Here is a 72089-nt window from a genome sequence, read left to right as displayed (position 1 = left end):
CCTGGGACAAATGTCTTGAGTGTAGATTGAATATATCAAAGCACACCTGTCACCCAGGTTCTCAAAGTATTCCCTTAATCCCTACCTATCACGGGGCCCTCCTGACTGGTATGTTAGTCGTGCTTCCCCCAAACTCTACAACCCAGGGCCTGGGCAGCTCTTCTCCAAGTGTCTCTTCTCTAGATAATAGAGACATTTGGAGCCGGGCGATGGTGGCGCACGCCTTTAATCCCAGCACTCGGGAGGCAGAGGCAGGCAGATCTCTGTGAGTTCGAGACCAGTCTGGTCTACAAAGCTAGTTCCGGGACAGGTTCCAAAGCCACAGAGAAACCCTGTCTCGAAAAAACCAAAAAAAAAAAAAAAAAAAAAAAAAAAAAAGTGAGAGACATTTGCATTACCTGCATTCTTTTACATTTTTTCCTCTTTGCTGCTGCACCTGATTCCCCTTTCCCTCTCTCTCTCATTTCCCTCCTTTCCTCACATGACATAGGGTCATATCTACTCTGAACTCTGGCAGATGTCCCTTTCACTTGCTGTGCTCCTCCTTTTACATACAGTAATCCTTGTCCTCCACCATACATAAGCACAGCCATATCTTTTCTTTTCTATTTCTTTTTTTTTTCATTTACCTGGTGTTGAATGCCAGGAAAGGCATAAATGAGCTCCCCATCCAAGGGACTTGGATTTTCCTAGCTGAACCAAACTGCCAATTCCCCTATCTTGTTTGTAGATCACTTGCCTATGCTGGCTTCTGCCACCCAACACATTTGATTCTAGAGTATGCCTCTTCAGCCACTTCTTCCCTCCGCCTTATCTAACCATTTATCTTTCCTCAACTGCTTGGTAAGTGTCCTCTTTCTGGCTCTTGGAACCTACTAAAGCCTTTAGGGTGTTCGCCATGTGGCCATCTCACTGCTATACCTCTTGGAGAAGTCATCTTGTGGGCATCTCCCTGGTATACCCTTCTGGACTCCAACATGTGGACAATTCTATCTTAAGACACTTGCTTCTCTCACTCTCTTTCAATCTTTTTTCAAAAGCCTCTCCTAGTGTACCTCTCCAGCTGTTTTGTCGTGTACCTGCTCTAACCATTTGTATTTCCCCTTCTGCTTGGGGTCACTAAACAGTTCTGAGTTTTTCTACTTTTACTACCAAAGCCATGCTAGTGACTCAAGAAGCTTTCTCTTACCCAACCATGAAACTATCATGTGGAAAGGGAACCTCTACTCTGTGAATTGGGACATGTCTCTGACAAATTTCTCCTTTTGCTTGGAGATGACATGGATTAAACTTTTTGTTGCCAAAACACTTATTGAGTAGGTGAAGAAAGATGGATGGTTAGACAAGGTGGAGGGAAGAAGCAGCTGGAAAGGCAGACAGACTCAAGAATCAAATTTGGTGTCTGGCAGAAGTAAGCAGAAGCAAATAATCCATACACAATTTAGGAGAATCAGATCAGCACTTGGATTTGAAGAAGCTGAGATCCTCAGAAGAAATCTCATTACGCCACTTCCATGGTTTCAGTACCAGGTGAATTTAACAAAAGAAAAAGAAAAATGACTGATCCTAAGTGTGGCAGAGGAAGCAGGCAGGGACATCTGGAAGAGTCCAGAGTGGTTAGAACCCAAAGCCATGTGAGGAGATGGGGAGGGGAGATAGGTAGGTCAGAGCAAGAGGTCAGTAGGACAGAGAGTAAACAGAAAAAAGGCAGGTAATCAAAAAGACTGTATTATATAGGAAAGAAACTCTGGAGGAAGGGTAGCCCTGCCCATGGGCTCGAGAGTTCAAGGTAAAGAGATGGGTATGCTAGCCAGGAGGATACTGTAATAGGCACAGACTAGTTATACTGGGAGAATGTGGGGTCAGTTTGACTTTGATATAATTAAGTAGGCCTCTCAGCTATTTGTCACAGGGTATGAGACATAACAATTAGTATACAAAAATATTTAGGAGGTGGCATTATTCTTGCTACTACAGAGTACTATCATGATTTAGAACCAATAGATAGATGTAGTGGAATCACTATTGCTTCTTCATATATTTCTGGTCCAGTTTGGTTATAAAATATGTTCTCTAAAAACCTGTAGTTGAACATTTTGTTACCAGTTTCATGTGTTTGGGAGTGTGCTATGTTTTGGATATCTGTGAAGGCCTTTGAAGTAAATGTTTTCTAAAAGCATGCGGTAAATTAGAAGGTGGTAGAACCTTTAAGGAGTAAGCATAGTGAGAATAAATTAGGTCATTAAGAATGAGTCCTTAAAGGGGCTATTGATAGGGAAACAAGCTCATTATCTCTTATACCTTGTTTCCCAGGTGATGTTAATCTTCTGATGTATGTCTCTGTCAGAAGGTATTCTCATGGAGCTGAACAGATGGCTTAGAAGTTAAACACACTACATTTGTTGTTTTTGCAGTGGCCCTGGGATCAGTTTCCAGCATGTACATGGCAGCTCACTCCCATCCATAATTCCCATTCCTGGCAATTCAATGTGTTCTTCAGACCTCTGTAGCAATGATGAATGTTGTTACATGATGAACTTACATGCAAACAAAACACTTAAAAATAAATAAACCAAAAAAAGATAAAGTATGTATTATCTTTCCATCATTTCAAATAAAACATTATAAAGGACCATGGCCAAAACTTCTAAAGCTGTGATCCAAATGAATTTTTCCTCCTTATATGCTCATTGGTTCTGCTGTTTGTCACAGAAATAGAAAGCAACTACCACATAAAATTTGTCCTTGGAATTTGACCTTATAACTGTAGAAGTTGATGTGGTTCAAAACCTTTGCAATTGATCCACAAGTAGAATTTCAATCATTTTAAAGAAACATACTAATTAAAACCTATAATAATAAAACTGAACCTTTAATAGGTGATTTTTGAAAGGGTTCAGAGAACAGAAACGAGGCTACTAAAGGCTATGGTCATGAGGTTCCATGGAAACATAATAATTCTACTGGGCAAAAGACTAAAGTCTCTAAAAATAAATAAAAATTTCCACATGTTAATGCAAATTTGTTCCATATAAATAGAAGATCTCTTTTAAAAATGAGAAAGATAGTGCCCTATAATCTTGTCAGAGAATAACTGTCTTCCAGAATTTTATTCTCACAGATCTAGTAACTTGTTTCCTAGTTCAACCTATGTGTGGATATTTCCAGGATTTTTGTTCCATTTTTTCTGTCATTTAATATTCCTATAGCCAATGTTAGGTGGAGAAAATCTGGGATGTTTTTTCCTTTCTAGTTCTGTCTAAAACTATAAGCAGTCATTTTTTTTATCACTTTTTTTTCAGTAAAATGGTGACGGACAACCTAAGGTTATGTTATCATTTGGGTTAAAGGCTTGAAAGCATGTTTCACTATTATGGTATGGTGGAACAACTACATAGTTGGGCATCAATTCAAGATGTGAGAGATTTTCCATTGACTATTTATTCAAGGCTTCCTAGAAAGTCTACTCAATTTTTTTCACTGATCTTGGTTGTCCATGAGAACTCTATGGTAAGAGCCCATTGCCAAAGAACCCACACACTTTTGACACAAAATTAAAAGAATAAAGTTAGTAGTGACTAAGAGATTTCTTGGAAGGTATTGTATAGGTTTCTGGTGAGTTATGATTAATAAACAGTTTCATATTATTGTGCACTTCAATAATCACAAGACTGATAAGATAATTGGTATAGCAACATGAATATCATGAGGTAACCAACCAATTTGCAATTGAATTTAAGGCATACAAGAAAAAAAATATATGCTTGGAGTTTAAAATCTGTCCAACAACCCATTATTAAGGAGCTCATATTCATCAGAAGTTATCGACTACTCCTGTTCTGCTAAATGGACACAGTAGCAAACTATTTTTAAATTTGTGCATTACTACCTATAGTTAGTACAGGCCTCATAACTCATCAGATAAGTCTCTTCTTATAATGGTTAGTGCAGTTAACTATCAATTGGAAAAGTGAAGAGAGTATGTGTCAGCAGAGTGCATAATCACAAATAGGATATCCATATCACTACTCCTTTTTTGAAAGTTTCAGAGACCGTCATGAAAAGGGGACGAAAGATTCTAAGAGACAGATGTTGTGGAAGAATAAAACAAAATAGCACCTTCTGTACATAGAAAGACAGCAACACACACAAACACACAATAATGAGGATTGACTATACAAGATCAAGCCAGTTAACACTCAAGCATTGAGTAGAGAGGGGCCCCAGAATCTCCACACCTAACTCTGGAACTACTGAAAATTGCTGGCTTTAGGGGAGGGATAGTTATTTTTCTTTTATTGTATGGCATCAAGTAGGTTTACCAACCTCCAAATGATGGTCCAGAACCATGAATATGATTAACAGTTTAAGCACCACAATGTAGACATAGTTGTTTATAGTAAATAATGATTATGATTATGGAGGACACTAAATTGGGAGTGTTCAGGGAGGTCAGAGTAAATCTTGGAGCAGTGTAGGAGAAGACGAGTAGTGAAGATGATCAAAATATATTTTATGGAAATTTCAAAGAATTAATACTAAGAAAGATATATAAAGAAAAAGAAGTAGGTCCAGGTTGAAGAAGTTTGCTCATTGGGGGTTTGTTATTAATGTCTATCATCATGTAAGCCTTTTCCCTTTCCATGAATAGCCACCATGGTTCATATGCCTGTAGAGGATCATAAACAATGGCTTAGTTTATAGACTGAAATCTCAAAGTGTATTAGTCAAAATAAATCTCTCATTTCACTTGATTATCATAGGTATTTTCATCAGTATTGGAAGGCTATGAAATACACAAGGTTATTTTGCAGAAGACAAAAAAAGAGATATTACCAAAAAACAAACCAAACCACAGAGACAATTATGCAAAAATAAACACCAAAAAAGACAAAACTTGCAAACAACAAACAGACTAGTGAAACAGACAATTCTTAGAGGAAAGACAAATAGGCAACAATTTTTTTTTAAGTGTAAATCACCCTTATCCAGAAAGTAAACACAAATCAAAATTTGAGATTTCTTTTAAATACAGTGAAAATTTGAAAATCTTTGAGCACAAACACAAGGTCACAAACAGAAAATTTCACAAATGGTTGCATGTAACTGGTCAAAATGAGACTCAAAACAAAACATAGGCATAATATATTATCATATAAAATTCCCTTGATGATATATATATATATATATGATGTATACAAAACATGAATGGATTTCCTGTTGAGAATTGAGTATTGTCTTAGGTTTTATATTTCTGTGAAGAGAAAACACTTAGGAAAACATTTAATTGGGGTCACTTACTTATGTTTTTAGATATTCAGTATATTACCAACAAAATAGGTCATGGTGGCAAGCAGGCAGACATGCTACTGGAGGAGTAACTGAGAGTCCTATATAACACAAGCAACAGCAAATGGTCTATTGTAAGCAGAGCCTGCTTATTTGTTCCCGGACACCCAGGCCCAAAATAACCACATAAAAACTATATTAATTATGACACCATTTGACCAATAGCCTAGGTATATTTTTATCTAACTCTTACATCTTAAATTAACCCATTTCTATTGCAGTATATATAACCATGAGGCTCGTGGTTTACTGGTAAGGTTCTAAGGCATCTATCTCCTTCAATAGCTACATGGCATCTCCCTTACTCCATCTTCTTCTCTCCTCTACCTCTCCTCGAAATTCCTGCCTTGCCTTATTTTGTATTGCCATAGACACAAAGCAGATTCTTTATTAATCAATGATAATAAAACATATTCGCAGCATGCAGAAGGGAATTCCACATAACCTCCCTATTTTGGCTAAATAAAAGGGAAGGTTTTAACTTTAACATAGAAAGAGTACATACAACAAAACAGTTATCAAACAAGAATTATAGTTACAATATTTAGTCCACATACATTTGGCAAAAAAAGTTCTATTATCTATCTTATATTTATGAGTCTAAAGATTTATATTAATCTATCTTTTATAATTATAACCATCTTTCTTCAATTCCATCAAAGACTCCAGAAGAAAATATTACCTAAGTAAACAGAAAATACATTATAAGAACCTTACAAAACTCTAAAATTGACAGAGACATCTGGCTGCCTGGACAGTCACCCAAAGTTCTTCTGTAGCATTGAGGCATCCATCTTCAGATTATAGGTCCATAGTATCTGGCAGACTTTTCTATGAAATGTGAAATATGAAAGACTGTTTGCCTTTATTGGAAGTTTGTCAGTTACTTTCTTCTGTATCCTGTAAAATGTCTGGCAGACTCTTTCAGAAAGCAGGAACCTTGAAGCAGGAACCTATTTTGTTCTCTCCTCAGTTACCCTCAGCATTAGCACTGGTTTGCCTTATGCAGGTCCCCTTCCTCCTCCAAGAAAGCCTCTAAAGTAGAGTTTTTGTGACATGCATTCTGATATATTCTCTATTTCACACAACCCTTAAGATATTTTCATCCCCTCTAATGAGCCCCATTATAGATTTATGAACTATATATAGAGATATGCACAATAATAATCAATAAACATATACTCATATACATATATATGTACATAAATACATATGAAGTTTTAAATGAAGATTCCTGATAGAGAGAACATAGTCTGTGTTTACCTTTATGCCCCAGGATTAATTAATTAAATATGAAAATTTCCTTCTTATCTATTTTCTTGCAAATGTCATAATTTCATTTTTCCTCATGGGTGCATAAATTTCATTGTATATATGTCCTGCATTTCTTCATTCACTTATTTGTTGATACACATCTTTTCTGGCTCCATTCTTTGCTGTTTTTGAACAAGTCTGTGATAAATATGTATGTGTGAGTATCTCCATAGCATGTTATACCCCAAATTGACAAAGTTGGTCACATAATATTTCTTTCTTTTTCTGAGGGAGGTCCCATGCCATAATGCTATTGCATTGTGTATTTAAGCTTTAACAATTAACTTAGCTTTAAACTGCTGAGTTTAATTAACTCAGCAATATCGATGGAACAGTCTCTCCTTAATCTGCCTTCACTAGTTGCTGACAAAGATGAATATAGCCATTTTAACTCTCTAGATTTATTTATATACGAGCTTCATATCAATGTAATCACAATGTTATTTCCTTACTTAGCATGCCATTTTTATTTGTATATTCCTTTGAATCATTTGAGAAAGTGCTTTTATGCATCCCAATTTTCTTTGAACTCTCAATCCATCATCCTCTGTTTTTTGAATGCTAGGACTTTCATGCACACCTGGCATTATATAGAATTTTGAAGTTTCAAGAATATGGTGGAACATGTGTGGTACTTATTTATTTCATAATGGTATGACATCCATTTATATGCATAAAAGTTTTTCACAGTTTTTTATCCATTTACTCACTTATATGCATTAAAATTATTTCTAATTTTTGGTTAAGGTGAATAGTGCTTTGAGTACACAAGTATTAATAACTTTGAGTGTACTATACAGTATAATTCCAGTGTTCAAATGGTAGTGTTATACTTAACTTTTCTAGAATAATCACTACATACTTTCCATCAAATGTTAGGCCATTTTTTATTTCCACCAACAATGCACAAAAGACCTAATACCTGCAAGGCTTTTGAAGACATATTTTATGTCTCTTGAAGGTAGCAATTTTTATTGGGATGAAGCAATACCTCATATTGGTTTTGATCTGTGTCTTCTTAATTACTAATAGTTTTAGTCATTTTTTATACATTTCCTGTTATTTATATATTTCCTTGATAAATGTTTCCTTAATCCATTCTTTGATTTAGAAATATTTTGAGTACTTTATTCAAGGTTTTATGTTTTGAAAATGTGGTTTTCAATATGGCTTCCTCTATGTAATAGTGACTTACTCAATAACGGATAATTCAGCATTAAAAAAATTAAATGCCTCTGCTTTCTAATGATTTCAGTTGCTTAGGGAAGCATTTTTATTTCAAAGTGATCTTTCCTTATTGTATTTAACTAGAAATGTATTTGTAAAATTGCTGAAACAATTGTACTATGAGTATTAGTTTACCATGTTGGGTGCCACTCTGTAATAAGAGGAGTGGCTCCTTGTTTGTCCCAGCCACCCAACTAGCTTACACCCAAAACAACCACACAGAAATTGTATTAATTAAATTACTGCCTGGCCCATTAGCTCTAGCCTCTTATTGTCTAAGTTTCACAACTTGATTAACCCATCTCCCTTAATGTGTATCACCACTTGACTGTGGCTTACTGGCATGAGTCTAACCAGTGTCTGTCTTGGGCAGGAGAAGCATGGCATCTGCTATACTGCCCTTCTTTCCAGCATGCAGTTCTGTCTTCCCACCTATTTAAGTTCTGCCCTATCAAAAGGCCAAGGCAGTTTCTTTATTTAACCAATGAAAATAACATATAGGCAGAAGAACCTCCTACACCATAAGGTAATCAGGTCATTGAGATTTATTGTTTTCAGACAATATTACTGTAGTTTTCTCTAGATCTTCTCATTAGAGGTTTTACAATGTAAGACAATAAGAAATGCATGATAAATTTTGCATGTGGCTAGCTCTCTTGTACAGCTCTGCTCTACAATGCTATGCACATTCCAATGGGTTCTGTATCACAGTTTGAACATGTAAAGCAGCATGATCGTGGCCTTCCAGACTGCAAATCTGAGTAAAATAACCTTTTCTTCCTGTCAATTCTAAGTACAAGAAAATAAATTGATTAATGCATTGTAGAATACTGCTCAGCTCAATTGTGAACACTATTTACAATGAGCTAACAACATTGTTCAGTTTTCTCTGTAGTGTTTAGTAAACTTGTATGTTACTAACACATATTCATCACAAAACAAATGATAGTACAGTAGTGGCAAAGTAAAGTAGTATTTCTGATTACACATCATAAGAGGTCTTTCAAATAATGAAATCTCCCTACCTCTGTTGTTTTTTGTGGTTTCCATAACAAATGATCACAATCTTAGTGACTGAAAACAATGCAGAGCCTTAGTTTTAGTTTCTAAACCTCACTAAACACCTTTTATTCATAAGTATCCAGTGTCAGGCCAGTTAAGCAGAATACAATATTGTAGTCTCAGCATTCAAGACACAGAGTTTGGAAGATAACACGCTCATAGCCAGCCTGGCCTACATGAAAAATTCCTAGTAAAAAACATATTGCAAAAAAGAATCTAGGGCCAGGTGCTCTGTTTTAATGACAAAAAATGAGTATATTTTTGAATTGAGTTTTTGATTTGTTATTGCATTTTAGCTTTGTTTATTTTGACACTAGATTTATATATGTTTTTAATATTTCCTTCCATAATATAGGTTATACTTTTAAAGTTTCTGAATGTAATTTTATGGAGCATATATATTTTATGTAGTAAAATGGTGTTTTGAAAAATCAATTGCATTAGAATGGGGATTTAGAGCAGTGTTAGAATTCTTTCATACTATGTGGGTGAACATGAGTTCTTAAGTCAGAAATTCCCATATCATCAGACAAATGTTAAGGAGGTTTATTTTCCTTCCAAGAGTTATATGTGAGACCTTATTTATACCTAGCAAAATCTTTCATACTTTATCCCAACAGATATGCATTCTATGCGTAGTTTTCAGAGAGCACTTAACATGGTTAATAGACTTGTTAATGATTTGATTTATCATCTCAAAATGTGAGTTAAAAAGCCAGAATTCAAAGCTTTAATAATAAGATCAATGATAATAACAGAAAGTAATCTGTGCTGAGATATAGCAACATAAAGCAGAGATATATACTTGAGAAACAGCTTTTTATCACTTTTAAGGTAACTTGATCAAATTGGAGTCATTTATTTCAAGAGGCCATTTCCTAAATTCTAAAGACTATATTGACTGTATCGTACCTGTGAAACTGACTTTTATGACACATACTGTCTTTGATGACTGTACCCTTATATCTTATTTACCCACACAGGAAACATACAAGACACACACACACGCACACACACACACACACAATTATCTGGTGTTATCTAAAAAAAAAAAATAGTCATCTACAGGAGAAATGTCTTCTTGTGTGTTTTTTGCAGGTATTTTTATAAGAAAATAATCAATGAAATAAACAAAACAATGTGTTATTGTGTTTAAATTGCAAATTGTTATCAGAAATTCTTTACCTTGTAATAGCCAGAGAAATCGATATGATTTACTTACTTTATGAAGCATGACATTGAAGATAGTTTCAGCAATGCTGCACTGCCTTGTTCACTGAAGGATGATACAAAGAAAAAAAAATCAAATCTCAGTGCTTTCTAGTGATTTCAATTGCTCAAAAACGTCTTATTAGTTGAATTTTATTTATTGTCTCTAAATAGAAATTTTTATGAATAGTTACGAAGACTCATATAATTTGACTATTGAAAGGATTCTATTTGAGGCAATAGAATATATGTAACACAAAAATAAAAACAATGTAAAAGGCATCAGATATGAGGAGAGGATAAAGGAAAACTTAAAAAGAAATAATTGAAAGGAAATATGCCATATAATCTTAGTACCTCTGTCAGTCTAAGCACAAATGATTGCACCGAAAATTGTTACTGTCTTAGTTACTAAGTTCCTATTGCTGTGAAGAAAAACCAGGGCAATGATAATTCTTATAAAGTGAAACATTTGATTGGGGTGGCTTAAAATTTCAGAGGCTTAGCCCATTATCATCACAGTGAGATATGGCAGAACCCAGCCACAAATGGTGCTTGAGAAGTAGCTGAGAGGATTGTTAGTGTTTGTTGAAAACTGAGCAAGCTGCAGATTTAGTGAGTATCCTCTTCTCAACAGAATGAGGTACAATAGTAATAAAGAATAACATCAGATGTCCTTCTCTGGATTCTATATGAGCATATGCTTCTGTACACAAAAATGTATACAAATGTATTTAATACATATACATATACCATATGTACCTAGGTATATACATTTATGTACAAAAATAAACACAAAATATTAATACTTAGAAACATTACCAAAAATTAACCTTACATAAAAGATCACCATCATAATTTTTTAGCTTTTTTTTCTATTATGTGGTGACACATTGCTGTTATCAGTTGTAAATGCTTCCTCAGATTCTAATTTTCTCACACTAAAATTAATTCTAAATTTTAGTGGTAAAAGCTCTTGTAATATGGAAAATTTGAGATGTCTGAGAGCAATTGAACCTTTGTCAGATCTGTGGTGCTTGGATTGAGCAGCTATGGTTCTTAACTCAATGGACACCAAAACCAACTCAAGTAAGGAGTTCTGGAGTTCTGGCTTCATTAATTCAGAGAAAGAGAGTCAATGACCACAGTTAAAAAGATTTAGAAAGAAATATTTAAAATAAGGAGGGAAAGAAGACAAACATCCATTAAAGCAAGAAGGGTCCCACAGAACAGAATACCATTAGACTCATTGTCTTGGAGTTAATAAGACTTTAGTGGATGGAGGAAAGCAAGAAAGTATGTGTTTATATCAATATTGTTTTCATTCCAGGTGTTAGGTCCCTGTGGATTTGATAGTGTCCTCCAAATGGTTTCCAGGGAATGATAACATTTTAGAAAAAAAATGAAATAATCCCTTATTTCAGACCCTCTTACTGGCATCTCTTGCCTCTGGCAGTGGCAAAACCAGAGATTCTTTTGGTATAGATACTTCTGACATCTCTCTCATATGGGAAGAACAAAAAAAATTACATTCACAAGGACAGTTCTAAATTTTAGACAAGAAAGAAACTGATAACTTTGTTTTTATTTTGTTTCATTTTGTATTTTACATTATTCTGTTTGTATATTTTCTACCTCCTGTTTGCATTATGCTGACACATTTCAATATCAAAACCCTAATTATATCTATATATATTTAAAGACCAAGATAAAATAAAGGATATTAGAATAATATATGCACAACTGAGTTTATAACATTGGTGATGAGTAAGATCTTACTTAGTATATCTTAGATTTTTTTTAATAAAAGAGGAGAAACAGCAATGAAAACTCTTCCTATAGAAAGAGGTCTCTACTTTCTCTGCCACTAGTGTGGTAGTTTATGGGCCACAGCCATGCTTGGTCATAGTCTGCCTGCATTACACAGAAAAAAGTTATTAACTTCCTATTTTTCACCTATCTTTTCCCTAAGTGTGTTTTCTTTAATAATTTGTGATTTTACACCAACATTTTGTAGCTTATTGCTTTTTCCAAAAGGCTACCTTTCTGATGTGAAGCCTCTTGTCAGCTCAGTGTCTCATGCAAGTTTAAAAAGACATGTTCTTTTTTTGTCTTTCTGTCCTCTTTTCTCTTACTCCAGAACGCTGTTTAACTTAGTAGCTTGCCTGCCATATGGTTTTTCTTTTTTAAGTTAGCATGAATTTTATTTCTTTCCTGGTTTTAGAAAAGATGATCCCTCCACTCAGTGGAAAGAAGAGTTGTGTCCATGGATCCATCAGTTTACCACCTCTATTCAAATACACAGTAACTGTTCAACTCTTCATTAGACCAAACAGGTGCCTTAGGCAGGCAAGGTAGAACAAATGTAACACCTCCTTACATAATTAAATGGATGCATCACAAGGAAAAGTAATAAAACTTTTCATAGTTTAAGTAATATTTGCAGCAGAAACAAATGTAATACATCCTTGCCTAGTTAAAGTAATATTCCAGAACACTTTGGGAACACTCTGTTTCAACTATTATCAATGGCTTCTGTAGTAGTTTGCCATTTAATTGTGAATATTTGCCATGTGGTAGTAAATGCCTTTGATCTTTCATTTTTTTCAAGGTCCAAAGTCTTTATTGGTAAATATATGTTAGAAAAGATGATTTATCCACTCAGTGGTATGAAGAGTTATATCCAGGGATCCTTCAGTATTGCTGGTTTATCTCTATCTACTCATAACCAGAATCATGGCTACACAATGGTAGTCAATCAATTCTTTAGCTTAAATCCAGACTGTTCTGTTTCTCAGCACTTTCCCTTGAATCACTTCCATGAATGATGTTCCTGCCAACTGCAATGCAGAAACCCACTTGAATGCTTTCTGGCTTAGGATCAGCAGGTATGGTCTTTCCTAGCATCACTCAACCTGTCTTCACCACATTGAGCCCTTCCCAGGCCATGGCCACCACAGGCCATTACTTCATGTACTTAATCAGCCCTAGGAAGAAAGGATGATCTTTCAGGTCAATGGAGTGTTGCTTCAGGTGATTTTCAGACACCTGAAGGAACTTAGATGCTTACCAGATGGAACCCTTTTTGAACAAAGCCCTTGATAAGCTCTCCCACCAGACCCTGCTGCACACCATCTAGCTTGATAAAAATGAAGGCATGCTTGAAGTTGGTCTTAAAGCTGGTGATGAGCTGACCAGGGTGACCACTTCTGATTACCTGTGATCTTAAAATTTGGGCTGCTGAGGTAAGAAAATTGTGAGCCAGAGGCCAGCCTAGGCTCCTGTGACTTCATCTCAAAATAAGTAAATAATTTAAATAATTAATTTAGTGATTGTAATGATTTGAATAATAATTTCCCCCTCAGGTTTATATAGTCAAACTTTTAGTCACCAGTGAGTGGTATTATTTGAAAGGATTAGAACAGTTAAGTAGTGTGGTCTTGTTAGAGGAAGTATATCACTGCAATTGGGCTTTGAGGTTTCAAACACCCATGACAAGTCCAGAGTCTCTCTCTCCCTTTTTGCCTACAGATTCAGATGTAGCTCCCAGCTACTGATCAAGTGCCTGTCTGCACATAGCTTATATAAATAAGGATGCACAATGAATTTCTTCTAGTTAGTGTTTCATAATTACTATTTGCTAATATACATAGTTTTACTGGTTCCTATGATTTATGTAGTACTTAAGAACAGACATCACAAGCCATAAGAAATGCATAGGATGTATCTTCAAGACACTAAGAATCTTGAGGAACTGTATTCAAACCCCAGAACCTCAATGGTAGAAGAAATTAAATGACACAAGTTGTGTTTTCATCTCCCCATGTGCCATAATGCATGTACACAAACACACACACACAGATAAATGTGATAAAAATTTTTAAATGAAAAATTATTATAATGATAATTGTATAGACCATGTACACACAAGACTTACTTTGTTGTTGTTTAGATTAATATTTCATATTTTATATAAAATATCTTGATGTTTACTTATTGCACATTTCTAACTATCCCTCTATTAACATTATTTTCAAGATGTGTTTTACAGTTTCCAATAAATTTAGATGTCCATTACTACAGCAAATCAGTGACTTATATAGTGCTTGAGAAAATAAAATGTTAATCTATAGAAAAGTTAAACATGAACGATCAGGAATCTAGTCATAATTTCAAACTAATGAAAATCATTTCAATATTTAGCTTTCATCCACTGGGCCTCTATTGACTGTTTATTCAAGAAAAAATAATGGTTTCTATGGTGATTATTTTATTTTTTTCTTACTTGAGACAAAATTTGTAGGAAAGTTTTATAGGATAAATTTACTTAGTGTAGCTATGTTAGAAGATCATTATTTGCAAAAATTTCTTTCTTCCTACTGTAAAGCAGAGTTACATAATGTTTAAGCTAATCCTGATTTTTGAAAGGATCCACTATTAGACATTCTTAATGTTAGACATTCTTAAGTTACATTTTCTGTAGTAGTGATGACAGAATAAAATTAGTCATTAAATGTGTTATAATAAATTTCAAATAAGTAAAACTGAAATGTGACATAGAGAAGCCCACATGTCTTATTTTATAAATTAAAATAAAGAATTTTGTAAATAGTTTACTTTTAGCATAATTAAGAATAAAATCGCATATAAATCAAAGTGACAGACTCAACATAAAATCTGTACAGAGAAAAATAAGCAGCAAATTATTCATGATGCTTGTTTTTGTAGCTCAGGTCCACAGTCAGTCAAGAATAAGATGAAAGGCTACAGTTCTAGCAGGAATAAGTTAACTTCTGTGGATATATTTACATTCTAAATGCTGACTAAACAATTTAACCTGAGGCAGTTTTGTTCATTTGCTCATTATAAAATGAATATGAATGATATGCAATGAAAATTTTGTTTTATCAGCTGTGTGAAAATGTTAGCTGAGTGATGTGACATAATGAACTTTTTAAACTTAAAGTAAAAAGTTGAAAGAGCATATAAAGTATATAATTACAACATACAGAAATACAAAAAGCTAAAATATTTTAAGTACATATATTACACAAAATAAAGGGTTTTCCCAACAAAAGTGAAACTTACTTTCTACAAGGAAGGATAAGAGGGCTATTTTTAGTAGTTTGCTAATTTTTCATTAGTTTTCTTTGCATTACTTTATGCAGGACAATTCAAACAGTAGAAAGGTATATTTTAAATGGAAATTTTATCTGGTGATAATTGAAATACAAATGTATTTTCTCATAGGACAAAACTAGTACCCCTAAATACAGGTGACAATGTTGAGGTTGGGCAGTATATGGGGCCAGTGCAAGGGCGACCAGGACTAACTCTAATGCATGAAATGACATTGAGGAGCCCATTCTCTGTGAAGAGATACATTGCTCAACACAGAATGGAGAGCCTTGGTAATGCCTCAACAAGTTGAAGGGACAGATTTAGTTGACTTCCCAGGGGAGGCCTTGTCATCTCTGTGGAGCAGATAGGAGGTAAGATCATAGGAAAGGGGCAGAAAGAGAGGAGAAAATGGTAGGGGAACTGAGATTGGTATATAAAAAGTAAATATGTAAATATGTAGAATTAAAAATCAAATATATTTACTAAAAGTGTAGAAAGTAGAGATAGATGTTCAATTGCTTCTTGTGTCCAGTCACATATATATTGAATAGTTGAATAATTTTCACTACGCATTAAGATTATATTGATTGAATACCAATTATGTGCCAGTAAACCGCCTCAGTCTTAGGAACATAGGGAAGAAAATATACAAAATGAACTGCCTGTGGTATAGTTAGTCTTTCCTCTTATATGGAGTTGACAACAAAATAAATATGAAATATTCAAGGGACTAATAAGTGTGAAAAATAACTGCAGAGACTAGACAGATGGTTCAGTTGGTAAAGTACCTGTCATGGAAAAATTTGATACCTAGTATATATTCAAAATTTATGAATATAGCTGCTGGTAGGTTGTGCCTTCCCCTGCATTCACCTCCACACCCATGAGCATATGGGATGCACTCATTAGATTCCAGGGATTACCTTAGCTCAGTAGTTCTCAACATTCCCAATGCTGTGCCACTTTAATATAATTTCTCATGTTGTGATAACCCCTAAACCATAAAATTATTTTATCAATACTTTAAAACTGTAATGTTTCTACTTTTATGAACCATAACATAAATATCTGTGTTCTCTGATGGTCTTAGACCCCTACAAAAGGGCCATTTGATTGTCAAAGGGTGTTAATACACAGGTTGAGAGTCAGTCTTAGATCCTGTTCTATTGTTGTGAAGGGACACTATGATAAATGAAGCATAAAACAAAGCATTTAATTGAATGTTTGATTACAGCTTCATAGAATTAGTCCATAAACATCATGGTGGAGTTAGGTAGCAGGCAGGTATGACACCAGGTGGTATTGGAAGGAAGTAGCCAGTGTTGGATAAGAACAAAATATATTGTATACATGAAAGAAATTTTAAAAGAATAAATAAAACATATATGTTTTTGTTTTAACTGGGAAGAATGCCAGGTGTCAATAATACCAGAAGCACTGTCAAGGCCGAAATAAGGAGAAGTTTACTGGACAGAATTCTAGCCAGATTTCTGAGCTCCAAGTTCAGTATAATATCAGATTTAAAAATGTGAAGAAAAAGTGAGAAAGATGTTCAGTATTGTCTTTTGGCCTTCACAAAACATGTGCACACATATGAGCATCCATGCTTACACACTTAAAGAATAGAAATTCACAATTTAATTTCACTCCCCCTCCCTTTTTGAGACAGGGTCTCAATGTAGCCCCTGGGTGGTCTGTAACTTTCTATGTACTCTAGGCTATCTTTAAAATTGCAGTGATGCCACTGCCTCTACCACCATGCCTGGTTCACTTCTTTCTTTATTTTTAGAAAAGATATTTACTAATTAATCAATTGAAAGGCTCTACAGCAAAGCCATATATGTACAAGTGATAGTATACAGACTTAACAGATTATATATTTTGGAGTGCATGTGTGAGTGTGGCTTTTTTTATTTTATTTTATTTATTTATTTATTAAAGATTTCTGTCTCTTCCCCGCCGCCGCCTCCCATTTCCCTCCCCCTCCCCCAATTAAGTCTCCCCCAGCCCGAAAAGCAATCAGGGTTCCCTGTCCTGTGGGAAGTCCAAGGAACCCCCACCTCCATCCAGGTCTAGTAAGTTGAGCATCCAACCTGCCTAGGCTCCCACAAAGCCAGTGCGTGCAGTAGGATCAGAAACCCATTGCCATTGTTCTTGAGTTCTCAGTAGTCCTCATTGTCCGCTATGTTCAGAGAGTCCGGCTTTATCCCAGGCTTTTCCAGACCCAGGCCAGCTGGCCTTGGTGAGTTCCCAATAGAACATCCCCATTGTTTCAGTGTGTGGGTGCACCCCTGACGGTCCTGAGTTCCATGCTCGTGCTCTCTCTCCTTCTGCTCCTGATTTGGACCTTGAGATTTCAGTCCTGTGCTCCAATTTGGGTCTCTGTCTCTGTCTCCTTTCATCGCTTGCTGAAGGTTAATATTCAGGAGGATGCCTATATGTTTTTCTTTGGGTTCTCCTTATTTAGCTTCTCTAGGATCACTAATTATAAGCTCAATGTCCTTGGTTTATGGCTAGAAACCAAATATGAGTGAGTACATCCCATGTTCCTCTTTTTGGGTCTGGCTTACCTCACTCAGGATAGTGTTTTCTATTTCCATCCATTTGTATGCAAAATTCATGAAGTCCTTGTTTTTTATTGCTGAGTAGTACTCTAATATGTATAAATTCCATACTTTCTTCATCCATTCTTCCATTGAAGGGCATCTAGGTTGTTTCCAGGTTCTGGCTATCACAAACAATGCTGCTATGAACATTGTAGAGCATATACTTTTGTTGTATGATAAGGCCTCTCTTGGGTATATTCCCAAGAGTGGTATTGCTGGGTCCAAGGGTAAGTTGATCCCGAATTTCCTGAGAAACCGCCATACTGCATTCCAAAGTGGTTGCACAAGTTTGCATTCCCACCAGCAATGGATGAGTGTACCCCTTTCTCCACAACCTCTCCAACAAAGGCTATCATTGGTATTTTTGATTTTAGCCATTCTGACAGGTGTAAGATGGTATCTTAAAGTTGTCTTGATTTGCATTTTCCTGATCGCTAAGGAAGTTGAGCATGACCTTAAGTGTCTTTTGGCCATTTGAAGTTCTTCTGTTGAGAATTCTCTGTTCAGCTCAATGCCCCATTTTATAATTGGGTTGATTAGCCTTTTACGGTCAAGTTTCTTGAGTTCTTTATATATTTTGGAGATCAGACCTTTGTCAGTTGCGGGGTTGGTGAAGATCTTCTCCCAGTTGGTGGGTTGCCTTTGTGTCTTAGTGACAGTGTCCTTTGCTTTACAGAAGCTTCTCAGTCTCAGGAGGTCCCATTTATTCAATGAGGTCCTTAATGTCTGTGCTGCTGGGGTTATACGTAAGAAGTGGTCTCCTGTGCCCATGTGTTGTAGAGTACTTCCCATTTTCTCTTCTATCAGGTTCACTGTGTTCAAACTGATATTGAGGTCTTTAATCCATTTGGACTTGAGTTTTGTGCATGGTGATAGATATGGATCTATTTTCATTCTTCTACAGGTTGACATCCAGTTTTGCCAGCACAATTTGTTGAAGATGCTCTCTTTTTTCCATTGTATACTTTTAGCTCCTTTATCGAAAATCAGGTGTTCATAGGTTTGTGGGTTAATGTCAGGGTCTTCTATTCGATTCCATTGGTCGACTTCTCTGTTTTTATGCCAATACCAAGCTGTTTTCAATACTGTAGCTCTGTAGTAGAGTTTGAAGTCAGGGATGGTAATGCCTCCAGACGATCCTTTGTTGTATAAGATTGTTTTGGCTATCCTGGGTTTTTTGTTTTTCCATATAAAGTTGATTATTGTCTTCTCCAGATCTGTGAAGAATTTTGATGGGATTTTGATGGGGATTGCATTGAATCTATAGATTGCTTTTGGTAGAATTGCCATTTTTACTATGTTGATCCTCCCAATCCAGGAGCAAGGAAGATCTTTCCATTTTCTGGTGTCCTCTTCAATTTCTTTCTTCAAAGACTTAAAGTTCTTGTCAAATAGATCTTTCACATCCTTGGTCAGAGTTACCCCAAGATATTTTATGCTATTTGTGGCTATCGTGAAAGGTGATGCTTCTCTAATTTCCCTCTCTGTTTCCTTATCCTTAGTGTATAGGAAGGCCACTGATTTTTTGTAGTTGATCTTGTATCCTGCCACATTACTAAAGGTGTTTATCAGCTGTAGGAGTTCTTTGGTAGAGTTTTTGGGGTCGCTTATGTATACTATCATATCATCTGCAAATAACGAGAGCTTAACTTCTTCTTTTCCGATACGAATCCCCTTGATCCCTTTATGTTGTCTTATTGCTATTGCTAGAACTTCAAGCACTACATTGAAGAGGTATGGAAAGAGTGGACAGCCTTGTCGTGTTCCTGATTTTAGTGGGATGGCTTTGAGTTTTTCTCCATTTAATTTAATGTTAGCTGACGGCTTGCTGTAAATAGCTTTTATTATATTTAGGTATGACCCTTGTATCCCTAATCTCTCCAAGACTTTTATCATAAAGGGGTGTTGAATTTTGTCAAATGCTTTTTCAGCATCTAATGAAATGATCATATGGTTTTTTTCTTTCAGTTTATTTATATGGTGGATTACATTGATAGATTTGCGTATGTTGAAGCAGCCCTGCATCTCTGGGATGAAGCCTACTTGATCATAATGGATAATTTTTCTAATGTGTTCTTGGATTCGGTTTGCCAGTATTTTATTGAGAATTTTTGCATCGATATTCATGAGTGAGATCGGCCTGTAATTTTCTTTCTTGGTTGGGTCTTTGTGTGGTTTTGGTATCAGGGTAAATGTAGCTTCATAAAAGGAATTTGGCAATGACTCTTCTGTTTCTATATTGTGAAATACATTAAGGAGTATAGGTATTAGCTCTTCTTGGAAGTTCTGGTAGAATTCTGCATTGAAACCATCTGGTCCTGGGCTTTTTTTGGAAGGTAGATTTTTGATAACGGTTTCTAGCTCTTCGCAACTAACAGGTCTATTTAGATCGTTCACCTGGTCTTGGTTTAGCTTTGGTATGTGGTACTTATCTAAAAAAATGTCCATTTCTTTTGCATTTTCTAGTTTTGTGGCATACAGGCTTTTGTAGTAAGATCTAATGAGTCTCTGAATTTCCTCTGTGTCTGTGGTTATGTCCCCCTTTCATTTCTGATCTTATTTATTTGTGTGTTCTCTCTCTGTCGTTTAATTAGTTTGGATAGGGGTTTGTCGATCTTGTTGATTTTCTCCAAGAACCAACTTTTTGTTTCATTGATTCTTTGGACTGTTTTCTGCGTTTCTATTTTGTTGATTTCCGCCCTCAGTTTGATTATTTCCAGTCTTCTACTCCTCCTGGGCGCATCTGCTTCTTTTTTTTCTAAAGCTTTCAGGTGTGCTGTTAAGTCTCCGATGTATGCTTTCTCTGTTTTCTTTAAGTGGGCACTTAGTGCTATGAACTTTCCTCTTAGCACTGATTTCATAGTGTCCCATAGGTTTGAGTATGTTGTCCCTTTATTTTCATTAAATTCAAGGAAGACTTTAATTTCTTTCTTGATTTTTTCCTTGACCGAGGTGTGGTTCAGTAGTTGACTGTTCAGTTTCCATGAGTTTGTCGGCTTTCTGGAGGTAGGATTGTTGTTGAATTCTAACTTTAATCCGTGGTGATCTGATAAGACACAGGTGGACACTGATATTTTTTTGTATCTGTGGAGGTTTCCTTTGTTTCCGAGTATGTGGTCAATTTTCGAGAAGGTTCCATGGGCTGCAGAGAAGAAGGTATATTCTTTCCTATTTGGGTGGAATGTTCTATAGATGTCTGTTAAGTCCATTTGCTTCATTACCTCCAGTAGTTCTCTTACTTCTCTATTAGGTTTCTGTCTGATTGACCTGTCCATTGCTGAGAGAGGTGTATTGAAGTCTCCTACTACTAGTGTGTGTGGTTTGATGTCTGCCTTGAGTTTTAGTAATATTTCTTTTACATTTGTGGGTGCTTTTATATTAGGGGCGTAAATATTCAGGATTGAGACTTCATCCTGACCAATTGTTCCTGTTATGAATATAAAGTGTCCATCTCGATCTCTTCTGATTGATTTTAGTTTGAAGTCAGTTTTGTTAGAAATTAATATGGCCACACCTGCTTTTTTCTTAGGACCATTTGCTTGAAAGATCTTTTCCCAGCCCTTTACTCTGAGTAGATGCCTGTCTTTGTGGTTGAGATGTGTTTCTTGCAACAGCAGAATGTTGGATCCTGTTTTCGTATCCAATCTCTTAGCCTGTGCCTTTTTATAGGTGAATTGAGACCATTAATATTAAGTGATATTAATGACCAGTGGTTGTTTACGCCAGATATTCTTATTGTTTTTGGAAGAAGAATTTGTGTATCTCCCTTCTTTGAGTTGTGCTAGTGAAGGGTCGCTAGATGCCTGAGTTATTGTAAGCAGTGTTGGCAATGTTGGATTCCTTGGGTTGCGATTTTCCTTCTATTACTTTCTGTAGGGCTGGATTCGTGGCTACATATTGTTTAAATTTGTTTTTATCCTGGAATGTCTTGATTTCTCCATTTATAGTGAACGAAAGCTTGGCTGGGTATAGTAGTCTGGGCTTGCATCCATGGTCTCTTAGCTTCTGCAGTACTTCTATCCAGGACCTTCTGGCTTTCATTGTTTCCATAGAGAAATCAGGTGTAATCTGATTGGTTTACCTTTATAAGTTACTTGGCCTTTTTCCTTTGCAGCTCTTAGTATTCTTTCTTTAACCTGTATATTTTGTGTTTTGATTATTATATGGCGAGGAGATGTTTTCCTTTGATCCAGTCTGTTTGGTGTTCTATATGCTTCTTGAATATTCAAAGGAATATCTTTCTTTATGTTGGGAAAGTTTTCTTCCATAATTTTGTTCAAAATATTTTCTGGGCCTTTGAGCTGTGACTCTTCTCCTTCTTCTATTCCTATTATTCTTAGATTTGGTCTTTTTATTGTGTCCCATATTTCCTGAATGTTTTGTGATGAGAATTTGTTGGCTTTGCAGTTTTCTTTGATCAGAGCGTTTATTTTCTCTATGTTGTCCTCAGAATCTGAGATTATTTCTTCTATTTCTTGTATTCTATTGATTATGCTTGTTTCTGTAGGCTCTGCTCGTTGACCTAGATTTTCCATATCCAGCTGGTCCTCAGTTTGTGTTTTCTTCCTTGCTTCCATTTCAGTTTTCAATTCTTGAACTGTTTCCATTACCTGTTTGATCGTTCTTTCTTGGTTTCCCAGGGTATTATGTACGTATTTACTCATTTCTTCAAATTTTTGGTTATACTTCTCATCCATTTCTATAAGGGCATTTTTCACATGTTGTTTAAGGGACTCTACAGCTTTCATAAAGTCAATTTTTTCCACTTCTTCTGTGTTATGGTGTTGGAGACCTTCTGTTGTAAGATCGTTGGGTTCTGGTGTTTTCATGTTGTTTTTCAGATTATTGGGTGAATTCTTTCCTTGGCGCCTGCCCATCTCCTCCTATCAATGCTATCTAAGGGGTCTTTTAAAACTGGTTCAGGTTCCCCTGCCGGCCAGGGGCTCCTCTTACAAAATGCCCTTGCTCTGTTTCCTGGTTCCTGCCGGGGGCCAAGATCCCTCTCACCCCTCAGAAATGTCTTCAGGAATAGGACCCGGCTCCTCCTTTGCCACGGACCTCCCCAACCGAAGGCCTACCTCTCTGGTTTAATTGTAGTGGGGCGATCTGTTCTTGGTGTTGCGCGCGGTCCCTGCAGCCTGCTTCTGCTGCTGGGACGGTTCCCGCCGCCAGCAGCCTGTGTCCTCTGCTGCCGCTCTGGTTCCAGTGGGTCCCCGCCGGCTGTGCTGGGCGTCCTCCGGCCGCGTTCCGCCGCCCGGTGCTCCGGCCGCGTTCCCTGAGTGTGGCTTTTGTATGTGTGTTTATGTGTGTGTATTTAACAGCAATTAAAGAAAAAGAGGACTAAGATCATCAATTGGTGAAAGGATTAGGGAATTAGTTGTATAAAAGAAGTAATGGAAAGAGAAAAGGGAAAGGATAAAATAAAATATAATTGTAAGCAGAAGTTTCTCTCTCAACTAGTCCTGCAGCTATTCAGTCCCAAAGATACACACAGAGGCTTATAATACTTATCAACTGTTTGGCCTATTAAGTCAGGCTTATTATTAACTAGCTCTTATAAATTAAATTTAATCCACAATTTTTATCTATATGTAGCCACATGACTTGCTACATTTTCTCAGTGAGGCATTCTCATCTTGCTTCCTCTGTGCCTGGCTGGTAACTACATTGCTCCTTTTCTCTTCCCAGAATGATCTTATACTGGTTACCCCACCTATATTTCCTGCCTAGCTACTGGATAATCAACATTTTATTTAAACAATACAAGTGGCAAATATTTACAGTATACAAAAGCATTATCCCAAAGAATATAATTATATTTTAATTTTAAAAATTAAAATTCACTAATTTATTTTTATATTTTGTTTATGAGTATTTTTTTCTGTAGATATGTTTGTGTACCTGATGCCCATAGAGGCAACATATCTGTAACATGAGGGCCTGCTTGCTGGGGTTTCTGTCCTGCCCAGTTCCCACAGCCCATAAATCCCAAAGAAAATCACACAGACATCTACATAAGTTATAAAACTGATTGGCCCATTAGCTCAGGCTTTGTATTAGCTCTTATAACTTATATTAGCTCATTATTCTAGTATATGTTAGCCACATGGCTCAGTACCTTTTTCAGCAGGGCAGGTTACATCCTGCTTCTTAGGGGTCTGGACAGAACTGTGGAGAAAGCTTCCTTCTTCCCTGAATATTCCTGTTCCCATTGCCCTGACTCTACTTCCTGTCTGGTTGTCCTACCTATACTTTCTGCATGGCTATTGGCCAATCAGCCTTTATTTAAAATATAATTGACAGAATACAGAATTTTTCCACACCACATATCTCTTAGGAGTGGAGTTACAAATGTTTTTGAGCCATCAACTGGGTGTTCAGAGAAGAACCTGATTTCACTGAAAGATCAGAAAACATTTTCAATCAATGAGCCATTTCTCCAGCCTCATTTACTTTTAAAAAAGTGAAATGCATATCTTGTTTTCAGAGTGCTATAATGTTAAAGTCATAGTTGTAAACTGAATTATGAATCAAAAATTGAGAAAATCATAACCTATAGAAATTTTATGAGAGGTTTCTGATTGGAGATGTGAAATAACAAGTGTGTTTTTGTTACTAGTTAGTGATAATTTTAAGTTCAAGGATTGAAGGCATAAGTCACAAACAATCCCACAACAGTTTGCAATTATGATTAATAGGGTGGTATTTATTTAAAGGGGAGAAAACTTACAGATCACCATCCCAGACAACAGCCCTCTGCGCAATCAGGAAGGAGTCTAGTCGCCAGAAACGGAGCAGGAAGCAAAGAGAGAGCGAGGAGGGAAGTGGCCTCTTTTTTTAAAGAGAGAGACCATGCCCCAATGGGCTGGTATCTCAGCGGCTATTGGCTGGAGGACTGGAAGGACCTTCCGCGACACCGGATTATAATTTTCCACGTTGGGTTAAAGTTTACTGTGTTAGAGAAAGCAAAAAAAAAATGCATAAATATAATCATATAAGTACTTACTACATTGCACTTAGAAGACACATAACAATGAAAGACACACATCACAACCTTCTTGTGTTATAAGAGTCCTCAGTCTGAGAACTATATAAATTGTACTAAAATTCAAATACACAGTCAGCTTTCTGAAGATATTAGAGAGAAACCAAGGAAGTCAGAATTTTACAGGTCTCAAAGTAAAATATATGGAAAACTTAAGGAAATAAACCCTATATATCTCATTTATTTTGCCTAAGATGATACTGGCTCCAAAGCACTGTAAGATTAAGCAAAGGGATCATACATAGCCACTTTAGAGTAACAAATTTGCATGTTCTTACAAGTCACATTCCTTCATAATGCTATAACCTTGAAGTCCATCTATTGAAAAACAAAACCTATTACCCAGTGATATTGGGGGCATTGCCAGTTTAAATGACAATAGAATAAACAAATAACAACAGTTAGGAATACAATGTTCATTAGTGTATCCATGAGGATTATGCAAAGTTCTAATATATTTCTCGAAAACTAGAAAGTCATGCATATTTTTTATGCTTTATGTCCAGGGCTATGCAGTACAAAGAAAATTGTAAAATAAACACTATAATCTTACTTTTAGATGACCTTGTTGTTTAGAAAAAGAGAAAAGTTAAGTCTATATTATCTAGTACCTGGATGAATGTTGAAATCATGATTAAACTTCATAGGATCATTTTAGTAAATATAAGAAAATATTAATTCCAGATGTTTATGGATATATTTTATTATCTCTAAATTATGATTTAGCTAAAAATATATCATTTATTATTGGTGACAAAAGTATAAGATTTAAATAGTTTATAAAAGATCCTGAATAAAAATTAACAGTTAAGAGCAACAGCACCACTAAAGCTACTAGCAGTTTCCCCATATCATGCAGCTAATACTATTTAAAATATCAAATCTTGAGCAATATGAGATATACAAATCAGAAAGAATAGTTTGTATATAGAACTGTTACCAGTTCTGCTTAAAATTGGGTGCTTTTATCACCTGAGATTATGGTACAAAGAAGAGGACCCAAATGCCAATTGCATTGTAAAGGAGAAAACTATACTTGGCCAAAAGCAGAAGCACTGGGGAAATGTTTGAGTGGTTAAAAGCACTTATTCTTACATATGTTCTGGTTTTGGTTCCAAACATCTACATTATGGCTCATATCTGTAACTCAAGTTCCACAGACTCCATCACCTTCTTCTAACCTCCATGGGCACCAGAAACTCATGTGGTCCACAAATACACATGCAGGATAAATAAATAAATCTAAAACATACTTTTATTTTTATTTATTTATTTATTTATTTATTTATTTATTTGTTTGTTTGTTTGTTTGTTTTTTGAAACAGGGTTTCTCGCCAGCTTTTGGTTCCTGTCCTGGAATGAGTGAGATAAATGAGAAATGAATTAACAAGTCAAATTCTTAGTTCTTGGAGATAATGAGGGTTATGGATATTTATGTACTATCTCTAGCTATCTATCAATCATCTATTTCTACATATAATTAATTAAATGATACAACAATGTAGTAATAAAAGTACTTTATATTTTTTTCTGTCCATATTCTGAAATTTTCCCAGGAATTCAAGCACCCTGTTCTCATTGGTTTTGTGTTTTGATTTTTTTCCCAGTTATCAGCATGGTCATTTTCTAGTGTCAGAGTACTAAATAGGAAGTTATATAGGACTTAATCAAGAAAAACTATAGCTGTATTTTGGTAATTTTGCCCTCTGGTGTTCAGGGTATGGTGTGGAAAGCCCTCCTGTATATGTGTTGCTTTTATTGGTTAATGAATAAAGAAGCTGGCTTGGCATGTGATAGGACAGGGTAGAGCTAAATGGGGGAAACTAAACTGAATGCTAGGAAAAAGAAGGCAGAATTGCAAGATGCCATGTAGCTACCACAGGGGAAAGACATGAGATGCCAGCTGGAACCTTGCTGGTAGGCCACAAACCCCATAGTAAAATATAATATAACATAAATGGGTTAATTCTAGATGTAAGAGCTAGTTAGCAATATGCTTAAGCTATAGACCAAACAATATTGTAAATAATATAGTTTCTAAGTGGTTATTTTGAGTCAGGATGGACAGGAAAAGAACAATAGGCCTCCTACAACAAGATTGCACCTTTGTGATTATGCTTCCTTAAAGATTCTGTTAAGTTCTTTCCAATTTCTCAGAAACTAACACAATAAATTTTCTCACTTACAAGTAATGAGCCCAAAGTGTGTACAACAGGTTTCATTTAAATATTACTTTTATTGTGGTTTCAACCTTCTTTTAGTAAAGGTTTGAAAAGGATCACAGGAACAATTACCCTAATAGAAGGTTCCTGTCCAGATCAGCAGAGGAAAAGAAGGTTCTGTGTTAACCCCATAATTTTGCAACCTACTTCCAAAATATTCATAAAATTTCTAAAAACTCATAGCATGAAACCCACTCTAATGCTACACACCCCTTTGGAAGAGCCCATCCAAATTCTTCTCGGAGTGCCTAATTTGGTTCCCTAAATAAATTTTTTAAAACTATGTATCATTCAGATTAATTATTTTGAGATTACAAGAATCAATTTGGAAGAATTTTTACATAGACACAGAGTAAAAATGAGATATATAATATGCTGATGCCAAGTAGTTTTAATTTCAGTCACTGTACATTCAGCCAGTTCTAGGTTGTCCAACTGAAAGAGAACTTTGAACATACAGGCATCCAACTCACAATAACAACCAAGATTAAGGACCAAATAGAATACAAATTGGCTGTGTAAGTCCATGAGTTATATTTAAATAATGATAACTTAATATTTCTTATTTGAAGTTTGTTCTAATATCTGAAGTTTATATCTAAAGAATTTAAAGGTAATATAAAATACAATATCACCAAAATTTAATATAAAATCAAACACTATCTCAAACAAAGAAAACTAAGTAACAAAATCTTAACAATATCATAACAAAAGATTTTGCAGGATGGTAATGGTGCAAGATAGAGTATAGACAAAATGTATGAGATTCATGAACAAAAATGTCCACATATTTCATTACTATTTACAATCAAAGTATGCCAATAAAACTTTTCACTGCTTTATACTTGCAATAATTTTGAAAAAGAACAGTTCAAATGATCTCTACCAGGCTTTTTGTTTGGGGAAACTAACCATCTCACAAATCATAACGCAGAGACTATTAGTTATGAAATGCTGAACCTAGCTTAGGCATGTATATGGCTAGCACTTTTAGCTTAAATTAACCTGTTTCTTTTTATCTACCTTTTGCTTCAGGGCTTATTATCTTTCTTACCTCCGTATATCTTATTTTCACTGCTTTTCTATGCCTAACTGGTTAGCATCTGCCTGGATCCTTGACCTGGGCTTGCCTCTTTTTTATTTTCTTGAGTCTAGGTTTCTCCACCTTTTTAGTCTCAAATTATTCTGTCTGCCTGCTAGACCTGCCTGTTCTTTTTCTGCCTAGATATTGCCCATGCAACATTTTATTAGAACAATGAGGTGCCTTAGGCATTCAAGATGAATCAAAAATCAACGCATATTTTCAGAATTAAATGTAGCACAAACAAAAATAACACACCTTTATATAGTTAATGTAATATTTCACAGCAGAAACAGATGTACCACATCTTTGCCCAGGTATAATAATTTTCCACAATGATCCATAGTAAGTGCATGTACTCAATAACTATATTGGACATGGGATTTTATCAGAGAAATGCTATAATATAATTGAAAAGTTATCATGTACTCTCAGAACTAAACTGTGTTATTTTATATATTCACATACAATGTGTGTGTTATTTAGCAGAATAATAAAATAAGAGTCAAAATGATTGTATCTGATCTTTTTTCAAGCAGTTTATTAAACTATGCAAAGTCAATTACACTTAATGAAGTTATAATTAAAGTCTAATTAGTTATTTAATTCATTATCTTACAATTGCAGTAAAATCACTTTGAAATGATTTTGTTAAATTGTGTTTAATGAGAATGTCAGCTTGAGAATATTTTAAATAATACCAAAATTGAGTATATATATGGAACTATATTAGAGCAGAAAGACATCCACACAATGATTGTTTGAAAATTATTTAATGAATTCTCAGTTTTCATGATGTAACTTTTAAAAAAGATAAATATTTCTGGGCAATGTTATATTTAATTACTTTAAACAAATGAAGAATCACAGGAAAACAAAGGTTAAAAGCTTTTACTTCACTATACTTTTATATGTATTTGTCAACCTGATTGAAAGACACATGGAAGGTAAGAGGTATGCAATGTACAAGAGTATATGTAAAATATATGTACTAAGTTTTCACAGTGGTAAGTGTTTTCCCTTTGATAGCATGAAAAATCCAGAACTAACAGTTCTCTATGGAATTTTGCTCAACTTCAATGCAATTGTATATGTATTTTCCTTTCATGGTGGAATTTTTCAAGAAGCGGTTTACCTATATCCACATTTCCTTTTCTTAAAGAATTAGTCATATTAGAATGAATTATATTAGAAGCACAAAAACTTTATTACAACATTAAAGCCATTATATCCCTACATATTGACAGAAATTTCATGGGAAGAAGAAAAAATTATCTCATAATTATTTGTTATTGAATATTCTTCTTGTGTCTGTGGGAGAATCATTTTTGACTATCATCAAAGAACTCATGTAGTTCATTCTGTTACTATTAGTGCTCTGAAAGTATATTATCAACACTTCATCAAGGTTTTTCTCTATGAAATATTACCTTGGTGTTGTAGGAGACCGCTATTTTGTTACCAGCTGCCCAGACTCAAAATAATCATACAGACATTATACTATTTGCAATATGTTTGACCAATAGCTTAAGCATACTTTTGACTAACTTATATCTTAAATTAACCTATCTCCATTAATCTGTGTATCACCATGAGGCTGTGACTTACCAGATAAAGTCCTGGTATCTGTCCTCGGCATGGCTACATGGCTTCTCCTGACTATGCCTCCTTTCTCCCAGCATTCAGTTTTGTTTTCTCTACCTAGCTCTGTTCTGCCATGTTCAGGCCCAAGACAGTTTCTTTATTCATTAACCAATAAAAGTAATACATATACAGAAGGACTTCCCACATCATCTCCGCTTTTCTGTCTAAATAAAAAGGAAGGTTCAAAATGTAACATAGTAAAACTACACATAACAAAATAGGTATCAAGCAATAATTACAGTTATAATATTTATATCTACTTAATCTTTTATCATAACTAAGGAAAACTACAAATTTAACTACAAATTCTCTGACTGCATCAAATACTCCTGAAGGATAGAATATTACCTAAGTAAACAGGAAGTGCATTGTAAACAACTTCCAAAGCTCTAGAATTAACAGAGACATCTCTGTAGGAGGGTTACTTAGCGGCTGCTTAGCCCTGAAATAATCATACAGAAACCATATTAATTAAATCACTGATGGCACATTCGCTCTAACTTCTTATCAGCTAAGTCTTACATATTAATTTAACCCATCTCCATTAATCTGTGTATTTACATGTGGCTGTAGCTTACCAGGTAAAGTTCCCAGCATCTATCTCCAGTAACTCCATGGCTTCTCTCTGACTCCACCTCCTTTCTCCCAGCATTCCGTTTAGATTTCCCCACCTTGCTTCGTTCTCCTACAGCTCTGCTATAGTCCCAAAGCAATTCCTTTATTAACCAATGATATTCCCAGCATACAGAGTGGAATCCCACATAAACCCCCTTTCTTGCTTAAATAAAAATGAAGGTTTTAGCTTTAACACAGTAAAATTATTATAATAAAACAGGTATTGAGCAATAATTACAGTAACAATATTTATATCTACTTTATCTTTTATCATGATTAAAGAAAACTATATCTATTCTTCAACTCCATGAAAGACTCCAGGAGGATATAAAATTACTTAAGTAAAAAGGAAGTGCATTGCAAGCAACTTCCAAAATTCTAGAATTGACAGAGACATCTATCTCACTGCCTGGATGGTCACCCAAAGTTCTTCTGTACCATTGGGAAATCCATCTTCACATCTCATTATCTGGACATTTAACAAAAGTTCTTCTGTACCATTTTGTCATCCATCTTTAGCCTACAGGTACTTAGTATCCAGCAGACTTTTCCGTGAAGCAGGAAATTTCAAAGACAATTTCACCTGTATTGGCAGTTTGTCAGTCACTTTTTTTTTTCTCTCCTGCAGATTATCTGGTAGACACTTTCATGAAACAAGAAACCTGAATGATGGTCTCAGCTTTAGGCAAGTTCAGCAGTCATTTCTCTGTGGAGCCTGCATGTCCAGTTCATATAGCATAACATCAAGCAGTCCAGGAAATAGCAGTTTCTTGCCCAATTGGCTAACAATCTCCATAAGGAGCTTCTTCGATGCCCACATTCCTCTTGAAGTAATCGGTGCTGCCAGGAGCAGATGTGTCTCATTGCCATGAAAAGTCCTAAGATTGCACATTCTGAAGGTCTCTGAAAGATGTGATGAATACTTTTTTAACAGAAATATAATTCTATATATCTAGAAAACCTAACTAACATGATTAGAAGTTTGACTATTATAGATGACTCCCAATTAAACTATATTTCTTAATTATACATTATATTTCAAAATGAGTTGCACAAACACAATACCTTAATCAGGAGCAGAAATACACATATAACAAAATTGATCTTATATTTGCATTAATAAACCAAGATTCATACCAATGCTAATCTATATCATATCCTTCTTTATATGTAACCAAACATTTATAAGCAATATTTGGGAAATTGGTTAGAGTTCTCTTTAAACTGATTCCTGCTTTTTGTTAGAGAAAGTAATTTTGGGGGGTGTTCATGGCAAACTTTTGGGGGATCTTGGTCCATCAGTCACATTAGTATGTATGAATTCCACAGGTTCTCATCTGTAGAACAAAAGAGGAACCTCTTTTCCAAACCAACATATCCTTAAGCCCAAATTTTGAAATTAAGACACCTTTAGAATATATGTGTTGGTTTAGCTTAGCAGCCCATACAATGAAATGTCACTCTGTACCTAGCTCCTTCATAGCCAAAAAAATGTAAAGGAAACACAATAACATACATAATTCAGACTCTCTGGGTATATTCCATCTTTACATGGCTTAATTCTCTTTACTCCTTTTAATCTATGTCTGTCTGTACTCTGTCTCTTTAAGGACTTTAACTTTTTTTAAAAATAACAAACGTTTACTTCTTTTTATAACTGTCTATATTCTTTCTCTTTTCTCTCCCAAGCTTATGTACATTTATCAAAAACTGTGACCCATTTAGTGGTCTTTTTCATCTGAATTTGTCTTTATGTGTATCTGTAATCCTTTTCTGATCAGGACTGTTTCTTAAAATGCTAAATGTTTCTTAAAAGCTTAAGCAGCAGCATTGGTAGGGCAAAAAGTGCCCTGTCTGATCGCTCTGCTCAGTACAGCATGGCAGAGCTGTTCGTTGCCTCTGAAAGCTCCATTTTTAGGCACACCGGGGGTCTATGTTGCCATTAAACAAGTTGTAGCTCACAGAACCCATTTAAATACTCTGTAGCCTCATCTCCCAAACGAGTTGGAGTTCATGCTGGATGCACAGCTCAGGAAGCTGCTATTTCAAATCCATGTGACTTTTTGTCTGCTACTGCTGAGTTAGGAAACCTGCTTTTAATAGAATCGTGCATCTGCTTGCTTCTAGCAAACAGAGCCCACCCAAGTAAATGTTTAAGTTTGTTTTCTGTTTTTTTTTCAAGAATTACTTTTTAAGCTCTCTCAAGATTTATATGGATTTAGTCTACAACATTGGAACACCAATTTGTTTTAAGAGACTGCTAATTTGTTCCCAGCTGCCAGAACTCAAAATAACCATACAGAAAATATATTTTATTGAATACTGTTGAGTACCAATAGCTTAGGTGTATTTCTGGCTAACTCATATCTTAAATTAACTTATCTCCATTAATCTGTGCATTGCCATGGGGGTGTGGCTTACTGGATAAACTTCCAGCATCTGTCACTGGTGCAGCTACATGTTTTCTCCTAGCTCTCTTCGGCAGCACATATACTAAAATTGGAACAATACAGAGAAGATTGTCATGGCCCCTGCGCAAGGATGACACGCAAATTTGTGAAGCATTTCATATTTTTAAGGCACAAATTAGGAGAGACCAGTTACAGACTCTTAATGACTTCCAAACATTGTTAGGAGACAGTTCCAGTATACGACCACGTGTTGGGATAGCACCTGATCTAACAGTTCATTTAAACAAAACCTTAGATGGTGATAAAGATTTGAATAGTCCCAGAAAACTGACAGCTGAAGCAGAAAAGGAACTGACAATTATTGAGGAAAAATTACAAGAGGCACATGTGGAGAGGGTGAACCCAAATCTTAGCTGCATCCTAGTCATATTGCCTTCCAGAATTTCTCCTACAGGAATTTTAATGCAGAGGGAAGAAACTATTTTAGAATGGATCTTTTTGCCACACAAACCAAGTAAAAAAATTGAAAACTTATGTACAAAGGGTCTCTGAATTTATTATAAAAGGTAAACTGAGACTTCGTCAACTAGCAGGTATAGACCCAGCAGAAATTATAGTGCCTTTCACTACTGATGAAATAAAAAAGTTATGGGAAGACAATGAACCATGGCAAAGGGCTTGTGCTAATTTTTTGGGACAAATTAATAGCAACTATCCCAAAACTGATAGACTTAACCTCATAAAGAGAACTTTTTGGATTCTTCCTAGAATCGTACGTTTTATAACTGATGCAAATAAATCAGGGAAAGCAGGTTACAAGTCAGATGAATTGAGTAAGGTGGAACAAGGCCCTTATAATTCTGTTCAGAAGGCAGAATTATATGTCAATCTTATGGTGCTAAGAGATTTTAAAGAACCTCTTAATATAGTTACAGATTCACAATATGCAGAGTTATCTTGCATATTGAAACTGTTGAATTTATACAGATGACACAGAGTTGACTTCATTAGGTACAAGACATAATCAGGAATAGGCGTTGTTTGATGTACATAACACACATCCGGTCCCATACTGGTCTGCCTGGTCCTCTAGCACAAGGTAACGCTGAGATTGAACAATTATTGATTAGAAGTGTGTTGCAGGCCTCAGAATTTCATAAAAAGCATCACGTCAATAGTAAAGGCCTAAAGAAATAATTTTGTATTACATAGCAACTAGCTAAGGACATTATAAAGAGATGTCCTACTTGTTCTTTCTATAATCAAACACTGTTGCCTGCAGGGAGTAACCCAAAGGGTACTCAAAGGAATGAAATCTGGCAGATGGATGTGTTCCACTTTATGGAATTTGGAGGCTGTCATGGTACTAGCTCTTGTAGACCAAGCTGACCTCAGACTCACAGAGATCCATCTGCCTTTGGCTCATAAGTGCTGGGATTAAAGGTGTGTGCCACCACTGCCTGGCTACAACCCAGTGTTTGGTTCAGTATTAATACTAAGTAGCTTTAATACAACTATAAATAATACTAACATAAATAGAAATATTAGTTCCTTGGTTAATAGCTATAATAACTGCTTAAGAGGACCTATTCTGAACAGAGAAATGTTTCATATATGCCTGAGTACTCCATTGTTTGAACCTCTATGCACTTCCTCATCACTTCAAAGAAACTTATCTGTCAGTTTTCTTCAATAGCTTAGCAATATAGAAGAACTGTACAGATGAACATATCCAAGGCCAGCACACTAAGAAGCATTTGTCAGATTTGACAGAAAAGCTATTTTTACAGTTATTAAAAAATAAAAATGCAATTTACATTGCAGTTTGCGTCACACTGCCATTTTTGATAGAGTGTTGAAGGAAGAAGTCAAGACAAATGTGTCTTGAATCCAAAAATGTGTCAAAGTATAGAGACAAAAAGGGATAGAATTAAATACAAAAGTGTAGATCATTTATTGCATGAGCGAGAATCATGTCAGTAAAGAAACAGGAAAAGAGAGATTCTATCTTTTGCCAGGTATAGTCCTCTTGTAGAGATAAAGAAATTCCTCTTTATTCTGTTTCTTCTAAAATTAATCTAAAAAGGGCATTTTTTCTTATGCATTGGCATACATGTATCAAATTCTTTCATTAATATAACTATTCCCTTGCTGCATATCAATACTCAAATCAAAGCAAGACTCTGCCACTAAAGTGAATTCACTAGCAAATAGGACATAAACAATGTGTACTTAAAAACATATTTGATTAGCCGGGCGGTGGTGGCGCACACCTCTAATCCCAGCACTCGGGAGGCAGAGGCAGGCAGATCTCTGTGAGTTCGAGGCCAGCCTGGTCTACAAGAGCTAGTTCCAGGACAACCTCTAAAGCTACAGAGAAACCCTGTCTCGAAAAACCAAAAAACAAAACAAAAAAAAACATATTTGATTACAATATTTATTTGTTGGAGTATAAAACAATGATTTGGAGATATTAATAATGACAAATATTAAAATCAGTATATTAAATTGGTATGCTGAAGTAGTTCAATTTAGACTGGTATACTAACATTTCAACAATGAATATTGATGGATTTGTACGTATCTCATACAGTATTCAATTAATCAGCTTCAACTAAGTAGTTGTTCCACTAGTTATGTTTAGGTAATTTTGAGTCCTTACTCAGTGTTTATAACTTTTGTTTTTGACTAAGAGAGAAATCTAGACTCAGATAAATTGACATTTCTAAAAAAGAAAATGTGCTGGGCAGTTGATGGCACATGAATTTGTGACTTTCTATAGTTCAGAATTAGGAAGCCCAGTTACCATAGATATATCTCATAATATAATTATGTTTCATACATGTAATTTAACTGACAAAAAGGACAAGAATCACATCATGTTTATCTTCACTTACACGAACTATTTCATTAAAATACTATTTAATTGATGAACTTCATTGGTAAATTCATGTTTTTCTTAGGACTGACTAGAATTGAGAAGGATAATTACAAGCATTTTATAATTTCAAATTTCATTAATAAATTTGTCAATATTAGCATCTTTCAAAAATATTTCATACAACAGTTAATGTATATTTGTAAGCTGACTTTCTTTTCTACATACCTATAAAAATAATAATAAGAAACAGAGGAAATTTAACATTTTCATATAAAATATTTTCAAGAAGTTTATCTTTCTGTCCATATCTCTCATAGATTTATAGAGGATTCCTGTATTTATCACAGCAGCATAGTTGTTTGACATTACCAGGATACAGATCATGGACATTGAATTTCATATTTAGTAGGTGAATGAATTAGTTAATTTTTAAAGTCAATATTATTTTATTGTACCATGTATATTATTTACTTTTTATGCTTCTTTTTCCTTACTAACCATATGCTTACTGTTTTGCAATCATCACCACTCTGGATAGACACAATTGAATTAATAGAATGATTATTTATTTAAAAGGGAAAACTTACAGATCACTGTCCTAGACAACAGCCCTCTGCACAATCAGAAAAGGAGCCTAGTCGCCAGGAGCAGAGCCAGAAGCCAGAGAGAGAGAGAGCAGAGGGAAGTGGCCGCTTTTTTAAAGAGAGAGAAACCACATCACAATGGGCTGGTATCTCAGCGGCTATTGGCTGAAGGAGAGGAAGGAGCTCCTGCAACACCTCCCCCTTTTGTTTAAGTAAGAGAGTTCTAAATCTACTATGAAATTATATACAACAAGTACAAATATCCTATTCTAACTAGCTTAAGTCTTATATAATAAATAACTTGGCCAAGTCATGAGTGGAAAGTACCTACATTTATATAGTCTTCAACCCCATCGAAGATCTGAAAAAGGAAATAATGTTACCTGAGTAGTTAGGAAGTGCAATCAAACAACTTCCAAAATATGCAACAAATCACAGAGACAACTAGCTACCTGGGCAATCACCCAAGGTAACGTTTGCAGCATTGAAGCAACCAACTTTGGCTAAGGCCTAACATAACTGACATACCATTTTCAAAGGTAAGAAACTTGTCAAAATTATCTTACCCTGTCTTGGCAGGATATGACAGCCCTGTTTTTTCCATTTACGGATACTCTGTATCTCTGTCAGTGGTTGAGGTATGGACATTTCTTTGCCCAAAGGCCAGTTCTGCCAAAAACAAAGGCTCCAGTTGGGGTGTCATTGGTGCTCAACATTCTCTTGGGAATAGATTGGTGTTGCCCTGTGCAATTGTGTCTCACTATCACGAAACTCTGAGTTAAAGGCCATTTTCTACAGCTCTTTGAAGAGGTTGAAGATTGTCTATCTATAATGAATATAATTTCTATGTATCTAAAGAACCTGATTAGTCTAATTATAAATGACAAACGTAGATGACTATTGATCTATATAATTCTCAATACCTATCTAACTTAAAGACTAACAGAATAAACAAGTGTGAAACAAATGAGGACAATGACCTCCAAATATAAACAATGTACAAATATACATCGCAATATGGTAAATATATATCAATACACAAACAATATATAAATATCTTAATCAGAGGTAGAAATGTACACTGCAATATGCTAAATATACAATATCAATACAATGTATATATCAATACATAAAAAATGTTTTAAACAGAGGTAGAAGCATGCATGCATACAAGAGTCAATATAATTTAACTTTGTATCAATATATAAGAATCAATACCAATATATTTGTCTCAAAACAATAACTCACAAGTACCAACAAGGACCAATCTATTATCCCATCATCCCATTATCCCTCTTTTAAAAAAAAAAATGATCCCTGAGCTTATAAAATTCCTCCCCCAACACCCCAGCTCTCAACCGTATACTAATTATAATCAACCCCTAAATGATGTCCCTAAACCCAAGGGCAAACTTTACTGGGAGAGGGGACATTGTCCTCTAGAATTACTTCCAACTGTCATGGGGGTGACATTCTTTCTGGGGAATCTGTAGGAGGAGCTGTGAGTTGCATTCTTGCTGCCCTGCTCCCAGTCACCTGGCTAGCTTATACCCCAAAATAACAATTCTTTATTAGCCAAAGACCTTCCTCCATCAGGGATCCTGTGAAAGTAAAATGATGGTTAAATTTCAAGATTAATGTCTTTTAAAATTGCCAATTATCACATATTTGTGTACATTTTTTTCTTGGAGGTTTCTTATATTTGTTTAATATATAATCATTTTAGATACAACTGAATTGTACATTGACAAACTAAGCATTTGTAAAATTTATCACCAACATCTAAATTTTAAACATAAAATAAAGTGTAAAATTTCATTGCTTTGACATTACTGAGACAAAGTACTAGTAGAACTTCATAAAATGAGTGGTTTTTATTGATTAATAAACTATCATATTATCTTTGCCCTCAATTGCCTATCTGACATTCATTATTTTGTATTGCTCTTCATTTTTATGCTTCCTATAAAAGAATTACTATAGCTGAAATCAAGACATATTTAATCTTTCACCTTTGTTCTTCCAATTATCCCTGTATTGTTTCATGCCAAACTATATAACCTTACACTTTGCTTTAAATGTGTTACAGAAATTACACTGTATAATAATATTATTCCTCATCTGAATCTTCTTATCTCAGGTCATTTAAATCTGAGTATTCATAAACATGCCTAATTTCTTACTGTATGCTAAAGTCAGAATACTTTAAAAATAATGAGAACATTTAAGAAATTTTAACTTTCAAATCATGTATTTGTTCATTAAAACTGAAAGATAGAAATGAGAGAAAAGGCTTTTGAAAACTATTGTTACAAATTTCTGAATCTTCTCTTTGTTTTTCCAAAATAATCATAAATTTAAACTCTACAACAAATAAAATCTCAAAAATACCAAAACTTGTAGAATCAGATAGGGCTGTCTGCATCACTTAAAATTATTTAATAAAAAAATATAGTGAATCTCGCGTTATCTTCCTCTTACATTTTTCTGAAATCCTGTAGGCACAATGCAGAAGGAGGAGAGGTTGAAAGAATGTCAAAGAAAATAGCAGAGGGCAGTTGAGTTCTTCAGGCAGTCAGTATTAAATCACTCCCAAAAAAAGAAACCAAAACATTAAACCCAAAATTCTGAATACCAGTCATGACTTGATTATTTTTAAACTTTGCTATAGAAAGGGGGCTAAAACTGTGTGCAGTCACAAGGGTGAATTCATGGAAGTATGTTATCTGGAGGAAAGCCATTTGTATAGACATGACCCAATACTTAAATGTGAAGACAGCAGAGAGCAAGAATAGCTTAAACACAAGATATAGTAGTCTCCTTACCTTCAGGTAATTTGTTGTGAAACACTTCAATATTTGAAAGAAACTACAGATAACATCAACTCATAAAGTTTGATATATATATATATATATATATATATATATATATATATATATATGGATTTTATATACTTGGCAAAATAATTTACTATTAGTAATAGTAACTAATAGTAAGTTAGAAAAAAATAACGGTGTAAAACAATAAAGTTATGTGAATGTGAGCTTTCCTAAGACATATTTATGTCATTTTATGGAGGTATGTTCTGAGAAGTGTAATCATTGTTTAACGACCATAATGTGCACTTTCACAAACCCCAAACGTATATGTTCTGTATACCTAAAATATAGTGTATTTGCCTCACTGTATCTTGGATACACACATCCATTATTATACACTAAATACTATAGCCAATTATAGCATGAAATTTAGTTCTGTGCCTATACTCTCTCCAATACTATTATGAATCAGACATGACAACCCATATTTGTAATCTTATAACACAGGGCCAGATCATCCTTGGCTACATAGTGAGTCTGAGGTCAGGCTGGGCTACAAAAGACACTAGTTGAGGAAACAAGGAGGTAAGTATAGAACTTAAAGAAGTTAGAGGGAGGAGTGGAGGATAATTATAATTAAAATATACTTTATGAAAATTTCAAAGAATTAATAAATCTATTTTTAAAAGGACAGGAATGCTAAAGAAGGAAAAATAATTTTAAAATAAATGTGATTGTACAATACTTTAACATGTAGAGAAAATATATGAATTCATGAAAGATTTCACCTCAAATTACAAGAGAGTACAACAGTGACATGTTAACTGAATGAAACTTCATAAAACAAACATTTTAGGGTAAGAAAATTATTAAAAATGGACAGACTGAAACTGGAAATTAGTTAAAAATCAGTCAATATTTGCTGAGTTAAAAAACACGTTTAATGTACTCATGAGTGGTAATTTATTAAACAAGCAGTTTATAAAAGTGCTTTTAAAAAGCAAAAAGTTACTGAGGTTGAAATGCAATTAGAGAAATAAAAGTCAGAAAAAAATTGTTAAATTCAAAATCATAAAAGAAAGTCGAATATTTGTTATTTATTTCACTGAAGGAGAAAAATCAATTAAAGGCCAATTGAGGGATAATAAGGAAACCTAATATAATAGAAAATTTCATATATATGTATGAAGATGTTCTAAGTAAATATACCAATTAATGGGGAGACAGAGCACCCAACTGAGCATTTCCTATCACCAAATCAAAATTCCAATGCTGTGATTTGGTTACATCTAATTGAGTTACTTGATGGAGGAAGGTCATTGGTTAAAATAAAAGAAGCTGCTTGGCTCTCATTGGTTAGGAGATAGGTGGGAGGAGTAAACAGAACAGAATGCTGGGAGGAAGAGGAAGTAAGGTCAGACTCGACAGCTCTCCTCTCGGGAGCAGACGCCATCCTCCCCACTCCAGGAAAGATGCACGCTGTGAAGCTCCGACCCAGGATGGACTTAGGCTAGAATCTTCCCGGTAAGATCGGTGCTCACAGATTGTTAGAGATGGGTTGATTGGGATATCAGAATGCCAGTAAGGGCTAGAGCTAAGGGCCAAGCAGTGATTAAAAGAATACTGTGTCTGTGTAATTATTTCAGGGCAAAAGCTAGCCGGGCTGGCGGCTTGGGTGTTGGGGAGGCAGCACTGCTGCGCCCATATTACAACAAATGACGCCCAGACGTGTGGCTAACTGAGTCCACAGAAAGCCTGAGAATGCTTGGAAAAGAATAGAGTAAAGCATGTTTCTTATGGCAATTTCTCGGGTCTACTCTGCTTGCCAGAGGCAAGCAAGCGCCTCATCTAAAAGAGGCTTCCTGACTCAGCTTTAGCTGCAAAGCCTGCAGCTCATTAAGAGGTCCTGCCACAAAACACTTAAACGGTGTTGACAAAAAGCTGAACACATGCTTTTCGGTTTTCAGCCGTAGCAGGAAAAAAGCTGTGCCGTTTAAAAATGCCGGCTTTCTGGGCCATCCTGCCAGGGCAAACTGTTTGAGGCAGGAGGGCTGGCTACTGAGAGAGGACTTGAGTGTTGTCTGTTGTAGCTCACTGGCTGGCAGGGACCTTGAAACACCATAGAGGTGTGGCTATAAACATGGCTGCAGCCTGTATACCAGCCATGAGGCTGGAAAGCTAAGGAATGGACTGGATCTAGCTGGCAAAGCCACGCCTTTAGTCCTACTGATATTGCTTGGTAAATTAAAGGCTCTTGTGGTCAGAAAAAGAGAGATATACAATAAAGAGAGATTCAAAGACAAAGAAAATTTCTAAATTGTTTAAACTGTGTTAAAAATATATGCAGACTAAAAGTTAAAATTCTTAAAGTAAACCTTTGTGACTTCAAGGTGTGGTAGCACACGCCTTTAATCCCAGTGCCTAAAAGGCAGAGGCGAACAGATCTCTGTGAGTTCAAGGTGTAGTAGCAAACACCTTTAATCCCAATGCCTGGGAGGCAGAGACAGGCGGATCTCTGAGAGTTCAAAGACAGCCTGGTCTACAGGGTTATTCCAGGTCTACAGATATACGCTCAAAAAGCAAAAAGTTAACCTAGGAATGTCACAGCTTAGATTCTTAAGCACCTAGTGATTTAAAGGTGCAAATCAAAAGTGCTCCTGGATAGTAAAAAAATTGCAGATTCACAATAGGACAGATTCAGACCACTAAATGAGTCACACTGTTGGATGAATGTACGTAGGCTTGGGAGAGAGAAGAAAAAGAATATAGAGAATAAAGTTAATGTTAAAAAAAAGGTAAAGTCTTTAAAGAGACAGAGTACAGATAGTTAAGAGATTAAAAGAAATAAATAAAAATAAGCTACGTAAAAAATGGAAAATTCACAGAGAGTCTGGATTATGTACATTGTGTTTTCTTTAAAATTTTTGACTGTAAAGGAGCTAAGTACAGACAGACATTTCATTATATGGGCTGCCAAGTGGAACCAGAATGGATATCATGAGGGTATGACTTCAGAATTTGGGTCTAAGGATAAGATGCTTTGGAGAGAGTCTTCTTTTGTTTTCACAGAGGACCAGACCCTTTGGATTTCTTCTATCCCGATTTGGTATGATCGACCACGTCCTCCTGAAGGGTTGCTGTGAACATCTTCAGAAAATTGCTTCGCTCAACTGCCAACTGAGATGAAACTAGCACACAGGTTATACCATGAAAGACCTAATTAACGACGCCCCCATTCAGCAGGAAGCAGTTTGGAGAGAAAAAACTGCGCCCATGTTCCCAAATATGGTTTATAAATATTCTTTTACATTTAAAGGGGGATATGATATAGACATGAATAATTTGCATTAGTATAGATTTTGCTTTATTGATAGAGATTTACGGTCAATTTTGTTATATGTATAAATGTTTCTGATGTAACTTTTACTTGATAACTGTTTTGTTATATGTAATTTTGCTATGTTAAAGTTAAAGCCTTTTTTTGTTTAAACCGAAAAAGGGGAAATGATGGAGGAAGGTCATTGGTTAAAATAAAAGAAGCTGCTTGGCTCTCATTGGTTAGGAGATAGGTGGGAGGAGTAAACAGAACAGAACGCTGGGAGGAAGAGGAAGTGAGGTCAGACTCGACAGCTCTCCTCTCGGGAGCAGACGCCATCCTCCCCGCTCCAGGGAAGATGCATGCTGTGAAGCTCCGACCCAGGATGGACTTAGGCTAGAATCTTCCCGGTAAGATCGGTGCTCACAGATTGTCAGAGATGGGTTGATTGGGATATCAGAATTAGCCAGTAAGGGCTAGAGCTAAGGGCCAAGCAGTGGTTAAAAGAATACAGTGTCTGTGTAATTATTTCAGGGCAAAAGCTAGCCGGGCAGGCGGCTTGGGTGTTGGGGAGGCAGCCTCGCTGCACCCATATTACAACAGTTACTGGCTAAAGGGTTCCCATGGGAAAACAAACCAGGTTGTTGCTAAGATTATAGGCTGCTCCTTACAAAATAACCATAATGCTCCATTATGGTAGATAACACCTACACAACTCATCAATGTGGAAAAGTAAAGTTGGTGCCTATGTGATAACTTCACCCTATGTTCTAACGTCTTTGGTACAGGAAGGTACTCTTTCTCCGCATGCAACAAAACAAACAAACAAACAAAAACAAAAAACCACAGAAATGCAAACACCAATCTATTCAAAAAATTTTGGTTGACAATGATGGCTTGCCTGCAAGATATGACAATGGTGGCCAAAGCTTGTGGGAGTATCCAGCTGGTACATGATGAGACTTAAGGTACACTCTATGAGATTGAACCCATACCTGACATATACCTCGTGTGTGACCAGGGACCTACAGTAAAAATAAGTATCACTGCTCTTAAGAAAATAAAGTAGGAATAAAATGATACTTAATGATATTCTACTATACTCACAGAATGTGTACCTTGTTAAACAACCATCAGAGATGCTTCCTACTACAGCAGATGGGAAAAATACAGAAATCCACAGCCAATAATTATACAGACACAGAGAGAAAAAGACCTTGGAACACTTAGAACTAAATGGGATGTCTCAATTAAATTTCTACCCTCAAAGGACTCAGGGAAACATATAGAGGAGAAGGTAAAAATAGTGAAAGAGCTGGAGAGGATAGAAGACACCAAGAAAATAAGGACCTCTAAACAAGTAGGATCTAATTTCATATCAACTCAAAGCGACAGAGGAGACTTTCACAGGACCTGCATGGTTCTGCACAAGGTTCTCTAAGACTATGTATATATTATGGCCTCTAGTTCAGAGTTTCATATGATTCCTAAGTGCGTGAACTAGAGGGTCTTTGTTTCTTGTACCTTCTCCTGGGTTCTTTTCTTGCTGTTTGTTTTGTCAAAGTCCATTTTCTTACTTTTGTTTGGTTTGATTTGATATTGTAATTATCCTTTAGAACCCTGTTTCTTTTCTTTACTTTTCTTTTTCCCTTTTTTTGGCTTTTTGGTTTTTGTTTTGTTTTCAAGACAGGTTTCCTCTGTGAAACAGTCCTACTGTTTTATTTTCTAATGAGAGACAGAAAAGGATTGAATCTGTATTGGAAGGAAAGGGAGGAGGAACTAGGAGAAGTAGAGGGAGAAGAAACTATAATTAGAATATATTATGTGAGACAAAAATCTATTTTATTAAAAAGAAAATAATATAATTTAAATATTTATAGTTTAATTTATCTTCATGTAAAACAGAACTGAACATACAGAGGCTCACTGTATAACATCCCCAAGACTGATTTAGTGTGATTTACTACATGGTATATTTAAAAAACAAACCTGTAGATGCTTTAATGGTTAATAAACAAGAAATTCTCAGAGCATTTATGAAGAATGTTGATGAAACTTAATAATAGTTAAATTGTAAGTTTTTTCAAAAACTAGAAAAAAGAAAAGGAAACAGTAGCATATTGTGTTCAAGAAAATTAAAGAAAGACAATGTTGAATTCCAAAGGACCATAAAATTTCAAAATAACATTTTTGAAGTTTATTCATGTATGTAAAAGAAAAATACATTTTAAAAGGCATATTATTGTCTGTTTAATTTCTTATAAACTTAAGCAAAAGGCAAAATTAAGGAAACTTTGGTGAGCGAAGTAGATCTGGTGGGTTGGAAATCTGACTGGTTGCATAGGGTCTTAAATTTAATGTGCCATGTTAATCTCTCTGTCAGGAAAATGGGAATTGGGGTTTTCCTTTGAAAGGGAAAGGGAGGTAAATATAGAAGAATGGACAAGAGGGTAACAGGGAATGGCAGAATACAAGTGATCTTATAGAGGACACATGAGAAATCGGGATGTTCTTTAGGAAAGGGGGAGAAAGTTAAACAAGGAGAATCAGAAAGATGGATAAAATTACACTTTGGATATCTGAAAAATCTACAAGGAATAATATAATTAACTATTTACCTAAAACATACAATGCACACAATTCAGAGTATAAATATACATAAACAATTTTAATGAACTTTTCTCATCTGTACTGACAGTGTTCCCCCCAAGAGCCAAAGATCACATAACAAAACTCAAATACCAGATGAAAAAAAAAGTCCACTTTGGAGTTCTTATACAGAGCTGTCTTCAACCCTCATGAAGGAACCTTTTCTCAGCAACAGACAGAGACTGCTTTAGAAAAACAAAACCCATCAAAATGCAGAGGTGTCATGTGTAGTCCCAGTGGATACATATCTATCACATACTCCCACACCGCAGCCGTGGGGAACACTCAGGCTCACTGGTTGTGAGAGCCAGAGAATCAGGGAGTTTCCTGTGAGATTGTGTCTCCTAGTATCATCAGACCTGTAAAGTCTTGTCAACACAACAACCCAACAGCCCAAATGTGAGCAGACTAGAGACAAAGTGAAAGGGGGAAAAGTGAACAAGGCCTCAACCCTACACTAAAAAACTGACAAAGGTGGTCTTCCCCAGAGCATACCAACTAGCTGTCCAGAGCCAAATGATCAGCCCTATAATAGGCATATAGTTAATATATGTGCTCAACAGGTTATATTTAGGAATGTTAGTGAATATACATGAACATGTGTGTTTGTATGTGTGTATGTATACAAAATTAATGCAAATTAATGAAAGATGTGGTCATGAAAGTGAAGAAGAATGCGGGAGGGTATATGGGAGGGTGGAGGGCATAAAAAAGCAAGAAGTGTTTTAAATAAATTAAAGTCTGAAAAATATACAAAAGAAAAAATATATTAGTGCGCATGTGCCGGGCGTTCAGAGAGGAGACGGAGCAGCAGCGCCCGTGCTGGCCAGCTCTGCACCGGCCACCGAGATGCTCCAGACGTTGTATGACCACTTCTGGTGAGACCGACTATGGAAGCCCGTGAACCTAACCTGAGCTGATCTAGAAGACAGAGATGGACGTGTCTATGCCAAAGCCTCAGACCTCTACATCACACTTCCCCTGGCCCTGGTCTTTCTCATCGTTCGATACTTCTTTGAACTTTATGTGGCTACACCTCTGGCTGCCCTCCCGAATGTTAAGGAGAAAACCCGACTACGGGCCCCTCCCAATGTCACCTTAGAGCATTTCTACCTGACCAGCAGCAAGCAGCCCAAGCAGGTGGAGGTAGAGCTTTTGTCTCAGCAGAGCGGGCTCTCTAGCCACCAGATAGAACGCTGGTTCTGCCGCACCCAGTATAGGCCCAGCCTTCTCAAGAAGTTCTGAGAAGCCAGTTGGAGATTCACATTTTACCTAATTGCCTTTGTTGCTGGCGTGGCTGTCATCATGGATAAACCCTGGTTCTATGACTTGAGGAAAGTTTGAGAGGGATACTCCATACAGAGAGAGCATCGTCCCTTCTCAGTATTGGAACTCTCCTTCTACTGGTCCCTGCTCTTCAGCATTGCCTTTGACGTCAAGCAGAAGAATTTTAAGGAACAGATCATTCACCGTGTGACCACCATCATTCTCCTCAGCTTCTCCTGGTTTGCCAGCTACGTCCAAGCAGGCTCTGCATGACTCCTCTGACTACCTGCTGGAGTCTGCCAAGATGTTTAACTACGCGGGCTGGAAGAACACCTGCAATAACCTCTTCATTGTCTTCACCATCGTTTTCATCTTGACGCGGCTGGTCATCATGCCCTTCTGGATCCTACACTGCACACTGGTATACCCCCTGGAGCTCTACCCTGCCTTCTTTGGCTATTACTTCTTTAATGCCATGATGGAAGTGCTACAGATGCACCAACCCCGCAACAAACAAAGGTCTGATCTCCAAAATATATAGAGAACTCAAGAAACTAGACTTTAAAATGCTAATTAACCCAATTAAAAAATGGTGCACTGAACTGAACAGAGAATTCTCAACAGAAGAACTTCAAATGGCCAAAAGATACTTAAGGTCGTGCTCAACTTCCTTAGCAATCAGGGAAATGCAAATAAAAACAACTTTGAGATACCATCTTACACCTGTCAGAATGGCTAAAGTCAAAAACACCAAGGATAGCCTTTGTTGGAGAGGCTGTGGAGGAAGGGGTACCCTCATCCATTGCTGGTGGGAATGCAATCTTGTGCAACCACTGTGGAAGTCAGTGTTTCGGTTTCTCAGGAAATTCGGGATCAACCTACCCCTGGACCCAGCAATACCACTCTTGGGAATTTACCCAAGAGATGCTCTATCACATGTCAAAAGCATTTGTTCAACTATGTTCATAGCAGTATTATTTGTAATAGCCAGAACCTGGAAACAACCTAGATGCCCTTCAATGGAAGAATGGATGAAGAAAGTATGGAATATATACACACTAGAGTACTACGCTGCGGTAAAAAACAATGACTTCTCGAATTTTGCATGCAAATGGATGGAAATAGAAAACACTATCCTGAGTGAGGTATCCCAGACCCAAAAAGAAGAACATGGGATGTACTCACTCATAATTGGTTTCTAGCCATAAATAGGGGTCACAGAATCTACAATTGGCGAACCTAAAGAAGCTAAGTAAGAAGGTGAACACAAGGAAAAACATATCGTTATCCTCTTGGATAAGGGAAGTAGACAAAATTGCCGGGGAGAAAAGTGGGATCTTGGGGGTGGGGTGGGAAGGGGGTAAGGGGAGATGGGGAGAGAAAAGGTAGAAGGGAAGGAGGGGGGACTTGGGGAAATAGGAGGATCAGGATAAAGGAAGGTTGGATAGGGGAGCACGGAACCACAATTCTTAGTTAAGGGACCCACTTTAGGGTGGGCAGGAGAATTGACCCTAGAGGGGCTCCCAGGTGCCCAAGCTGAGGTCCCCAGTTAGTTCCTTGGGCAGCTGAGGATAGGGAACCTGAAATGACCCCATCCTAGTGCAATACTGACGAATATCTTGCATATCATTAGAACTTTCATCTGGCGATGGATGGAGATAGAGACAGAGACCCACACTGGAGCACTGGACTGAGCTCCCAAGGTCCCAATGAGGAGCAGAAGGAGGGAGAACATGAGCAAAGAAGTCGGGACCACGAGGGGTGCACCCACCCACTGAGACAGTGGAGCTGATCTACTGGGAGCTCACCAAGGCCAGCTGGACTATTACCAAAAAAAGCATGGGATAAAACTGAACTCTCTGATCATGACGAACAATGAGGGCTGATGAGACGCCAAGGACAATGGCATGCAGTTTTGATCCTACGCAATCTGCTGGCTTGGTGGGAGCCTAGCCAGTTTGGATGTTCACCTTCCTTGATATGGACGGAAGGGGGAGGACCTAGGACTTACCACAGGGCAGGGAACCCTGACTGCTCTTTGGACTGGAGAGAGAGGGGGAGAGGAGTGGGGGGAAGGGGAGAGGGGTGGGAGGAGGGGGAGAAGAGTGGGAGGATGGGGAGAAGAGTGGGAGGAGGGGGAGGGAAAGGGGAGGCTGGGAGGAGGTGGAAATTTGTTTTTTTTTTCTTTATTCTTCTTTTATCAATAAAAAAAAATCAAAAAAAAAAAGAAGCTAGAGCTAATGGGCCAAGCAGTATTTTAATTAATACAATTTCTGTGTGGTTATTTCAGGGCTAAGATAGCCAGGTGGCTGGAATAAACAAGCGGGCCCTCTGCTAACACAAGGACGTGTTTGTGTATTCATTTCTTGTTTTAAGAGGCCACTTGTTTGTTCCTGGCTACTCAGCCCGGAAACAATTACACAGAAACCACATTATTTGCAATACTATTTGGCAAGTAGCTTAAGCATATTTCTGGCTAACTAATACATATAAGATACACACACACACACACACACACACACACACACACATTTATAGCTTAAATTAACACATATCTATTAATTTGTGTATTACCAAGAAGCTGCGGCTTACTGGGTCTAGTTCTGGTGACTGTCTCTGGCCGTTCTACATGGTTTTTTCTAACTTTGCCTTCTTTCTCCCAGCATTCAGTTTAGTTTTTCCCACCTAGCTAAATTCTGCCTTGCTATAGGACAAAGCAGTTTCTTTATTCATTAACTAATGGGAGTCAAAGCATACAGAGGGGAATCCCACATCACCAATTTGTGCTAGCTAAATCCACATAAAACCTAAGAGGTCTTGAAAAATTCTAGACACTAAAAAACAAAGTTTAGCTCCATTTTATTTTTCTGGTATGGTCTCTTCTTTCTGAAAGCATGTTGCAGCTCTATTAAGAGAGGTTTTTCTGATTCAGTTTTAGCAGGAAAAAAAGCCACATGGTTTTGAAACAGTGGCTTTCTGGCCATGCTGCCAGCACAAATTTTGACTCTTTCAGGAAGCCAAGTGCTTGAATGAGGTTTGTGGGAAATGTGCTGCAAATTACTTGTTGGCAGCACGGGCCAACTGGTTACCAGCATGATGATGGTTCCCACCTAGTAGTATAAGTCACTGACTGGATCACTGTCATGTTGGACTGGGCTGAGCCAAAAGGCAAATCGGCCTTAGTTCTAGCAATGTTACTTAGCATTGTAAGAAGCACTTCTGGACAGAAAATGATTTCAGGTACACAATAGGACAGAATCACACATAAAGACAGAAAATACACAGAGAGTCTGGATTATGTATATTATGGTATTTTCTTTGAATTTTTTTATTTTTCCATTCAAAAATTACCACTTCCACCCCTTCCCCCATTTCCCTCCAGCTCCTCCACTCACCCTCCTCCCTCCCCCTTGAGTCCTAAGAGAGGGCAGGGTACTCTGCCATGTGGGAAGTCCAAGGTTATCCCCTCTACATCCAGGCCTAGGAAGGTGTGCATCCAAACAGACTAGGGTCCCAAAAAGCCAGTACATGCAGTAGAAACAAGTCCCAGTGCCATTACCAATGGCTTCTCAGTCAGCCCCCATTGTCAGCAACATTCAGAGAGTCTGGTTTGATCACATACTCATTCAGACCCAGTCAATCTGGATTTGGTGAGCTCCCACTAGATCAGGAACATTGTCTCAGTGGGTGGACCAACCTCTTGTGGCCCTGACTTTCTTGTTCATCTTCTCCCTCCTTCTGCTCTTCAACTGGACCTTGGGAGCTCAGTCCAGTGCTCTGATGGGGGTCTCTGTCTATATCTCCATTTGTCGCCAGACGAATATTCTATGGTGATATTCAAGATATTCATCAGTGTGACTATGGGACAAGGCCAGTTCAAGCAGCCTCTCCTCTGCTGCCCAAGGACCTAGCTGGGGACATCCCTGTGGAAACTTGGAATCCCCTCTAGAGCCAAGTCTCTTGCCAACCCTAAAATTACAATATCTTATCCCTTAATTACAATATCTTCTATCCTGCTCCTATATCCGCCCTTCTTCCATGTCAACCTTCCCACTCCCATAAGCTCTCCCCAATTTTTCCCTTCTCCCTTCTCTCTCCCCCTCTCCCCTTCCCCCAATCTCACTCCCACCCCCACCCCCATGCTCTCAACTTTTGCCTGGCGAATTTCTCTGCTTCCAATTCCCAGAAATATCTATAAATGTTTTTCTTTGGGTTCACCTTATTATTTGGCTTCTCTAGGCTCGTGAACTATAGGCTCAATGTCCTTTGTTTATGGCTAGAGTCCACTATTGAGTGAGTACATACCATATTCATCTTTTTGGGTCTGGTTTATCTCACTCAGGATAGTGTTTTCTATTTCTATCCTTTGCATGTGAAATTCATAGTGTCATTGTTTTTTACTGCTGAGTAGTACTCTAATGTGTAGATGTGCCACACTTTCTTTACCCATTCTTCCATTGAGAGGCACCTAGGTTGTTTCCAGGTTTTGGCTATTACAAATAATGCTGCTAGGAATGTAGTTGAATAAATGCTTTTGCAATATGATTTGACATCTCTTGGGTAGATTCCTAAGAGTGGTATTGCTGGATCATGAGGTAGGTTGACTCCCAATTTTTTGAGAAACCACCACACTGATTTCCAAAGTGGCTGCACATGTTTGAATTCCCACCAGCAATGGATGAGTGTTTCTATTACTCCATATCCTCTCCAGCATAGGTTATCATTGGTGTTTTTGATTTTAGTCATTCTGACAGGAGTAAGATGGTATCTCAGAGTTGTTTTGATTTGCATTTTCCTGAAAGCCAAGGAAATTGAACACATCCTTAAGTATCTTTTAGCCATTTGAAATTCTTCTGTTGAGAATTCTCTGCTTAGTTCAATATACCACTTTTTAATTGTTTTATTTAGAATTTTAATGTCTAATATCTTGAGTTCTTTATATATTTTGGAGATCAATCTTTTGTCTGATGTGGGGTTGTTGAGGTTTTTTTTTCCCCATTCAGTAGGATGCCTTTTTGTCTTATTGACTATTTCCTTTGCTCTACAGAAGCCCCAATGGTACAGAATAACTCCTGGTGACTATTCAGGTAGCAAGATGTCTCTGTCAATTCCATAGCTTTGGAAATTTCTTACAATACACTTTCTGTTTACTTAGGTAGTATTATATCCTTCTGGAGTCTTTGATGGAATATTATATCCTTCTGGAGTTTTTGATAGAATTAAAAAATAGATAGGTATAATTATAGTTCATTTTAGTTATGATAAAAGATAAAGTATATATAAATATTATGACTATAATTCTTACTTGATACCTGTTTTCTTATATGTAATTACTTTGTTCAAGTTAAAACCTTCCTTTTTATTTAAAAAGAAGAGGGGAGGTAATGTGGGAAGTCCTTCTGTATATGTATTTCTTTTATTGGTTAATGACTAAAAAAACTGTCTTGGGTCTGCACATGGCAGAACAGAGGTAGGTGGGGAAAACTAAGCTGCATGCTGTGAATACCACTGGTTAGTGAATAAAGAAACTGTTTTGACCTATAGGAAGGCAAAATTTAGCTTTGCAGAGAAAACTAAACTGAATTCTGGGAGAAAGAATGCTGAGTCAGGAGAAGCCATGTAGTTTTGCGGGAGACAGCTGTCAGAACTTTACCAAGTAAGCCTCAACCATGTGGCAGTACACATATTAATGGAGATGGGTTAGTTTAATGTATGAGTTAGCCAGAAATACACTTAAGCTATTGGTCAAAAGTATTGCAAATAACATGGTTTCTGTGTGAATATTTCAGGGCTGAGAAGCTGGAAACAAAAAAGCAGCATCTTATAATAATTTCTCTCTACTCTTGACTGCTAGTATGATGTGACTAGATGTTTGAAGTTTCTGCCTGATTTCTCCACATTAGTGGACTTTATCTAACCTGCAATAATAAAATAAAATCCCCTATTTACACTTTGCTTTTTGTCATAATATTTTATAACAACAGCAAAAATTAAACTAAAACACATGAGGATTATGTAGAGAGTAGCTTCCATCACTTCTTTTACATGGCAACAGCATCAAATAGATTCAATTAAGTAACTCAGAATATTTCACTGAGATTTTATATTCCCTCTGCTTATGATGATGATAATTAGGCCACTTTTCTTATTTCTTACCATTAAAGTTCTGTTATTTAGTATCCTAAACTTATCACTAAAGGGTTAGCTATTGAGAACAGAGATTAGTAAATTACAAACAAAAAAATCAAATTTGATTTGCTATCTCTTCTTTTTAATAAGATTTTATTGGAACACAGTCACACCCATTTGTTTTCCTACTGGATTTCATACTACAAAAGCAAAATTATGTAGCTGTGGCAGAACTGTATGACTTGTAAGATGAAGTGTATTAATTATCTGACATTACACAGTAAATTTTTCACAAATCCTGGAGGCTAACATGACATAAGTTTTGCTATAATTTAAAATCCATTTAGAGGTGGTAAGATGTTTATTAATTAATGTGTTTAATAATTTTTGAATAGACATTTCATTCACATAATAAAATCTGATATATACATATATATAATGTAATGCATTTGAAATCTCACTCACTTTCAGTCTTTCACTGTCATTGAAGACATAAAACCATATGACTGTTATACTGAAGCCATAAATTCTTGTTATTTGCTTAACCCTAATGAGAAAAAATTAAATAATCTATAAAAATAAATGGATATTTATTTATTTGTATATATACACTCACACATACTATGTGTGTGTATTAGTAAAAATTAGTAGCACCTTCCTTCTTCCTAATTGCTTCCTGAAAGGTGGCTTATATCTGTTCCCTACATTATTTCTTCCCTCTGGATAGCTGCCCTCTAGGCTCTGATGAAACCCAAGAATGTCAAAAAAGGGAACAAATAGTTAATCAAAAACATGTCAGAATTGTATATTAAAATTAAACAAAACTTTTAGAAACCCAGAGATATCAACAACCAGGTATGAAGATGATTCAATGGCTAAAATCCAATGTCCAACATCTCTTACAGAGGTAAAATGCTCAATTTGGGAATCCTGAGTAGTGATTTCAAAGATCTGGGTACATCCATCAAGGAACTGGACATTCTATTGATGTGCAACAATTTTAATGTGGTCAGATTGCTTACAACACTTCCTCCAAGAATGACAAAACCATCATAGAAAGAACAGTGCAGCTCGTCACCAGAGTCTTTAATCCCAATGCCAGGTGTGCAGTGAAGAAAAGAAATATATGGCTTGTGTACATGTTTTGCTTGTGTTTAAATGTAAATTCAGAAACTAAAAAAAAATGTAGGAGAGATTAAAAGCCCTTGCCCATAGCAGTTTAAAAGCATAGGGGAAAAAAAAGGATGAATATCCAAGATATATGTAGATGAGGAAAATCTTTCTGCTAGTAAATGTGTTTTTCTGCTTGTCTCAGAGATTTTTTTGGTTGGTCCAATTTTACTCCTAGAATGGAACTTTTTGAAGGATTTCTAATTTTCTATGGTTACTTTTACATATCCATCTTAGTATTTCACATTGCAATATATAATTGTTTTAATTAGTTTTAACTTCCTGCTTCTTCTCTATGGAAATTTAAGTCAATGCAAGTATGTATGCATTTGTATTTTCTGGCATTGTGGTATACTTTATACTATAGGAAAATTAGCATAATATAATAATCTACTGATGGAGGAAGGTCACTGGTTAAAATAAAAGAAGCTGCTTGGCTCTCATTGGTTAGGAGATAGGTGGGAGGAGTAAACAGAACAGAATGCCGGGAGGAAGAGGAAGTGAGGTCAGACTCCACAGCTCTCCTCCCAGGCAGACACGTGATGAAGCTCTGAACTAGAATCTTCCCGGTAAGACCGGTGCTCACAGATTGTTAGAGATGGGTTGATTGGGATATCAGAATTAGCCAGTAAGGGCTAGAGCTAAGGGCCAAGCAGTGATTAAATGAATACAGTGTCTGTGTAATTATTTCGGGTAAAGCTAGCCGGGCAGGCGGCTGGGGTGTTTGGGGATGCAGCCCCGCCGCTCCCCCTATTCCTACAATCTACATCTCATCATTTTCATTAAATGTGCTGTTTGGCTATTTATTTATATTATGACAAAGTGCCTTTTATTACTTTTCCTCCTATTACTTAGCATTTTATTAAGTATTTCTATTATGTATTAAGTATTATGGTATATTTCATTTATCTCTAGCTGCCTGCCCCAGAAGTAAATTCTCAGTAAATACACTGGCATTCCTAAAACAACTTAGTTTTATTTTATATGCCTGGTCAGTTGTTTTTTTTTTTTTTTTTTATGTGTTAGCTTCCTACTTCTATCATTTGACTTATATATTAGAGAAGAGAGCTTGCTAAAAAACTGATGTTGAAAGAGACTGGTGTTAAGGAAATAGGGAAATTTAATACTGTGTAAGTAAAATAAAAATGTTGGGAAAACTAGAAAATACAAGATAGATACAATGGCCAGATGTACTACAATTCAAAAAGATAACTCTGTAACAGTATAATTTTTCTTTCACCTACAGAAAGAAGGGCAACCTCATACATGGTATATAAATGAATCACCTTTGAAAAGACACGATTTATAAAAAATTCCTATAGACAAAGAATACAAGACTCGGAAAATATATTTGGTAAATCAACATGAGCAAGTGATGGAGTTTGTATATTTAGGGCACAGTGACAACAACATACTTTAGTAACTAAAACAAGGGAGAAAGTCAATAACATCTGTAATTTCAGCAGAATTATAAAGCAGAAAGTTAGCCAACCTTAAATGACATGGAATTTCAGAGTTGTTTTGATTTGTGTTTTTCTGATGGCTAAGGATGTTGATAATTTAACTTGAATTGTTTTAATTATGCATTTTTACTTGTATAAATTCTCTGATTCAATATAAGAAGTAAAAGGTGTGGTGAAAAACACAATTTTTTCCTAAATATAGAAAACTCTACAATAAAATTTGGACTTTTGAAGATACTTCACTGTATATGAAAGTAAAGAACAGCTATATGTTTACTTATAATAGTTTGAAATCCATTTCTCCCCTTCCTTTATTTTTAGTTCACACATAACATTAGTTTTGTTATATTAAGTTACATGACACATGTGATCCAAAAAATCTTCAATATAATAATAGGATAAATTGCAAATCAGTATGTCAGTACATGAAACCCCCATACTGTACGTGTCAATACATTCTTACGTGTTATCTAGGTTTAAGTAAATTTTGACTATTATTCTTCCCACACATTTAGTGATGTATTGCCTTTATAGTTTTAGTCTTGTTGAAATGTCATTCTTTTTCCCAATCTACTATATACCTATCTACTTGGTCAAGAACATCTCAAATGCTGATCTTTCATGAGCCTTCCTCGATTAAAAATTAAAAACCTATCTTTTAGTGCCTTTGTAGTTCTTGCTGAATCTTTTGACAATACTTGACACTTGAATATAAGAGTAATATTTTCGGTTAGGATGTCATCTCTCCGAGGATAAATGTAATAGGCTATTTTTATTTGTGTGCACCAATATATGTTTGTTACCATACAAAATTATATTACTACCAGGACATTGTATTAACCAAACTGAAGAAAACCTTTCATTTGTCTCTCTTTATTAACATAATTTTCTGGATATGAGCTTGAAGAAAGAGAACTGAGATAATAAGAAAAGGTAAACAATTAAAAATATAGAAAAAGAGACTCACATGTTTTTCTATGCCTCCAACAACTGCCATTTCTAGTTTCCCTTCTTTTAATAGAAATCTTAAAGCTCTGAAAAATATGTTTTCAGACCATACCACCTCTCTATTTTTAAATTAAAGACAATCTCTAATTTTTCTAGGAAATTGTTTTATTGAAAACTAAATATCAGTTAATCCTAAATTATGTAGTAAATTTTGTTAAAATTTATATTTGATTGATTACATTATACTTCAATTTAAGCAACATCAGGGAGAAAATGATCCTACTTAAATGTATTTTCAAAATATAGTCAGCTTATTATACAATCTTCATCAATAAAATATTAGGTTTTTAAAGAAGATATATTTTTTTGATTTAATCATAAGTATGTGTGCATGTGTCTCTTTGTAAGTATATTCATATGATTTCAGACAACCTCAGGGACCAGAAGATAGATCCTATAATCAGTTTCAGGTCACCAATTACAGCTTTTGGAAACTGAATGCAGGTCCTCTGCAAAAGCAGTATGTGCTCTAAACAAATGAACTACCTCTTCTTTCCTGAAATATGCTAGATTGGATCAAGTATCTATATTATTCATTTAAGTAAGAGCAGCATATTTATGATGTCAGTGTCACTATATATAATGTCATATAAAAATAATCATTGGTTCAAAATAATGATGATCAGAAATAGAAAAAAAACTGATAATGATTTGACTAGATAGGTATTCTGCATTGTATTAATGTGTAAATTCTTCTGAGAGAGATAATTTAATGTTATAATTGTGTTATCACATTTTTCATGAAGCTTTTATTACAAAATTCTATGAAATCTTACATTGCCTAAAAATAAAAAAATCATAAAAATTAATAAATAACACATTAACTTTAGAAAATTCATTGACAAAGAAGTGAACTTGATATAAATGCATTTTATAATCATCTTAATTCTGTATTCTAGTTTTTGCTTGAAATGTTATTGCATTCTTGTGGCTGTTCAAATAAAAATTCCCTTTATGGCTAAAGTATTTAAATGTTTGGTTGCCATTTGGTAAATATTTAGGAAAGATTAGGAGGTATAGTCTTTTTAGAGGGAGTATATCACTGAGGGTGGGTTTTAAGACAAAAGTTTATACCATTATTTTATCACTCTCCTTCTGCCTCCAACTTGTGGACAAGATGGGAACAATCAGCTAAAAATGCTCTTGGCATTGCACCTATCTACTGGCTGCCACAATAACCATGACCATTTTCAGGGGCTCATTCTCAAAAACTACAATCAAGACCCAAATTATGCTGTTTCTTTTATAAGTTGTCCTGGTTATGGAGTATCTTCACCGCAATAGAAAAGTAACTAACAGCACACACTCTTTCCTTTTTGTCTGTCAAGATCATTAAACATTAATATGATAGTTCACGTTGAGGTGCGATTACAAATCTGTTATATAGGAACTAATACAATTCAGATGTTTTCTCATTAAACTTGTTTTAATGAGTGTCAGAATTCAGTGACAAATTTTTGTCAAGTTGTTTCCATTAAAAAGTACTGATTTTGAAAACAAATAACTTAAAACTGCCATACCCAGACAAAAATAGGTCCAAAAACATTCTCCTATTCTTAAAGGTTTTGCAATGCATTGTTATCATTAACCAGTCTTTTACTATTAAACTTAAATGGCCAATTGAGACAAACAGTTCTAAGATCATCTTCCACCACTGACTAAGCCTGGGGTGACAGGAAGTAGCGATATTATACATTTAACCTTCTGAGCTTTCTGGGCAGAACTGGTTACTTTGCCAGCTCCAGCAGCCTTCCTGTCCACAGCTTTGATGGCACCTGTCTGCCTCATGTCACAAACAGCAAAATGACCCAGTGGAGGATAGTCAGAGAAGCTCTCAACACACACGGGCTTGCCAGGAACCATATCAATAATGTCTGCATCACCAGATTTCAAAATTTAGGGCCATCTTTCAGCTTCTTGCCAGAACGTCGATCAATCTTTTCTTTAAGCTCAGAAAACTTGGTTACTATGTGAGCTGTGTGACAATCTAGTACAGGAGCATAGCCAACGCTAATTTGGCCTGGGTGGTTCAGGATAATCACCCGAGCAGTGAAGTCAGCACCTTCCATTGATGGGACATTTATGCTGTCACCAGAAAGTTTGACACATCTAACATCTGTGACAGACACATTCTTTACATTGAAGCCCACATTGTCCCCAGGTAGAGCTTCACTGAAAGTTTCATGGTCCATTTCAACAGACTTTATATCTGTTATGACATTTACTGGAGCAAAGATAACCACCATTCCAGGTTTTAAAACATCTGTCTCCATTTGGCCCACAGAGACAGTTTCAATACCACCAATTTTATAGACATCCTGGAAGGGCAGTCACAGAGAGTTGTCAGTTGGAAAGTTGGTGGCAGAATACAATCCAAATCTTCCAGCAGGATGGACCCACTGGCACTGTCATCTTTGCTGCTTATGACTTTCCATCCCTTGAACAAACTCATATTAGCACTTGGCTCCAGCATGTTGTCATCATTCCAACCAGAAATTGGTACAAATGCTGCAGTGTCAGGGATGTAGCCAATTTTTTTTAAATATAGGTACTAATTTCCTAACAATTTCCTCATATCTCTTCTGTTGTAGGGTGTCTCAGTGGAATCCATTTTGTTGATATCAACAATTAGCTGTTTCACACCCAGGGTATAAGCCAGAAAGGCATGCTCATGGGTCTGCCTGTTCTTGAAAATACCATCTTTAAGTTCAACAACACCAGTAGTAACAATCAGGACAGCATAGTCACCTGAGATGTGCTTGTAACTATGGTTTTGATAAATCTCTGTGCCCAGGGGCATCAATGATAGTAACATAGTATTTGCTGGTCTCAAATTTACACAGGGAGATGTCAATAGTGATACCATACTCACACTCAGCTTTAAGTTTGTCCAAGACCCAAGCATAGGAGCCTTTACTCATCTCAGCAGCCTTCTATTCAAATTTTTCAAATGTTTTGTTGTCTATACCACCACATTTGTAGATCAGGTGGCCAGTTGTGTTGGACTTCCCGAATCTAGTTCAATGACAAAGATATTGATATGAGTCTTTTCCTTCTCCATTTTGGCTTTGAATTAGTGGTGGTTTTCACAATACTTACATTCTGATGGCATACCCATTGTGAAAAATATGTATAATTTAGATTTAACCTTCAAAAAAGTTTTAAAATTTTGGTTCTTTGAGTCATTTAATTAGGGTTTTTGCTTCACATTTTTTTTAAATTATTCACCTTTCTATTTTATATCTTGGCCATAGACTTCCCCATCATCCTCTCCCAATCCCCTTTTTCCATTCCCCACTCCCAAAACCCAATCCCCTATTCTTCTGTTTTTATCCATCAAGAACATATCTCCTATGAGTATCGATAAAACATGGCCTATCAAGTTGTAATAATATTAAGCACCTCTCCGTGTGCTAAGGCTGGACAAGGATATTCAGGATGATGAGTAGGGTATCAAAAGCCAGTAAAACAGTCAGAGGCATCCACTGTTCCACCTTGGTTCTCTTATAAAACATTTAATTATTTAAGATTATGAACAGTGTATGTAAACATTTTTAGATGCATGTAATGATAGTAAAAGCATGTCTTTTGCTTTTACTATAAAGCTGTGCGAGAGCAAAGTTAGTTTCACTTTCTTACATTGTCTCTCACAAAGAAAGAGATGTCATGATCCTGAAGATTTTCAGAGGGGTATTTACTTTAAAAATAAAAAGGCAAATTCGAGAAATAAATTCTGTTGATTTTTTTTTCTATTTCAAAAACAGTGTATTTCTGCTCTTATGAGAGAAGAAGTCCAGTAGGTGGCTATTTGTACCAGTCAGCTTTCTATAGATTTCAAAACCTGCCTGGTTAATTTGGAGGAACCAAATCAAAACACATAAAAAGGTAGTACATGCTTAAAACAACAATGATTTCAGACTCAGAAGTAAATTACAAGAAAAGTTCCAAAATGTCATAACAGAAATTGAGTAATCATTTTCTTGTAAGAAGGCAAGAACTTGACAAGAGTATAACACATAAAATAAATTTTTTACAGGCATAAATGTGGAGAAGAGAAATAACACTTAAAATATAGCATCTCCTGAAATCTTTAGTGAGTCACCCATTGTGCACTCAAGCACACATAAATGAAGGATCCGTTTTCTCATTGCTGTTGTTTTAAGAAAAAACAGTATGACTTGCATTTAAAGAACATCTAAATTAAACATGCGATGGCTGTAGAACTTCGAATGCTGCTCTCTGTGTTTGTAGGAGAAATGTAAACAAAGTCAGCAAATATTCATTAGGAAGTCTTTCCCACTAGATATCAACTTGACATTATTAGACAGAAATTGAAAATATTTTAATTAAACAGAAAATGAAGAAGGAATAGTTGATTACAAAAAGCAAACTATCTTTCAATGAGCTATCACAAGCTACTAATTAAAGGAAACATGTAGTACTAGATCCATTATTTTTTTTACCATATATAATTACCATTATATAATTACCATTATATAATTACCTTTCTAAATAATTGGCTACTTTCTTTCCACATATATATGTAACTCAATTTTAAGTAAAGAGTTGTTGCAGAAGAGAACAAAAGGAAGTTGTTGATGCACACAATTGTTTATCACAATAAACATAGACTATTCCTATATTTATATTCTACATATAAAATATTGACTATTCAAAAATATTTAGATATATAGAGGTAATTTTAGGACCACCTACCAGCTATATTATATTCATGGTTTTAAGATATAGTTAGATGAGACAAAATATTTCTTTAAATCAAATTTGGTGCCCAGTTCTCTCACATTAGTAAATTCAAAGATAGTTTGATTTTCCAACATCTAAAGCTATATTTTCATATTTCATATTTCCTCGGCAAATTCCTCATATTTCCTCAGCAAATTTTTCTTGGTGATACTTAAAATAGTATTAATTATGTAAATATAATTATAATGACCATAAATGAGGAATTTTAATAGTATTCTCAATGGAGTTAGAATTTAAGCTATATTTAGAATTATGTAGTTTATGGGTATGAGAATGTTTATATGTTTTATTAGAATATATATTATTCTTTGACAAAATTACTTCATTTATATCATAAATTGTTTGAAATAAATTCAAATTTATAACTATTTCTTTTAATCATCTTATTTGATCAATGAAGTTGCTTATAATACAATAAATATGATTAATAGTATTATTACAGAATTCAGACATATAGTATCTTTAATGAAGCTCTCTGATGACCAATTTGGTCTTAATAAGTTTCCATGTAAAAATTTATCTATAAGGTAATTTACATATGTAATTAATAAAGGAAATCACTGCAGAATGTTTATTATTTATCAAGAAAAAGTGAATCAGAGTAGTCATGAGCCTAACTTTATCAAAGATTCCCTGACACAAAATTTTACATTGTCCTTGAACTTCTGTTTTTTATTGCTAAAATAACATTAAGTAATCCTCATGTTGTAGAACATAGGAGTATTAAAAATACAACATATTATCACAGTGCCTGATATATATATATATATATTATACAGTAAGTACACAAAATGTAATATATTAAAACTAGTAGAATTAAATTATTAATTATACAATTGGAACTAATAGATTTCAAAAACAGTGTGTCTGTACAACCTTAAAAGTTACATTTATAATACTGTCTCATTGTAATAATTTTTACTTCAGATCAACACAGAAAAAATATATCAAAATGCATTTTACATAATGTTGAAAAACTATTAAACTAAAAACTTACATTATAATTTCAAGTAGAGTAAATGGATTATTCTATCATAGATTTGTGTAACTTCCATTACATTAATACATGTATGATTTTTTTGCTGAAAATTCTTTTATGTTGCAGTTTGATAGCCCTGCCCCTCTTTGATTTTGATCATTTATTCAAATGAATGAATTTTCTTCAGTCTATGCTTGCTCTTTGAAAGATGTATTATATATGGAATCTAAAAATAAGTATAGATAAGGTTAAAATATTTTTTTTCATGAGGCCATCTTAGTAATCAATTTTTCCAGGTTTTATGAATCTGAATATTCTATCATTCTCAACTATATGTGACTTTAACATTGACCAACAATGTTGTTTTGTGTATGTAGCTTATTTTCCTGTGCTAAAAATATTACATTCATTTCCATATATCTCACATATCTCAGTTTATTCACTTGTTGAATGTTATTGGGATGGTCCTACAGTTTGCAAATTGACAGTAGTCTTTCAGTAAATATTACAATATCATTCAATTTTGTGTTAACAAAAATATTCCAGAGCTTCATTAGTTACCTCACATGACACACATATTTATTACCAACATTTTCAAAGTGTTTTCTAGAATGAGTATACAAGCTTTATTTTATGTCAACAATGTAAAAGGGTAAATAGTACTAATAGTACTAGCTTCTTTTTTCTTAAAATATTTTATTGGAAATATACAGTAATTATTTTTTTTTAAATTTCATTTGGGTAGTTCATTATAACAATGGGTATATTTTATAGGTACCTTTATAGGTATATCTTCATTGTTGACATTTCTGTTAAATATTTGGCTCTCTAATTAAGAATATACCGTCATGATATGAGATGTCCTTCTGTATATGTGTTGCTTTTATTTGTTAATGAATGAAGATGTTTTGGCCAATGGCTTAGCAGAAATTTAAACAGAAATACAGAGGAAAAAAAAGGTAGAATCAGACCAGACACCAGTTAGCTGCCTAGGAAACAAGACTTGTAGAAAGTGTGTTAATGCCAAGGCCATGGTGAATAGAAATGGGTTAATGTAACGAGTAAAAAAAAAAAAAAATTCTAGAAATATTGCTAGAAATATTCTTGAGCCATGAACAACATTTTTGTAATTAATATGTTTGTGATTATTTGTGTCTGAGAGGCTGGAAAAACATGTTCAGTTTCTGTTTATAAAAAAAAAGTGGGCACTGAAGAAACTCATTATGGAATTTGCCTTCAATGTAACAAGACTAGCCATTTGTGCAAGAAAATGCTTTTGTCTGTACTGTTTGATAGTATTATCTGTAAATGAGACATGTAGGATCCACAAGAAATGATGTCAAACTTGGCAAAAGAAGGTAAGGCAGTCATTCAGGATTCCTGTTTCATGAAAGAAACTTTCAGACATTCTGAAAGACACAGCAGAAAATGACTAAAAAACAGGAAATATAGAGAAAACAGTATTTCAAATTTCCTGAGTCATGAAAAACTCTTTCGGATATTATGGGTCTGTAGGCTGAAGGTGGATCATCCAATGTTACAAAAGAATTTTTGGTGACCATTCAGGCAATAAGATGTTTTTGTTAATTCTAGAGTTTTGGAAGTTGCTTACAATGTACTTCCTGTTTATTTAGGTAATATTATATTCTTCTGGGGTCTTTGATGGAGTTGAAGACAGTTATAGTTTTTTCTTAGTTTTGACTAAAGATAAATTAAATATGAAATTTTAGACTTACAATTATAAAATAAATGATAGAATGTTTTCTTTAACTTTCCAAATGTAAATTACTAAATAATAAACTATAATTTTTGCTTAATAACTGTTTTGTATATGCAATTTTACTATATTAAAATTAAAGCTTTCCTTTTTAATTAGATAGAAAAGGAGAGATGATGTGGGATATTGTTCTGTATATCTGTTTCTTTTATTGGTTGATGAATAAAGCTGTTTTGGCTAATGGCTTAGTAGAGTAAAGCAAGGCAGAAAATTCAAACATATATATATATTATATATATATATATATATATATATATATATATATAGAGAGAGAGAGAGAGAGAGAGAGAGAGAAAGAAAGAAAGAAAGAAAGAAAGAAAGAAAGAAAGAAAGAAAGAAAATAGGCAGATTGGAGGAAACACCATGTCATTGCTGAAGGAGAAAGATGCCAGAGCATTATCGGTATGCCACAATCTTGTGGCAATACACAGATTGATATAAATGGGTTAACTTAAGATGTAAGAGTTAGTTAGGAATATACCTGAGCTATTGGCCAAACAGGGGTGCAATTATTATAGTTTCTCTGTCATTATTTGGGTCTAGAAGCAAGGAGATGAAAGTGCAGTTTCTGTCTTCAAACATAATGTTTAACCTTAAAAAAACTCTGTGTAAATTTAAGATGTAATTTTATATCATATATCATTTACAACTAATTAACATATTCTATGGATTGTTGTTCCATTTATTCAGTAGTCCACAGAGCAAAGTTTTCTACACACTTATATCTCTTATTTTGTGGTGTTTTTCTAAGAAAATTGCTTAATTAACTCAAAATCATAAATAGCCTGTAATTTTTTTAAAAAACTTCATTTTATATTCAGCTTTGTTTTTTTGACATTTTTAGATTATTATGTATAGTTAACATTTCAACATTTTGGCATGTGCCTGTACTGTTTCCTAAAGATTGTTTATGCTTTAATTTTACAAAGAGGTAGTATTTCCACACTTGTCATTTTCTCTATTTTCAAAGAAGTCTTTACAAACTCAAAAATAACTACTAAACTGATAATGTTATGGATAGGTATAGTTTCTATGATTAGACTAAGGCAGCAGACATTTTTAGTTGATTTTAATTATTTTATTAGCAAATAGATTTACTTCTCATTGAACTTCGGTATACCCTTCATGTTATCAAGATTTTAATACATTAGAAAGTGCCCTGACTATTTTGAATCAATGAATAGTGTGCAAAGTGGCAAGCAGTAGTTAATGACTGATATGTATAGGAACTGATACAATGATCTCCTTGCCTTTCTTCTATTTCTGTAGGTATAGTAGAAGCTGGTTGCATATTGAATTGACTCAGAAAATGAAAATACATAAATACTTTATTCTGATGTTGAAAGTCCTTTTTTGAATAATTTGTTAGATAGGCATTCTGAGTCACATGAAATTTAAAAAAGAAAGAAAAGAAGCAAAATTAAATAAATCATTGACTCCAACCTCTCATCAGCTACAGCCCTCAAGAAAAAGGGCCTGTGCTTCACTTGGGTACCATAGTAGAGTTGACCTTGTAGACAGGGGCAAAGCTGGGCTATCCCTGGTGGTATGAGCAGATTATCTGGCACTGCCTCCATTGTCTGAGGTGCAGTAGTAGGGGTGAAGGAAAGGTATTCTCCTCCCTCTCTCATACTACCTCCAGCTGACAGGGAACTGAAAAGTCACCCCTTTACATGTTACAAAACTGGAGAAAGTGGGCACTGAATCTCATGTGGGAAGCACAGCAAAATTGACCCTGTTTGTGGAGGTGCTGTTTAACTGGCCCTGAGAGTGTGAGATTTGGATAGTTGGCCAAACCCTACTCATCTTCCATGTGGTGGTGAGGTCAAGGAAAAAATGCCCAAACCCCATGCCCCTACCATCAGCGGTGGAAGAGGGAGCTAACCCTCTCTGTTATCAGTTGCAGCACTTGGGAAAACGGACGCTGTATCTTGCCTGAACAACACAGTTAAGCTGATCCTACTGACAGTGGTACAAGTGAACTAGCACAACGATGAAATTCTTGATTTTCTTTTACTCTTAGGAGACCTGACACCGGCTCACAGAACATTCTTATTTATAAATACCCAGCCTTAGTTTGACTTATTTGTAGCCAGTTTTTCTAACCTAAATTTTCTTATTTCTTTTTTTTTTTACTTTTTTTTATTGAGAAAAGGAGAAAAAAACAAGTTTCCACCTCCTCCCAGCCTCCCATTTCCCTCCCCCTCCTCCCACCCTACTCCCCCTCCTCCTACCCTTCTCCCCCTCCCCTCACTCCTCTCCCCCTCCCTCTCCAAAGAAAAGTCAGGGTTCCCTGCCCTGTGGTAAGTCCTAGGTCCTCCCCACTCCGTCCATATCTAGGAAGGTGAACATCCAAACTGGCTATGCTCCCACAAAGCCAGCACATTAAGTAGGATTAAAACCCCGTGCCATTGTCCTTGGCTTCTCCTCAGCCCTCATTGTTCGCCATGTTCGGAGAGTCTGGTTTTATCCCATGCTTTTTCACTCACAGTCCAGCTGGCCTTGGTGAGCTCCCAATAGATAAGCTCCACTGATTTGTAATATCCAGAACCTGGAAACAACCTAGATGCCCTTCAATGGAAGAATGGATGAAGAAAGTGTGGAATATATACACATTAGAGTACTATGCTGCGGTAAAAAACAATGACTTCTCGAATTTTGCATTTAAATGGATGGAAATAGAAAACACTATACTGAGTGAGGTAACTCAGACCTAAAAAGATGAACATGGGATGTACTCACTCATAATTGGTTTCTAGCCATAAGTAAGGGTCACGGAGTCTACAATTGGCGAACCTAAAGAAGCTAAGTAAGAAGAACCTTCATCTGGTGATGGATGGAGATAGAGACAGAGACCCACACTGGAGCACTGGACTGAGCACCCAAGGTCCCAATGAGGAGCAGAAGGAGGGAGAACATGAGCAAAGAAGTCTGGACCATGAGGGGTACACCCAACCACTGTAAGCAACTTTTAAAACTCTAGAATTTACAGAGAAATCTCACTGCCTGGACAGTCACCCAAAGTTCTTTTGTTTCATTGGGGCAACCATCTTGAGCCTATAGGCCCATAATTTCCAGCAGACTTTTCCATTAAGCAGAAAATTTCAAAAACAGGTCTGCCTATATTGGCAGTTTACCAGTCACTTTCTTCTGTATCCTGGAGAATGTCTCACAGACTGTTTCGTGAAGCAGGGACACTTAAGGATCCACTTACCTTTTAGCAAATTCAGTAGTAATTTTTCTGTAGATTCTGCATGTCCAGTTCACCTAACAAACTCCATATAGAGCCTCTTCAATGCCCATCTTCCTCTTAAAGTAGATTGTGCTGTCAGGAGCAGATGTGTCTTGTTATCATGAAAAGTCCTGTTATTAAAATATTTTAAATATCATATTCTGAAGGTCTCTGAAAGATTTAAGAATACCTATCTAACTGAAATATATCTCTATACACCTAGAAAATCTAACATGACTACAAGCTTGACTATTATAAATGAGTATCAATAAATGGACTACACAATCACAACACCTTAATCAAGAGCAGAAATTTACATATAACAAGATTGAACTCAAATCTGTATCAATAAACTAAGATCCATACCAATACAAATCTCAGCTGGGCGATGGTTGCGCACGCCTTTAATCCCAGCACTCGGGAGGCAGAGGCAGGTGGATCTCTGTGAGTTCGAGACCAGCCTGGTCTACAGGGCTAGTTCCGGGACAGGCTCCAAAGCCACAGAGAAACCCTGTCTTGAAAAAACAAAACAAAACAAAAAAAACCAATACAAATCTCTATAGCATATTCCCCTTTAAATGTAAACAAACATTTATAAACAATATTTGGGAATATGGGCATAGCTATTTCTCTCCAAACTGCTTCTTGCTGTTTAATGGGCAAAATAATTTTTGAAGACATTTTTGGGGGTGTTCATTTCAACCTTTCATTAGGCCTTGCTCCATCAAATCATATTAACCTGAAATGAATCCAGAGATTGTCATCCTCTGTGGAGACAAAAGAATAGCATCTTTTCCAAAGCACCATATCCTTAGACTGATATTCTGAAGTCAAGATAGCATTATAATATACATGCTGGTCTAGCTTAGTAGCCCATACAATGAAATGTCTCTCTGTACTTAGCTCCTTCACAGTCAAAAAATTCAAAGAAAACACAATGACATACATAATTTAGACTCTTTGTAAAGTCCATCTTTTCATGGCTCATTTTTCTTTACTCCTTTTATTCTATGACTATCTGTACTGTCTTTTTAAAACATTTTAAAAAGTGATTTATTCTTTTCCAACTCTATATACTCTTTTACTTCTCTTTCCCAAGCCTACATACATTTATCCAACACTGTAACCCATTTATAGTTCTTTTTTTATCCGGATTTGTCTTTATTGCATATCTTTAATTATTTACTGTTCAGGAGCAGTTTTTAGAATGCTAAGCGCTTCTTAAAAACTTTAGCTGTGCAATTACTAGGGGAAATATGGAAGTCCGTGTTTGTCTACTAGGTCTAATATTTAAGATACACCATTACTATGAGATATACAATACTGCTTGCTCACTCTGCATAGTCCAGCATGGCTGAGCTGTTTGTGCCTCTGAGCCATGCACAGCACCCCAGTTCCAGGCAGAAAGCTTTTCCACATTGCCATCAAGCAATTTGTAGCATGCTGCTCACAAACTACATCCAAATACTTGGTCCCCTGAAAGATTCAGAAGTCACGCAGCAGTATATTCCAGAAAGCCTGCATTTCAAAATGGCTTGGCTTTTTTTTTCTGTTACTGCTGATTCAGGTAAACCTCTCTTAAAGGAGCTGTGTGGCATGCCTCCAGCAAACAGCAAGAAGCTCTGTTAAACTCTGTATTTTTTTTTTTGTCTAGAACTCCTTTTCAAGCCCTCCCAGGTTTTATGTAGATTTAATTGGCCATGTGGGCTCCTGTTGGAGGAGGAGGCTGCTTGTTTGGCCCAGCTGCCAATGATGGCAGTCACAAAATAATCCCATAAAATGGTTATTTATTTAAGGGGAAAATTTACAGATAAGTGTCCTAGATAACAGCCCTCTGTGCAAACAGGAAGAGAGTCTAGCATTGGGCACTAATTGGTCAGCAGCCACAGGAGCACAGGGATAACAATATAACAGAAGGCACCTGGGAAAGCCTGTATCCCATCTGAGTTTTGCATGGTGAGTGATAGCAGGGCACAGGAACCAGAGTAAGCACAGGGACTTGAAGCTGCTCTGAGCTGTGTAATGAGATATTATAAAGAACCATGACTGATCTGTAGCAAAAATTAAAAAAAAGCCATCACATGAAAATTCTATATGAACTGAGAACGCAGGCCATGACCAAGACAAACTGAGTTGTGCATGCTCTAAGCCCAGCATGCATGAGAGCCAGGGTTTCTAAAACCAAATGTTGGTTGACAGATGATGATGGAAGTCATGAAATAATCCCACACTAGTTCAGAATTATGAATAATAAAAAATTATTTATTTAATGGTAAAACTTACAGATCACTGTCCTAGATAACAGTCCTCTTTGCAAAGAAGAAGAGATTCTAGCAGCCAGAAGCAGGAGCCAGAAGCAAGAGAGTAGGCACATGATTTTCAACTGCTTTTAGAGTATCCGAGACCATGCCCAAGTGTTGTGGGAGCTCCTTCCGCTCCTTCAGCCAATAGCCACTGAGATACCAGCCCATTGGCACATGGTCTCTCTCTTTAAAAAAGCAGCCACTGCCCTCTGCTCCCTTTCTGGCTTCCAGCTCTTCTTCTGGCAACTAGGCTCCCTCCCTGATTGCGCAGAGGGCTGTTGTCTGGGACGGTGATCTGTAACTTTTTCCCCCTTAAATAAATAACCATTTTATTAATCATAATTCCAAAATGGTGTGGAATTGTTTGTGACTTACACCTTCACCCAAGTGGATTGGTATCTTAAAGGCTATTGGCTGAAGGAATGGAAAGTGCTCCCCCAGCAGAGACCATTAAGATGGTCTTTATAGCTTTAAACTTTACCCACCCTGAAGCCATTGAAGTCTGTTGGCTTTGCTTACCCCCCTACATTGAAGCATTTGGGGTAATTGGCTCTAACAAAATACTAGATAAAGCTGATATTTATAGATGAGAAATCCCCAATGTGTAGGAGATATTGGGACTGACTATACATCTTTGGCAGATATTAAATGCAACTTGTGTCTTGTACACCAGATACCTTTGTATTAACCTCAATTGTGATATGGCTAATGGGTTATAGCTTCATGGAGGGTGCCCAAAGATTATGGTTATTTTTGGATCTGCCAAGAGACAGGGGTTACTCCCTGCCTGTCTGACCTACTGATCATTCAGCATAATGATATTTGTCTACTTGCATTTTTTCTCATGTGCTTTATCACATGCAAGTAAAATTATTGACCTGAAGTCATAAGAGAGAGCCCCTAATGGCCTATGCTGTCACCATATTGATGGTGGTATGCATGGCTAAGCTTTCCCTGGGCACCTCATCCCACTGGTGATTTTACAAAAAGAAATGGAAATAATTTGTTCACAATTGACGGCAAACTTAGAAAAGATAGAGACTGCATTACATTATTTACAAAGGTCTTTGGATTTCTTAGCATGGGTAACCTTACACAATAGGAGAGGCTTAGACTTGCTGTTTGTGGAACAGGAAGGAAGTTGCAAGGCACTTGGGGAAGAATGTTGTTTCTATGCAAATCATTCTGGGGTAGTTACCAGAACCCTAGATTCCTGAGTTAAGAAAAAGTATTGATTTGTTTAAGTAAAGGATTCCCTATGATACCTGGTTTAATTGTTCTCCATGTCATACCACACTCATCTCTTCCCTAATTGGGCCAATAGTTGTTTTGTTTATTGGACTGTCTTTTTGGCCCATTAATTATCCAAAGGCTGAAACAAGCATTCCAAAAACAGATACAACAGGTACAACTCATGGCCCTTAGAGTATATTATTGATAGGCTCGATACATCTTACCCCATGGAAGAACTCTCAATCTAAGGGTATCCAGACTGAAACTCTGGCTAGGGGTGGCCCTGACCAATACCCTCTTTCTGGTTGTATATTCTTGTTTGGTGACTGGAATAGGGAGAGGGAAAAAAAACAAAAAAAATGGGGAGAGGTTCAGCCAAAATTATCTCAGGGCCTGTAACTTGAGGACTCTAGGAAAGAGGAAAGCTTGGCTCGAGTTTGAAGTATAGTCTCAAAGCTACTGAGTGAGAATGAGACAGTTATATCTAGGTAGACACCCCTCCATCCATGGGAGGGGCTTGGCTGTCTCTCATTGGCTGGATGTACCCCACATTACACGATATTACTTAAAGTTAATAGGCTAACACTCACGGTAATAAACTGAGTTCTTGTTTTGAATTGACTCTCTATTGCATCTGATTGTCCTGTGTCATGAGGCTGTGGAATGGGTAGATAGTGTACTCACCTTTCACTGGGGAATAAGGCTAAAGAGGTCTGGCACCCATGTCTTTACCAAGTGCCTCACATATGGTGCCTTAAGATACTACTGTTTGCTTAATGACTTACATTCGGCATATCCTTTTGGGTATTTACTATTTGCTGAGTTTTCAGAAATAGTCATAGGATAAGTAGCTAAAACTCTTGATAAGTCATCTCTGTCTCTGATATGTACTGCCAATGTTAAGTCTTTATTATTATGTTCTATCTGTAAATCATTTATTTGTTTCTCAGTACAAACAAGTTTTCCAATGCTTTCTATAACATGAGGGCCTGCTTGTTGGGGTTTCTGTCCTGCCCAGTTCCCACAGTCAGTAAGCCCCCAAAGAAAATCACACAGAGATTCTATATTAATGATAAACTTATTGGCCCATTAGCTCAGGCTTCTTATTAGCTTTTGTAGCTTATATTAACCCATTATTCTTGTATATGTTAGCCACATGGCTCAGTACCTTTTTCAGTGGGCCAGGTCACATCCTGCTTCTTCGGTGGTCTGGGCCAGGACTGGGAGGTCTGGGCTTCCTCCTTCCTAGAATTCCCCTGTTCTCATTGCCCCACCTCTACTTCTGGCCACAGCATTTATTTAAAACATGATTGACAGAATACAGATAATTCAGTCTATATATCACAGTCTTTTCTTGAGTATGAATTCCTTTACCTTTGAATATTTCTAATCATTTCTTTAAATCAATTAATTGTTGGTTCTCATCATGTATGTATGATTACATGTCCTTAAGTTTTTCCATTAATGATATCTTTTCATCCTTATAGTTTATTTAGATGCCATATAGATTGCTTTCCAGAAGGGATGTTCTATCTGCTAGCTTGTTATAATGTTTTAAGATTTTGTCTGTAAATTTTAACAGTATTAATCCCTTCAAATAATCTCTTAGT

General features: G+C 35.9%; 1 non-coding gene and 2 pseudogenes across 1 annotated transcript; 2 read left to right on the top strand and 1 right to left on the bottom strand.

The window, feature by feature from the left end:
• The first annotated feature begins 32966 nt into the window (after nt 1-32966).
• On the top strand, nt 32967-33071 carry LOC142841940 (U6 spliceosomal RNA). The gene has a single exon (XR_012909165.1). It is a non-coding gene; the product is annotated as a U6 spliceosomal RNA (small nuclear RNA).
• Nucleotides 33072-45932: 12861 nt separating this feature from the next.
• LOC142840367 (ceramide synthase 2 pseudogene) lies at nt 45933-46962 on the top strand (annotated as a pseudogene).
• Nucleotides 46963-57832: 10870 nt separating this feature from the next.
• LOC142840366 (elongation factor 1-alpha 1 pseudogene) lies at nt 57833-59252 on the bottom strand (annotated as a pseudogene).
• Nucleotides 59253-72089: the final 12837 nt, after the last annotated feature.

This window comes from Microtus pennsylvanicus, chromosome X (assembly GCF_037038515.1).
Source record: "Microtus pennsylvanicus isolate mMicPen1 chromosome X, mMicPen1.hap1, whole genome shotgun sequence".
In the NCBI taxonomy this organism is placed as follows: Eukaryota; Metazoa; Chordata; class Mammalia; order Rodentia; family Cricetidae; genus Microtus; species Microtus pennsylvanicus.
The sequence above is the reverse complement of the archived record's forward strand: the minus strand, read 5'-3'. Positions and strand labels throughout refer to the sequence as shown.